The sequence below is a fragment of the Homo sapiens genome, chromosome 12, assembly GCF_000001405.40.
Source record: "Homo sapiens chromosome 12, GRCh38.p14 Primary Assembly".
Lineage (NCBI taxonomy): Eukaryota > Metazoa > Chordata > Mammalia > Primates > Hominidae > Homo > Homo sapiens.
In genome coordinates this window covers 67,928,072-67,989,164 of record NC_000012.12, presented here as the reverse complement: position 1 = coordinate 67,989,164, position 61,093 = coordinate 67,928,072, and the positions used below count along the sequence as shown (strand labels likewise).

The 61,093-nt window shown below is 39.0% G+C and overlaps 1 long non-coding RNA gene across 1 annotated transcript, besides 1 other annotated feature; it reads right to left on the bottom strand.

Annotated features, from left to right (window-relative positions):
* Positions 6,891-8,090: an enhancer, noted in NCBI's record as "BRD4-independent group 4 enhancer chr12:68374855-68376054 (GRCh37/hg19 assembly coordinates)". NCBI's record gives its function as "activates an origin of replication core promoter dependent on BRD2, P300/CBP, MED14 and CDK7 cofactors, and independent of BRD4, by STARR-seq in HCT116 cells {active_cell/tissue: HCT116}" and the evidence as "EXISTENCE:reporter gene assay evidence [ECO:0000049][PMID:35650434]".
* Positions 19,148-59,930, bottom strand: LINC01479 (long intergenic non-protein coding RNA 1479). Its single transcript, NR_120456.1, has 3 exons — positions 59,778-59,930; positions 56,776-56,888; positions 19,148-19,353 (listed from the first exon to the last, which is right to left on the bottom strand). It is a non-coding gene; the product is annotated as a long intergenic non-protein coding RNA 1479 (long non-coding RNA).
* Between the last annotated feature and the right edge of the window lie 1,163 nt (positions 59,931-61,093).

Here is a 61,093-nt window from a genome sequence, read left to right as displayed (position 1 = left end):
TGTTTTTTTCATGCAACTTTTTTCATGCAACTTTCTTTTTGGGGGATATTGGTTGATATGCGTGGAAATGAAGGTAGACTTTTAATTGCAATGGGGAAGTTAAAACCAAATGAGAATTAGAGATGTATGTAGCTTTATAAGTGATTTTGCTTTCATAAGATCATGTTTGTACTCATTGATTCCTTTACTCAGTAAACAGTATTGAGTGCAAGGCACTGAGATACTCCCTAGGAATCCACCGGAGACAAAACAGTGGTTGTGTGAAGTTTCAGTCCCCTGTTTCAGTCCCAAAATCACCTACAAGAAAGTGTTGTATTTCAAATTTGCATTTTTATATTTGCATGTGTCTGTATGATTTAGTGATGTGTTTAATTGAAATGCTACTGAAATAAGTCTCCTCCTCTGTATGAGGTACTCTAAACTACTGTTGGTGGCTGGCTATTCCAGCTTGGGCAGCCCCTGCCTGCCTTTTCAGGTCATGCATTTGGTGACATTAGTGGCTAATTAGGTTAATCCTGTTCCTTGACTGGAGAGACCACAGCTAATTGCTATCCTGTAAATACACTCTTGGCTGTAGATAAACTGGACTGCAACATGTGTCTGGATTCTTGAAGACCTATTACCAGTCTTTGAGGAAAAAGTGTCAACAGCTTCTGTTCTACAGTTTTCAGTAGCTTTATTTTCATATCTGAGCAAAATCTGGCACAGAGTAAAGAATACAGCTCCCTCCCTCTTTTATATGTGTGTGGCCTCAACAGGTCACGTTGCAGCCAGTTTGAAAATCTCCAAGTAAACAGTGCTGATTTGTTGGTAGACTACGCTGGAGAAAATGCAGAGGGGCTGGGGAGAAAGAAACCTGGGTCTAAAGTTTAGCTCTGCCACTTACTAGCTATGTGAACTTGGGCAAGTCATTTAGCATTTCTCCAAGACCACCTTTTTTTCATGTGAATGGAAATAATTCTCATACTTACCCAAGCAAGTATCATGAGGACAAATTATATAAAGTTTATAGAACATTATATAATATACATCCCCAGGTTCTAGAGATGGATTAGGGTTTGAGCCAAGAGGCATGGGTTTGATCTTGGAAAGGTCATCCTGGCCCTCTGTGCCCAAGACACCTCTAGCATAAAGATTGAACATGTCCTGTATTGGGCTCCTACGGATTTACTGAGCACCCATATATGGTAGTCACTGAGCCAGAGACTATTGACACAGATAGAAGTGTCGGGTTCCTGTCCTCAACACAAATGAGGTTCCTCTATTTTATATCCGTTATTGGAAAAGGAGAGGGAAGATTTTCTAAGGTTAGAATGAAATCCTAAAGTAATTAACTGACTGCCAATCATTGTTAAAGGGCACTTTCCATATTGTGTTATCAAGAGCACTGGCAGGCACGGGCAGACCAAGGCCTTGACTGGCTCTTCCACTTCTTAGATGGGTGACTTGGGGCAAGATACTTCGTTTTGTTAAATCTCAGTGTTTTTTGCAAAATGTGGGCAATAGGAGCACGTTCCTCACTTGGTTCTTGAGAAAATTAATTGAATTAATAGGAGAGAAAGAGAAAGAGGGAAAGAGAGAGAGAGAGAGAGAGAGATTTTCTGTCTCCAACATATGCAAATTCTATTTGCATATGTTGATACATTAGTCTGTTTTCCCACTGCTATAAACACCCAAGACTGGGTAATTTAAAAGGAAAGAGGTTTAATTGACTCACAGTTCCACATGGCTGGGGAGGACTCAGTAAATCTACAATCATGGTGGAAGGAGAAGGGGAAGCAAGCACCTTCTTCACAAGGCAGCAGGAAAGAGAGAGAGAGAGTGAAGGGGGAAGAGTCCCTTATAAAACCATTAGATCTTGTGAGAACTCACTCACTATCAGGAGAACAGCATGGGGAAACCGCCCCCATGATCCAGTCATCTCCCACTAAGTCCCTCCCCGACATGTGTCAGTCAGTATATTAGGCATTGGAGATACAAAGACAAAAGAAAATTCTGGACTTCAGTTGAATTACAAAGGAAAGCATGAATAAGCAAATTGATTAGTACATGATGAATGTTATAAGGAAAGCCTGGAAAAGGTCTCAAGAACAAGAGGAGAAATTTTACTATTCTACCTGGAGGAGGTAAAGTGTTAAGAATTTATGATTAAAGGTGTTCCTAAAGGTGGACCTCAGAGGCCAAAAAAAAAAAAAAAAAAAAAAAAAATAGGGTAATCAAGCTGTCCTCTTATCTATTATCCCATGGGAAACACTGACCAAACAGGAGGGATTTCAGGACATCATTTCCTAGTCAATGACATCTGGGATTTTCTCAAGTTACTCAGCAACAGACAAGTGGTTGAGATGAAACAGGCATGCTTGGGTTTGGAGAACCTCATGCTTTATAAACTATGAGCCAAACTATTTTTCTGATTTCTCTTGGTTTCAGGTTTCTCATATATAAAGTGAAGACAGTGGTGCCATACTTTCAGGTTATTGTGGGATAGAAGATAATATGCCTGACACACAGTAGGCACCCAGTATGTGTTAATGAATGTTTCATCTGTAAGATAAAAGTTGTCTTGTCAGAGAATATAAAGGGTTTTCTAAAATTTGTGTTTTATTAGTTTTTTAAAATTTGTTTTGCTTGTAAAGACAAATCTCTCACCAATGCATGTGATTTCACCTCCTCTTATCTCCTCTGGACTCTACTATGCAAACATTTCCTTTATTTTATTTTCAACCAGGCTTATGACTAGTAGGTAGTAGCACAGTGATCCTGCCTTTACTTCCCCTCCGCCATCTCATTCCCTTCACACTTCAAAATCAGTTGGGGGTTGTTAGGGGCTGAATTGTGTCCCACCTCCTGCCCTGCAAATTTATATGCTAAAGTCTGTGTTGGTCAGCGTTCTCCAGAGAAACAGAAGCAATAAGATATAGATTAAAATATAGATATATAAAAACAGCTTTATTATGAGGGCTTGGCTTGCGTGATTATGAAGGATAAGAAATCTCACCATTCTGCCATCTGCAAGCTGAAGGCCCAGAAAGCTAATGGTATAGTTCCAATTCAAGCCCACAGGCCAGAGAACCAGGACAGCCAATGGTGTAAGTTCCAATTTGAGTTCGAAGGCCCAGAAACTAGGAGCACTGATGTCCAAGGGCAGAAGATGGATGTCCCAGTGGCTTGGATGCCCAACCACACTGGGGAAAGTGGTTCTTCTTTGCTCAGTTTATGAATTCAAATGTTAATCTCTTCCAAAAATACCATCATGAACACAACCAGAAATAAATTTTCCAGCTACCTGGGCATCCCTTAGCTCAGCCAAGTTGACACATAAAATTAGCCATCACAAGTTTTTAACACCTGTGCCTCTGAATGTGACCTTATTTGGAAATAGGATCATCAGATATGTAATTATATTAAGGTCATACTGGAGTATGGAGGACTCCTAATCCAATATGACTGGTGTCCTTACATAGAGGGTAATGAGGATGCAGACACACATGCAGGAAGAATGCCATGGAAAGATAAAGGCAGTGACTGGAGTGATGTGTCTATAAGCCAAAGAATGTCAAGCTGGGCCAGGCCAAGGTAGCTCATGCCTGTAATCCCAGAACTTTGGGAGGCTGAGGCAGGAGGATCGCTTCCACCCATGAGTTTAAGACCAGTGAAGGGAATATAGTGAGATATCATCTGTACAAAAAAATTTAAAAATTAACCAAGCATGGTGGTGCACACCTGTAGTTCCAGCTACTCAGGAGGCTGAGGTGGGAGGATCACTTGAACCCAGAAGGCAGGGGTTGCAGTGAGCCGGATCATGCCACTGCACTCCTACTTGGGTGACAGAGAGAGATCCTGTCTCAAAAGAAAAAAAAAAAGAAGAATGACAAGATGGTCAGCAAATCATCAGAAGCTAGGAGCAAGGCATGGAACAGATTCTTATAGCCCTTAGAAGAAATGAAATCTGTTGACACCTTGATTTCAGATATCTGGATTCCAGAACTGAGAGAGGGTACATTTCTGTTGTTTGTGCCTCCAAGTTTGTGGCAGCCCTAGCAATTAATACAGGGCTCCAACAGAAGCTGGATGCATGGGGATCAGGGTCTTGAAAGACTAGTAATACTCAGGCATTGAGTTAGATCAATTAGGGGACCCAATTCTCCATCCCTCCCTGTATCCATACTTTTTGCCATGTAACTGTGCCACTCCTCCCACTCGAAGTAGTAACTTTCTCTGCCCCTTGACTTAGTGACTTGCTTTGGACCATGAAATGTGAGCAGACATGACATGGCATTGGTCCCGAGCCTAGTGATAAAGGCAGTGATTAGAGTGATATATCTATAAGCCAAAGAATGCCAAGCTGGGCCAGGCCATGGTAGCTCATTCTTGTAATCCCAGCACTTTGGGAGGCCAAGGCAGGAAGATCGCTTGAGCCCATGAGTTCAAGACCAACAAAGGCAATATAATGAGACATTGTCTCTACCAAAAAATTTAACTATTAGCTAAGTATGGTGGCACATGCCACCTTGAGAGGGCTTGTTTTTTCCTACTTTTCCTATTGCCATAGTCAACAGAAGACAGTGCTCCATTTTGCCTATTGGTCTCAGGAAGAGCATGAGGATCTCCTGGAGCAGAGTAACCTCAGCAAAGGTGTCTCCATTAACTTTCAATTTTGTGAAAAATAAATATTTACTTTTTAAAACCATTGAGATTTTGAGGTTTGTAATGCAGCAATCATTGACTAATTCAGCTGCTTTCATTTTCTCAGTTTCTTCTAGTCTAGTTTTGCCTATTGAATATTATATTTTATTATTAATTTTATTTCATGTTTACCAAGAAGGCATTACAAACTATTAATTATTAAAAGGCAGCATTGGGTCAGATAGAGATAAGAACTAATGTACTGAATGATCTCTTAGAGTTTCTGCCAATATCTATATATCTTGGGCTCTTAAATGTTGAATGCAATAAGAGCTTTAGCATCTTAAATTTTCAGTGTGGAAAGAAAGTTGGTTATTTGAAAAATTTTTGTAAAATACCCAAATGTGAACTCAATTGTGCTATTTAACTTCTCTAAACCTCAGTTTCCTCATTTATAACATGAAAATAATAATATTGACTTATAAGGATTCCTGTGGGTATAAAATTTATTATCATGTTAAGTGAGAATGATAGTAGATAAGCTGGGTCCAGTTTTCAAAGATGTCTTCAGGCTGCAATGGCAAGAAAGCTAATAAGATCGGTGGTGGAGACAAAGCTATGTGTCTCCCATAGCATTTCCTCTTTCTGGAAATTCATGGAAATCTACTGTTTTAGCTAATGAAATATGTAACCCAGAGTTGGCCTTTAAAATCAGAGCGACACTCCAGTCCTCACTTCCACAACTCCAAGTGACCCTTGGAGCCATGGGGACCTAATAGCTTGGCTATGAGATGGACAATGGTCTTCAGACTCTCATCCAATGGGGGGGTTGAGCAAATAAACTGTTACCATGGTTGAGTTTTGGGGGTTTGTTTGTTGGGGCAATGTTTTAGTCCCTTTGTACTGCTATAAAGGAATACCTGAGGCTGGGTAACTTATAAAGAAAAGAGGTTTGTTTGGATCACGGTTCTGCAGGTTGTACAAGAAGCATGGCACCAGCATCTGCTTTCTGGTGAGGGCTTCAGGCTGCTTCCACTTATGGCAGAAGGTGAAGGGGAGCCAGGGTGTGCAGAGGTCACATGGTGAAAGAACAAGAGAGAGATGGAAGGTGTCAAGCTCTTTTTAAAAACCAGCTCTCGGAGAACCCTCTTGGGAACTAATATAACAAGAACTCACTCATTAACAGGAGGAAGGCACAAAGCCATTCAGAAGACATCTGCCCCCATGGCCCAAACACCTCTCTTTAGGCTCCACCTCCAACATTAGAGATCAAATTTCAACATGAGGTTTGAAGAGCCAAATATCCAAACTATAGCAGGCAACACACATGGCTTTCTCTAACCAATACAAGATCTTAGACCATGATCATGGAAGACAGTTTCTGGTTAAGGGAAATGATAACTCCCTTCTACACTAAGCATTTAGATTACTGATTTTCTTCTAAGATCCACACCTTAAGAGAGACAATTTTGTTGAAGAAGAAAAAAAAAACAGTATGATGAAGGAAGGAAAGATCTGCAAATCGTGATATTATAAGACAATATTGAAAACTATAACACTCCACAAATATCCTGGAGAAAAAAATATTCGTGGAGCCATATAGTTGTCTTTAAATGGTTGAAGTTTGGGGTAGAAATTTTTTTCTATGTGGTTGCAGGTGTCAGCATTTAAGAAAACGAGCTAAATAGAGTAGGATTGATTTTAGTTTGACACACAGGGGAAATTCCATTCTCTCTCTGAAAATGGCAAGGACTACTTCTTGAGAGAATATGTACCTTATTACTGGATGTGTCAAGTAATATCTTGAGAGCCACTTATAGGGGATGTTATAAGAGGAATTTATATATTAGATAAAAGGTTGAATTAAGTGGCTTCTAAGTTTCCTTCAGCCTCAAAGAGTATGTTCTTAAGAACTATCACCTTGGATATTTCAGTTTTTAAAATTATACTTTTGCATACTTCAATTTGTTTAAATCAAGGCACACTTGTAATACAGGGCAATACGTATATACACTTGTTCACAGCAGGATCAATTTGGATTCAGGCTGACATTGTGCTCCTCTTCTGCAATCTAATTCAAATATAGACAGCGGTGAGCCGACAATGGAGCACCATGTGGAGTTTCAGCTCCTCTTGGGGAATGGAGGACATGCAACCAAACAGGTGGCTTCAATTAAGAGAGCAGCCGCTGCCAGGAAAAACCAGAGGGAAATCATCAAACCACCAAGGAAGCAACGACAGGTAGATGGGGTCAGTCCTGGAGACCCCTGGAGCATCGCCAGAGAACACAGCCCCACTAGGCCAGCACAACCAAGATTAATTGAAAAGAAAGTCAGTAAAGCATTGCATTCTATAGGTATATCTGTTGGTGATAAAGCTGACTTTCCTTTCAAAGCTGCAATGCAAAGTTAAAAAAAAGAAAAAAAGAAAAAAGAAAAATAGAGAGCATGAGACTGCTATTTAATGAGATGACAACAGAGATGTGCTTGAGATAATGACTTCCAAATTGTGAATGAGTCTGTAAAACCCTGAGCACAGCCCATCTGACTATGCTTAGAGTGTTCTCCATGTACTTTGGAGCTTTTCTGCCCCCATGCCTGCTGGAATACAAGGCTGATTCATTTGTTCGATTTATCCTTGAATACCTCCTCCCTATCTTTTCAGAGTGCAACAACAAAGGGCATGTTCTCTAAAAGCAAGGCCAGGAACAAACTCTTTTAAAAGCATTGAGAGTTGATTTTAATGGGAATGGAATGGTCAAGGAGAAAGACAAATGGGAACATATCTTTAGTTGGCAGCTGCTTTAATTTATTTCATATTAATGCAATCCGCTTCAAAGTCTCTGATCCCAGAAGCATTTCCAAGAATCATTTTTAATTAGGGCAGATTCTACACAACCAAAGCATAGGAGAAGGTGATACACTTAGGAGCTAATTCAGGCAACTCTCCCTGTCTCCTCTGAAGAATAAGAATTGAATAATTAAGAAGCCATGACTTGTCAAAAATGGTAGTCTAGATAAGTATCTTCTCTATTATTTTGATTAATATTTTAAAATGTCTGTGGAAACTGTGAGTAAAAGGCCTAGTCATCGTCCAAGTCAGATGACTCCTGACTTACTCAGAGCTGTAATTAAACCCCCTGCTGCTGCAGAGGCGACATGGGAAAGCTCTGCCACTGCTTGGTTAGCATCACCACAAAACCATGATGATCACTCTCATGTTCCCAAAAGGTCTCAAAGAAGGTATTTCCTCCATTCCTGTCACATTTTTGTTTCAGGAATTCAGATATTCAGGAAAATACCTTTGTAAAACTTGATTGGCAAGCACAGACATTTCGGTTCTAGGGTACAAGAATTTCTGATCACTTGTATTGGGATCAATAGAAGAAGTAGAAAATGAGGACTGATAACAAAAAATGTAAAAAAGCAAGAAAGTTGTTGAGGAGAATCAGAGTTTTATTGGGAGGTTCAAGAAGACAAAAATAAACTAATGTAAACTAAAAAATAAACTGAGTTGTCTATACCTTCTAGGAGGGTACAGGGAACACGAACTTTGATCTACAAGATATAGCCAAAATTAGAGGGACGCCCCTCTCTGCAGACCTTATGCAGCTCACAAATCCTAAAATATTTACTATCTGAACTTTTACAGAAAAATTTGGTTGATTCTTAATCCAGAAATAACCACCATTATTCTGGTGCCTCTTCTTCCCAATCCCTATTGAGCACTTGTGCAAATTTTTAAGAAAACAAAGTCTGTGATACTGCTGTTTATAGTTTTTATTGATATATAGTATTTGTGCATATTTATTAAAAATGTGATATTTTGTTAAATATATGGAATATGTAATGATTAAGTCAGGCTATTTAGAATATCTACCACCTTCTTTATCATTTCCATGTGTTGGAAACATTTCAAGTCTTCTCTTCTAGGTATTTTGAAATATACAGTACATGATTGTTAACTACAGTCACCCTACTCTGTTACTGAACATTAGAACTCATTCCTTCTATCTAACTGTGTGTTTGTGCCATTAGCCAGCCTCTCTTCATTCCTCCGCCTCCACATACACACCTCCCAACCTCTGGTATCTATCATTCTATTCTCTACCTCCCTGAGATAAACTTGTTTTTAGCTACCACATGTGAATGAGAGCCTATAATATTTGTCTTTCTGTGCCTGGCTTATTTCACTGAACATATTGTCCTGCACTACCATCCATGTTGCTGCAAGCGACATGATTTCATTCTTTTTATGGCTGAATAGTATTCCATCGTACATGTAATAGCACATTTTCTTTTCTTTATCCATTCATCTCTTGATGGACAATTTAGTTGATTCCATATCTTTGCTATTCTGTATAGTGCTGCAATAAACAGAGGGGTGCAGGTATCTCTTTGATATACTGATTTCCTTTTATTGGAGGTGTGAATAGTCAGCAGTGGGATTGCTGGATTGTATGGTAGCTCTATTTTTAGTTCTTTGAGAAATCTCTGTAATGTTTTCCATGGTGGCTGTACTAGTTGACATTCCAACCAACATTGTTCTATACAGTTCTGTATCTTGTGTTTTTTTCCACTTTAATATTACATCATGAGTATTTTCCCAAGTCATTAAATTTTTAAAAAATGAAAGTCCATTTTAATTGTACAAGCCAAATGTAAACAACTACATTTATGGGACAGTACCCTTAGTAGTTAATCCTATTTCCCCATGAGTTCAATATTTTAATCTGTTTATCTTTTATAAGTTATTTTTAATTGTGTTAAAATACACATAACAAAATATACCTGAATAAAATGCCGAAAATATTAGGCATTTTTAAGTGTACAGTTCAGTGACATTCAGTACATTCACATTGTTGTGCAATCATCTCCACCATCCTTCTCTAGAACTCTTCTTTCTTTCTTTTTTTTCTTCTATTTAACTTTTATTTTAAATTCAAGGGTACATGTGCAGGGTTGTTATATAGGTAAACTTGTGTCGTGGGGATTTATTGTACAGATTATTTCGTTACTCAGGTACTAAGCCTAGCACCTCTAGTTATTTTTCCTGATCCTCTCCCTCCTCCCATCCTCCACCCTCTGGTAGGCCCCAGTGTGTGTTGTTTCCTTCTACGTGTCCATGTGTTCTCATCATTTAGCTCCCACTTATAAGTGAGTACATGCAGTATTTGGTTTCCTGTTCCTGTTAGTTTGCTAAGGATAATGACCTCCAGCTCCATCCATGTAGAACTCTTTTTATCTTGAAAAAAATGAAACTTTGTACCCATCGAACAATAACTCCCCATTCTACCCTTTCTACTAAAAACATAATTTTGAATCGTTATTGTATTAGTCCATTCTCACGCTGCTGTAAGTAACTGCCCGAGACTGGGTAATTTATAAAGGAAGGAAGTTTAATGGACTCAGAGTTCTGCATTACTGGGGAGGCCTAAGGCAACCTACAATCACAGTGGAGGGCAAAGGAAAAGCAGGCACCGTCTTCACAAGGCAGCAGGAGGAAGTGCAGAGTGAAGGGGAAGAGCCCCTTATAAACCCATCAGATCTCATGAGAACTCACACTATCATGAGAATAGTATGAGGGAAACCACCTCATAATCCAATTACCTTCACCTGGTCCTGCCCTTGACACATGGAGATTATGGGGATTACAATTCAAGGTGAGATTTGGGTGGAGACACAGAGCCAAACCATATCAGTTACATAGTATTTATTTTGGTTGTATGTTTCCCAGCTCTTTTCATTTGATACTTTTCTATTGATATTAGAAATAAAAGTTATTTTTTGAGTCCTGCTATTTGGAGTAATGAAGGGACAGTAACAAAAGTCTTATAGAAGAACTGTCAAGAGTGGTTATGGTGGCAAGCTTTGAAAATTTATATTTTTACTATGAGATCGTATATAATGTAACTAAAAGGTGGTTTGGGGTTTAATAGAAAGTTTCAGGATAGTCCTGGAAATGAATTGCATGGAGTGAGGGTGACACCAGGGAGCTTGAGTGTCCCTCTGTCTAGATTCAACCTGCGCTTCACCATCCCCTGTTTCCATACCCAGCACCCAGGCATTGCTGTGGATCTGAAAATCCCCACACCACCCTCTCCACACCAGGAAGAAGCCTAGAAGAGGAGGAAGAGAAAACAAAAGGAGTCAGGGATGACTCCTACTCTGGGACCATTGACATTTAGGGATGTGGCCATAGAATCCTCTTGGGAGAAGTGGCCATGCCTGGAGACTCTACTCAGAGGGGTTTATGCAGAGATGTGATGTTGGAGAACTAAAGGAACTTTATCTTCCTGGGAATCTCTCTTTTTGACCTGGGTAGTATCTCCATGTTGGAGTAAGGGAAAGAGCCTTGGACTGTAGAGAGGCAAGTGCAAATAGCAAGAAACTGAAATGGGTGACAATGGATCAAATGTGTGATCACAGGTCTTTCCTTACGGTCTCTGGGAAAGAACCAATTGTATGAGATGACCCATTTCATTAGGTGAGGATTGTTTCTATCCAAGTTCCTGGAAGAAGAAGGACTCTGCCTTTGAAAATTAAATATTGTCTGAATGAGAGAGCATTTGGCAGGGGCTGAGAACAAAATAAAATGATGATGCCACTCATCGTGCTCATTGTGTTCAGGGTGCCTTTCTCCTCACAGGAGGGCACTGTGGGTTAAAGGAAAGAAATGCTCTACTGGCTGACCATGATATAGAACAGGCCAAACCCTTAGGACACTGGGATTTTTATGGGGGTGGAGTAACAGGTTATTAGGTACTGATATGTGGTAGAAATAATGCAGGAGAAAATGGACACATTCTCCATGGAATTGCAATAATGGTTGCATAGCAAAGATTGATGAAAATTGGTCTCATTTTTGAAATTGGAGAAAGAACAGTTATCAGGGTGGAGAGTTCAATTTCAAAAACTAGAACAGCGTGTTTTTGGGTAGGATTCACATTTTAACTGTTAACATAACAATTTGTTTCTTTTATTTAGAACGTATTGGAGATCAAGTATTTTAACTAATAAATTTTAACATTATTTCATAAAAAGAAAAAGAAAGTTTTGGAATGGTGTAATTCTGACCCTGTGACTTAAAATTTAGTACTAGTTAACCACTCTGTGTCTCAATGTTCTTATCTGAAAACCAAGGGTAATAAAACTGATGGGTGGGGAGGAGCCAAGATGGCCAAATAGAAAGAGCTCCCGTCTGCAGCTCCCAGCAAGACCAACACAGAGGGCAGGTGATTTCTGCATTTCCAGCTGAGATGCCCAGTTCATCTCACTGGAACTGGTTAGGCAGTGGGTGCAACCCACGGAGAATGAGCAGAAGCGAGGTGGGACATTGCTTCACCCAGGAAGTTCATGGAGCCAGGGGACCTCCCTCCCACAGCCAAGGGAAGCAGTGAGGGACTGTGCTACTTGCCCAGAGTACTACTTTTCCCACAGATTTTGGCAATCCATGGATTAGGAGGTTCCCTCATGAGCCAACACCACCAGGGCCCTGGATTTCAAGCACAAAACTGGGCGGCTGTTCAGGCATGCACTGAGCTGTAAGAGTTTTTTCATACTCCAGTGGTGCCTGGAACTTTAGTGAGACAGGAGAACCGTCCACTTCCTTGGAAAGGGGGCTGAAGCCAGGGAACCAAGTGGTCTCACTCAGTGGGTCCCACTCCCATGGAGCCCAGCAAGCTAAGCACCACTGGCTTGAAATTCCCACTGTGAGCATAGCAGTCTGGAGTCGGCCTGGGACAATCAAGTTTGGTGGGGGAGGGGTGACTGCCATTATGTGGCTTTAGTAGGCAGTTTTCCCCGACAGTGCTAAGGAGATTGGGAGGTTTGGACTCGGCGGCTATGGTCAGACTGCTTCTCTAGATTTCTCCTCACTGGGCAGGGCATCTCTACAGGAAATCCAGTAGCTCTAGTCAGGGGCTTACAGAATTCTCCCAGCACAGTGCAACAGCTCTGCTAATGGACAGACTGCCTCCTCAAGCGGGTCCCTGACCCCGTGCCTCCTGACTGGGAGAGAACTCCCAACAGGGGTCGATAGATACCTCATACAGGAGAGCTCCAGCTGGTATCAGGCTGGTGCCCGTCTGGGATGAAGCTTCCAGGAGAAGGAACAGGCAGCATTCTTTGCTGTTCTGAAGCCTCCAATGGTAATACCCAGGAGAACAGGGTCTGGAGTAGACCCCCAGAAAACTGCACCAGACCCGCAGTAGAGGGGCCTGACTGTTAGAAGAAAAACTAACAAACAGAAAGCAACAACAACAACATCAACAAAAAAGCACCCTCCACCCCCCAAAAAAAAACCATCCGAAGGTCATCAGCCTCAAAGATGAAAGGTAGATAAATCCATGAAGATGAGGAAAAACCAGTGCAAAAATGCTGAAAATTCTAAAAGCCAGAACACCTCTTCTCTTCCAAATGATCACAACAGCTCTCCAGCAAGGGCGCAGAACTGGACGGGAATGAGATGGATGAATTGACAGAAGTAGGCTTCAGAAGGTGGGTAATAACAAACTCCACTGAGTTAAAGGAGCATGTTCCAACCCAATGCAAATAAGCTGAGAACCTTGATAAAAGGTTACAGGAGTTGCTAACTAGAATAGCCAGTTTAGAGAGGAACATAAATGACCTGATGGAGCTGAAAAACACAGCATGAGAACTTCGTGAAGCATACGCAAGTATCAGCAGCAGAATCAATCACGTGGAAAAAAGGATATCAGAGTTTGAAGACCATCTTGCTGAAAAAAGGCATGCAGACAAGATTAGAGAAAAAAGAATGAAAAGGAATGAATAAAACCTCCAAGAAATATGGGACTATGTAAAAAGACCAAACCTATGATTGATTAGAGTACCTGAAAGAGATGGGGAGAATGCAACCAAGTTGGAAAATACACTTCAAGATATTATCCAGGAGAACTTCCCCAACCTAGCAAGATAGGCCAACATTCAAATTCAAGAAATACTTCCCCAACCTAGCAAGACAGCCAACATTCAAATTCAGGAAATACAGAGAACACCACTAAGATATTCCATGAGAAGATCAACCCCAAGGCACATAATCATCAGATTCTCCAAGGTCGAAATGAAGGAAAAAATGTTAAGGGCAGCCAGAGAGAAAGGTGAGGTCATCTACAAAGGGAAGCCCATCAGACTAACAGCAGATCTCTCAGCAGAAACCCTACAAACCAGAAGAGAGTGGGGCCAATTTTCACATTCTTAAAGAAAAAAATTTTCAGCCCAGAATTTCATATCCAGTCAAACTAAGCTTCATAAGTGAAGGAGAAATAAAATCCTTTCCAGACAAGAAAATGCTAAGGGATTTTGTCACCACCAGGCCTGCCTTGAAAGAGTACCTGAAGGAAGCACTAAATATGGAAAGAAAAAGCCAGTACCAGCCACTGCAAAAACACACCAAAATTTTAAGACCAATGACACTATGAAGACCCTGCATCAACTAGTGTGCAAAAGAACCAGCTAGCATCATGATGACAGGATCAAATTCACACATAACAATATTAACCTTAAATGTAAATGGGCTAAACACCCCAATTAAAAGACACAGACTGGCATATTGGAGAAAGAGTCAAGACCCATTGGTGTGCTGTATTCAGGAGACCCATCTCCTGTGCAAAGACATGCATAGGCTCAAAATAAAGGGATGGAGGAAAATTTACCAAGCAAAGGAAAAGAAAAAAAAAATGCAGGGGTTGCAATTCCAGTCTCTGATAAAACAGATTTTAAACCAACAAAGATCAAAAAAGACAAAGAAGGGCATTATATAATGGTAAAGGGATCAGTGCAACAAGAAGATCTAACAATCCTAAATATAAATACACCCAATACAGGGGCACCCAGATTCATAAAACAAGTTCTTAGAGACCTACAAAGAGACTTAGACTCCCACACAATGATAGTGGGAGACTTTAACACCCCACCATCAATATTAGATCAACAAGACAGAATATTAACAAGGATATTCAGGACTTAAACTCAGCTCTGAATTAAGTGGACCTAATAGACATCTGCAGAACTCTCCACCTCAAATCAACAGAATATACATTCTTCTCAGTGCCACATGGCACTTATTTTAAAATCACCACATAATTGGAAGTAAAACACTCCTCAGCAAATACAAAAAAATCCCCTGAAATCATAACAAACAGTTTCTCAGACCACAGTCCAATCAAATTAGAACCCAGGATTAAAAAACTCATTCAAAACCACACAACTACATGGAAATTGAACAACCTGTACCTGAATGACTCCTGGGTAAATAACAAAATTAAGGCAGAAATGAAGAAGTTCTTTGATACCAATGAGAACAAGGAGACAATGTACCAGAATCTCTGGGACATGGCTCAAGCGGTGTTAAGAGGGAAATTTATAGCACTAAATGCCCACATCAGAAAGCTGGAAAGATTTCAAATCAGCACCCTAACATCACAATTAAAAGAACTAGAGAAGCAAGAGCAAACAAATCCAAAAGCTAGCAGAAGACGAGAAATGACAAAGATCAGAGCAGAACTGAAGGAGATAGAGACACAAAAACCCTTCAAAAAATCAATGAATCCAGGAGCTGTTTTTTAAAAAAATTAACCAAATAGATAGACTGCTAGCTAGACTAATAAAGAAGAAAAGAGAGAAGAATCAAATAGACACCATAAAAAATGATAAAGGGGATATCACCACTGACCCCACAGAAATACAAACTACCATCAGAGAATACTATAAACACCTCTATGCAAATAAATGAGAAAATCCACAAGAATTGGATAAATTCCTGGACACATACACCCTCCCAGGACTAAACCAGGAAGAAGTCAAATCCCTGAATAGATCAATAACAAGTTCTGAAATTGAGGCAGTGATTAATAGCCTACCAACCAAAAAAGCCCAGGGCCAGATGATTTCACAGCCAAATTCTACCAGAGGTACAAAGAGGAGCTGGTGCTATTCCTTCTGAAACTATTCCAAACAACTGAAAAGGAGGGACTCCTCCTTTACTCATTTTATGAGACCAGCATTATCCTGATACCAACCTGGCAGAGACCCAACAAAAGAAGAAAACTGTAGGCCAATATTTCTGATGAACATTGATATGAAAATCCTCAATAAAATACTGGTAAACTGAATCCAGCAGCACATCAAAAAGCTTATCCACTATGATCAACTGGGCTTCATCCCTGGATGCAAGGCTGGTTCAACATATGCAAATCAATGAACATAATCCATCACATAAACAAAACCAATGACAAAAACCACACGATTATCTCAATAGATGCAGAAAAGGCCTTCAATAAAATTCAACATCCCTTCATGCTAAAAATTTTCAATAAACTAGGTATTGATGCAACATATCTCAAAATAATAAGAACTATTTATGAGAAATATGTAGCCAATATCATACTGAATGGGCAAAAGCTGAAATTGTTCTTTTTGAAAACCAGCACAAGAAAAAGATGCTGTCTCTCACCACTCCTATTCAACATAGTATTGGAAGTTCTGGCCAGGGTAATCAGGCAAGAGAAAGAAATAAAGTGTATTCAAATAGGAAGAGAGGAAGTCACATTGTCTCTGTTTGGAGATGACATGATTGTACATTCAGAAAATCCCATTATCTCAGCCCAAAAGCTCCTCAAATTGATAAGCAACTTCAGCAAAATCTCAGGATACAAAATCAATGTGCAAAAATCACAAGCATTCCCATACACCAACAATAGACAAGCAGAGAGCCAATTTATGAATGCACTCCCGTTCACAATTGCTACAAAGAGAATAAAATACCTAGGAATACAGCTAACAAGGGATGTGAAAGACCTCTTCAAGAAGAACTACCAACCACTGCTCAAGGAAATAAGAGAGGACACAAACAAATGGAAAAACATTCCATCCTCATGGATAGGAAGAATCAATATTGTGAAAATGGCCATAATGCCCAAAGTAATTTATAGATTCAATGTTATTCCCATCAAACTTCCATTGACGTTCTTCACAGAATTAGAAAAAACTACTTTAAATTTCATATGTAACCAAAAAAGAGCCTGTATAGCCAAAACAATCCTAAGCAAAAAGAACAAAGCTGGAAGCATCACGCTACCTGACTTCAAACTATACTACAAGATACAGTAATCAAAACAGCATGGTACAAAAACAGACATATAGACCAATGGAACAGAACAGAGGCCTCAGAAATAACACCACACATCTACAATCATCTGATCTTTGACAAACCTGACAAAAACAAGCAATGGGGAAAGGAGTATCTATTTAATAAATGGTGCTGGGAAAACTGTCTAGCCATATACAGAAAACTGAAACTGGACCCCTTTGTTACACCTTATACAAAAATTAACTTTAAGATGCATTAAAGACTTAAATATAAAACCCCAAACCATAAAAACCCTAGAAGAAAACCTAGGCAATACCATTCAGGACATAGGCATAGGCAAAGACTTTCATGACAAAAACACCAAAAGCAATTGCCACAAAAGCCAAAATTGACAAATGGGATCTAATTAAACTAAAGAGCTTCTGCACAGCAAAATAAACTAGCATCAGAGTGAACAGGCAGCTTACAGAATGGTAGAAAATTTTTGTAATCTACCCATCTGACAAAGGTCTAATATCCAGAATCTATAAGGAAGTTAAACAAATTTACAAGAAAAACAAATGACCCCATCAAAAAGTGGGCACAGGACATGAACAGACACTTCTCAAAGGAAGACATTTATGCAGCCAACCAACATATGGAAAAATGCTCAACATCACCGATCATTAGAGAAACACAAATCAAAACCACAGTGAGATTCCATCTCACATCAGTCAGAGTGGTGATTATTAAAAAGTCAAGAAACAATAGATGCTGGCGAGGCTGTGAAGAAATAGGAACACTTTTACATTGTTGGTGGGAATGTAAGTTAGTTCAACCATTGTGGAGGACAGTGTGGCGATTCCTCAAGGATCTAGAACCAGAAATACCATTGACCCAGCAATCCCATTATCGACTATATACCCAAAGGAATATAGATCATTCTATTATAAAGACACATGCACACATATGTTTATTGCAGCTCTATTTACAATAGCAAAGGCATGGAACCAACCCAAATGCCCATCAATGAGACTGGATAAAGAGAATGTGGTACTATGCAGCCGTAAAAAAAATGAGATCATGTCCTTTGCAGGGACATGGATGAAATTGGAAGCCATCATCCTCAGCAAACTAACACATGAACGGAAAACTGAACAGTGCATGTTCTGACTCATAAGTGGGAGTTGAACAATGAGAACACATGGACACAGGGAGGGGAACAACAATACCAGGGCCTGTCGGGTGTTGGGGGGCAAGGGAAGGGAGAGCATTAGGACAAATACCTAGTGCATGCAGGACTTAAAACCTAGATGATGGGTTGATAGGTTCAGCAAACCACCATGGCGCATGTATACCTATATAACAAATCTGCACGTTCTGCACATGTATCCTGGAACTTAAAGTAAAATACAAAAATAAAAAATAAAACCGATAGGGTTGATATGTTGTTTAAATGAGTCAAAGTATGTGTGAAAATAATTTTAAATAACATGATGTGATGTGAATATTAGTTTTTATTATGTTGTCAAGATATTTGCTATCAAATAAAGTTATCACTTATGAGAGAAAAATATTTTAATGGATTTTTTTGAGTGGCAAGGTCATTACATTGAAATAATAAATAACAGAGGACAATTTCAGAAATAACTTTTTAGCAGTTCAAATTTTCCCTGGAAATTTACTATTGTCCTGGGAATATTACATGGTTCAAAAGCTGAGCACTTCTGCATGGCATTTAATTAAAATGCAGCCTGAACATGCTATGTGAAGAATTTTAAACAGTCTTGTTCAATATAAAATATGCTCAATGTCAGTATATTATGTCTTTTTTTACTATTCATTTTCCCATCAGAATGCATTTGACAGTCAATCTGTGAAAAGATAGATTGGGATTGTGTAATTTTTATATGCTTCTTAACATTCTTTTTATTTTAATGATAAATTTGTAATTATGGCCCATCCCATTTACAATGGTCTGGGAGGTAAGTACTTAAAAATATTTATAAAAATCATATTGCTAATCTCTATAAACTTGAGTTCTCAGGGGTCTAATAACATAAGATAGGACAAAATAATTTTAAAAACATGTTTCACAAGTAACACTCTTTAAAAGCCTCCATCTATGCATGTAAAGTAAAATGGATAGATATAAATAATATTGTTTGTTAAGTATTCAGGATTTTCCAGATTGTCCATTATCCACATCAATCACTGCTAATAATAAAGTACACCAGATAACTTTACAACTCAACTGTTATCTATAGCTTCTTGTTTTTACACAACAATGTGGAAATTAGAATTTAAGAATCAGATGGTGACAAAGGCCATTTGGAGTTGCTAGGCTTCCCCAGTAGGAGGGGTGAAACTAAGTTCATGGGTCCTCAGGTTTGTACAATTTCTTTTAGAAAAAAACATGAAAATTTAATCCAAATGTATTTAAGAAGATCAAAATTTATTTATGAAACCAGAGCAAGTGAAGCACCCTTAAAACTTCACCCTTGGAGTGAATCCTCAGAGTAAATCTACTTCTGCCTAGGCCGACTGAAAAGGGGGCTTCCTTTCCCGGAGGTCCTCTGCTTTCTCTCTTTGTCTTCTGCTTGCCTCTTGCCTTAGTGTAAAGAATCCAGATGGGCTATGCTAAAAAGAAAAAGAAATGTCATGTTCATGATCATAGAGCTGAAGAGTGTTCTTACTTGAAGAACCAGCTGTCCTGCTGAAACAAATGTTTCTAAGATTTCAGGCTATAGTTGGGGAACAGAGGCCAACTGAAAATTCACACCAACTGCTTGAGTAGAACTTGGATCCAAGAGACATTCCATTGTTTCTTTCAGCACAGATAGGAGAATCTGGCAGCCCATAGACTCACCACCAATTCTTGAGCTAGTTCCTTATATCATGTGCAAATGTGACGGTGCTGGAAAGATATCAAGGTGGCTGTTGGAAGCTTGCTGCATACATGCTTGTGGTCTCTGAGTGTATCAAGCTGACCTTTTTAGGAAAATGATGTCTGGCTTGTTGGATGAATTAACTTGCACCCTAGCTGTGAAGCAAAGGAGCTTCAGAGCATTCGGGTGACAAATTGCACAGATAAGATGGCATTTCTTTTCTGTCTGAGTGACAGCGTGCTGAGTGGTGGTCTGATTTTGTGATAATGGCTGGAAAGCTCTAAATAGCAGGCTATTCTCCGTTGAAGCACATATGGCTGATTTAGATTGAAAAATGACAGGTGTTATATAAGCAAAGGTGAGAGCTTGGTAATAACTTTAAAGCTAACAAATGTAGAATTTTGTTGCAAGTTATGTTTTTTACATTTTCGTGTATTTATTAAAAGTTCAAAGTATGGATGCTGACCCATTCAGCATGAAAATAAGATTCTATTTCTGAAACAAAAGGAGTTTAATGTATTTTCGTTTTGATTTAATTTCATTCTTCCCAAGTAATTCTGTCCTCCATAAATACCATTGACTAAAAGTGTCATGTCATTATCCCATCAAAATCACTCACCCGCACATGACTTGGGGCTATGCTGGACATTGTATAAAGGAGGTGTCAGGCAGAATAAAATGACAAATTAAGCAAAGTTCGTCTTTCCACACCCTCTATCTTCCCCCTTAGCCTCATTCTTTATTTTTTTCTTCTGGTCTTTATTCCCCTACCTGTCATTACCCTTCCCACCCCCATTATTTTCTGCTATAGTGTTAATTGATCCGATATTTGTTCATTAAAGAGTAATCCGCATTCTCCAAAATGATACTTAGTAAAACTGGCAAAGCCTTTACATGATAAAATAAAACTATACTGGTAGAATAACAGGCAGTAGGGTTTGAATTTGAGGAAAGGATTCCTTCCCTTAGTTTCATCTCAAGAGGATCATGGGGCTAGCTTCCTATTTCACTGCCTAGTTAGACTAGCTCCATAGAAAGCCTTCTAGGAGGAAATAACCTGAGTAATAAAATAAACACAACATAGACAGAAGCAGCCAGGCTCCAAGTCAATTGAAGAATTAGACCTTCAGAGTAGGAAGTGTCATTAGAGGTGGTTTTGTCAAACCCTGAATTTTCTTCATCTGGAAACCGAGCCATGGAAAAGGTAAGTGCATTGCACATGTTCTTTCAGCTAGAATATTTATACATTTGCTACAAGAATTTGGGTCTTGCAAAATTTCTAGTCCAGTGCTACTTTTATCAACCATATTAACCCACCTCCAAAAAATATGTAAATCCAATAAAACATAAGTGGAATGATATGGTTAGGCTTTGTCTCCCCACCCAAATCTCATCTTGAATTGTAATCCCCATAATCCCCACCTGTCAAGGGAGAGACCAGGTGGAGGTAATTGAAGCATGGGGTCAGTTCCCCCAACGCTGTTCTCATGATAGAGAGTGAGTTCTCACGAGATCTGATGGTTTTATAAGGGGCTCTTCCCCCGCTTCATTCGGCACTTCTCCTTCCAGCTGCTTTGTGAGGAAGGTGTCTTGCTTCCCCTTCACCTGCCACCATGACTGTACGTTTTCTGTGACCTTCCCCAGCCATGCTGAACTGTGAGTCAATTAAACCTATTTCCTTTATAAATTACCCAGTATCAGGCAGTTCTTTATAACAGTATGAAAATGAACTAACACATGGAGCATATCATAATGTTTTATTTTTACCGTGGAGTAGGAATTATGAGACAGGTGAGTCAGGTCTTATGAATGTATTGCAGGAAGGTGGAGAAAGAGAAGAGAAATGAGAAAACTTTTAAAACAGAGTAGGGTGTAACTTTGTTTTTGAGACGAATCTCTGTCCCTTGGCTGGAGTGCAGTGGTGCTATCTCAGCTCACTAGAACCTCTGCCTCCTGGGTTCAAGCAGTTCTCCTGCCTCAGCCTCCTTAGTAGCTGGGACTACGGGTGTACACCACCATGCCTGGCTAATTTTTGTATTTTTAGTAGAGACGGGGTTTCACCATATCGGTCAGGCTGGTCTCAAACTCCTAAACTCAGGTGATCCACCCGCTTCGGCCTCCCAAAGTGCTGGCACTACAGGCATGAGCCACTGTGCCCGGCAGGTGTTACTTCTCGAAACCAGGATGGGAAGGATAGGGAGGAAATATGAGACTAAATACAGATGGAAGATGAATACTGTTTGTTCACCTTTCACTTAAATCCCAATCCTCTTCCCTTCCTTGGCCAACATAAGTCAGAGCCAAAGGGCATGTTGAATGCATACCTTTTTTATTTTACCATCAATTTTGACTTCAGGAAGAAATAGCCAATGACTTTTGAGGCACGTTTATGGGGATTTATTGGGGAAGGAGGAGTCTGATTATACTTAGACTTGGAGTTAGCAGGGAGACACGTGTCTGTAAGGTACTTTTAAAATGTCTCTTATTAGAGATGAATGCAGCGATTATAGTTGTTAACTCAATACCTGTATTTGCCTGTAACAGCAGCTCATTAGTTGCAGCAGATGCTCTTGATTGTCCTTCCATATCTCCTAGTTTTTCAATGCGTGCTAGCTGGACTTTCAATGATCAGTGCCTGCATTTCTTCTCCTGAGGGCTTTCTCTGACTGTTAAAGCCCAGTTTGCCTCCTATATGGTAAACAGATATGCCAGGGTATTAATGTTCCCTGGAAGCCTTCCTCAACCAATAAATGAGTTGGTATGTAAATACCCTAGCTCCTTTACCCCTGAGGCATGTGTTTTCCGTTGGTTTGTAGAGTTTCTTCACAGTGGTAGCTGGCTTGATAATGCACCCTTTATTGGCTGCTTTTTTCTGTTTCACTTCCCTAACTGCTTATTGATATTTCCTTTGCCTCTCAAATGAACCACTTGCACCCTAATCCTTGTCATAAGGTCTGTTATTGAGGGAACCCAAATGAAGACACCCAGATTGCTTATTATGTTAGCAATAGAGTCTCACAACAAACCTCAGGAGAGCCCATCTGTGTTAGGCATTCAATCGCAAGAAACAGCAAACCAAACTTCAGTAACCTAATAGAATAGGGGATTATTTTTCTTCTATTACGAGAATTCCAGTGGCAGACAGTTGCTGGAGTAGGTTCAACTGCTCCATGATCCCACCAAGGAATCAGGGCCTTTCCATCTTCATCTTTACCTTTCATCCTTGGACTTTTTGCTCATGTCACAAAACATCTGCTGCATCTCAGGAACCAGAGCCATATTCCAGGAAGAAAGAAGGGGAGAAAGTTAAATCTTTCCTTTTTGCACAGCTTTGTCTTTTTAGTCAGGAAAAGAAGTCCTCTCCAGGTGTCTCCATCTGCAGTTGAACTAGGTCACCTGCTCATCATCAGACCAATTACTTCCAAAAGGGATGAGATTAGAAAGCCTGGTTTATTTAGCTCAGTCATAGTTCATCCCTGGTGAAGGTCCCTATCTGAACAAATTGGGATTCTGTTAGCTGGAAAGAAGAGGCAGAAGTAGCTTGGGTCAGCAATAGAAAACATCTCATGCATCACCTCTAAAAAGTATATCATTGGTCAGCTCCATGGTAAATATTTCAGTTTCCTCTCTCCACATGACCTATTTCAGACCAATGGCACACCAGCAGACGCATACTCTAAGACAAGGAAAATATAGAAGCAGAGAGGAGTAGCTTTAATGTGCCTTCCTTAAAAGTCTTTATTTTATCTTACTGAGTCTTAGATATCTTTAGAAACTGTATTTCTGAATAAATCTAGCAAATAAAATTATTTCTGTAGCCTAAAAACTACAAGGCATACTAGTTAACCCTTTGTAAAGGGGGCTCTGCTCAGAGAAGAGCACTGTTTTTGCAGGTATAAAAAGAGAACAGAATTCTAAACATAAAGCTATTCAGAGGATACTTTCTTAGTGAAATTGAAGGTCAGTAGCATTCACAAGAACAAAATCTAGGTCTCTAGTTAGTTACCATGAATATGTCCTTGCAAAGATATTGGTAAGAGGTCCCCTGGGAGAAAGCTGGCCTTCTAGAGTTAAACACTGTCTCCTGTGGAATGTTAAGCTTTAATCTTAAAACACTGCATGTTAATTGCTTGTCAGAGAAGAATGTATTGAAATTGGTATCTGAAAGCTCTGAAGAAATATAAAATGCACTTCTTTGAGGTGAGACAAGAGCCTCAAACTTTGCTTTTCTTTCCATTGGCCAAAGGAGAAATTAATAAATCAGTGATTCTGTTAGAGGTCTAGTCTTAAGCTGTACAAGATATATTTTTTGAACAAGGACAAAACATCCTTGTTCTAAGCGGAATCTACTCAGTCAAGGGCTAGAACAGAAGACTTTTGCCAATCATATGGTAGAATGGAAGTGTCACTCCTGCTTTCCAGAGAGCCATGTAGAACAACTTAAGAAATTAAGTGGAAATAGAAACGCAACCAAAGCCAGTTAACCTAAACTAGAATCTATTATGCTCCATGAAACTTTATGAAGCAGATACAGTTAGTTCTGATAATCCAGTATTTTGTAGTTCAGAAATCCTTTTGATTCCTTTTGGAAAGTCAAAGGAATCCAGGAAAATACTGTGTTCCATTATGTGCCAGGCATTGTCTCAGGTGCTTCAGATGGATTAATTCTTAATCTTCAGAACAATACAATCCAGTACTGTGAGTGCTTTTCTTACTTTTGCTTTTGAACCCCCATTGAACAGATGGGAAAAAGAGGGGGCATAAAGGTTCAACCACATGCCCAAGATTGCATAGCAAATGGGTGGCAGAAACAGGATTCAGTCCCCCACCTTCTAATTCTGAAGGCAACATTTTCAGCTACTTTCACTGCCTTAGAAATTATCGGATAAGTGTCCTAAGTGTATTCACTGAGTTGGTATGTCATTAACCCACAAATACTTCAAGAATTGAAAGGAGAGAGATCCTTCAAAATATTAACTTGGCATAAAATTACTGTTTTTTAAAGAAACATTGTCATTTACTGAGCATAATAGTATTACTGTAGTGTTACTGTAGATGCAATAAATCTGCATATTTTATGAAATAATTAAATCTGTATTTCTTACTGCTTATATCTCTGAAATTTCTGAGACTTTAATGAAAATGACATTGATAAACCAAGCCCTGCAGATGCTCATGTTCTGTTTTCATTTTTTTGTTTACTATTCTATAGCTCTCAGATCTTACAACTATGTTCTGAGGAACACGGTCTAATCATCCAGTTTCGTAAGACTTTGACATTAACTGCTATTTTGTGTTAGAGATACTTTATTACACTAAAAAGAGTATTTAAAATTTTGGAATAATGTGCAATTTTGATATAGAATTGTGCACAGTAAAAGTTTACGCTAGAAGTAAATTATACTAAAAATAGGACTTTATCTTCACCTCTTACAAAGATGAAGTTAAGATGTATCAATGGAGTAATGTCCGTTAGTCTGAGATCTCAAAAAGGAAGGAGAGAGAGGAAGAATAGGAAGAGAAAGAGGAAGAATTCTGGATGGATAATTTAATATTTTCAAACAAGGGAAAATATGAATGAATTCTGGCCTCCCCTTATAAAAATTATTTCTTAATTAAAGAAATAAAAAAGTGAAGTTCTTTTTTGATAACTTGATGTGTACTTTCCCAGTCTTTGGGCCCAACCCACCTCAATAAGAGTAAAAATACAAATTTCCTTATAAACAGAAGACAGGGTCTAATATCTAAATCCAGCAGTGGATTTAATAGGTGAATGATCCTGCAATTTAGTAAGTTCAAGAAGATAATGTTACAAATCAAATATTCCAAAACTGAAATCACTATTTGTGAAGATACCAAGTAGATTTTGCCTAGCATAGAAATAATTCAGTCAGTCAATCAGTCCATCAGTCGTTGACTCAGTAGATATTTATTATCTATCATATCTTGGGTACTCTTTTAGGCACTAGGTAGGCAGCAATGAGTGAAACAAAGTCCCTGCTCTCAGCTTACAATCAACTGGGGAGGAGATTGCTCATTGACACATAAACAAGTAAACATATGTATCAGATGGTGATAAGCACAAGGAACAAAGAACAGCTGAGAAAGGAGTAGGGTGGTCAGAAAAGACATTTCTGATAAGGTGACAAAGAGAAAACAATTTCATTTGGTTTCTGTGATGCACATTTTGTAAACGGTTCATCTTAGAGACTATAATCCGGAAGTATCATTTTTTAAAGTTAAGAATTCTATGGGTGCTTCATTGAGATTTTATGTAGCCAGAGTGGTTGTCTACTTATATTTCTCTTAACATTTTTTTAGGTTAAAATTATGAGCATGATATAGAACTTTATGGCTTTGATTTCTCATTTACCTCTAGCTTACTCAGTAAATGTTTTCTAAGGAGAACTTTGGCCTAACATATATACCCTAACTTAATTAATCTCCAAACACAGTTAAGAGACCCTCTGTCCAAGTGGTTGTCCTGATGTACTTCTTTATTTTCAAGAGAATCTCAACTCTACCCCGGCTCAATTTTTGCTATTAAGCCCTGCCTTGATCTACTAGTGCCTGTAAAAGTTACCATTTTTACATATTAAGGGATGCCTACATCAATGGTATATGGTTATTGAGGAACTGAATGAAGCAAAAACCCCCTGAAATCAGTCTCTTCCTCCTGCACATTTTTCTTTGACCTTGGCCCTCACAATTATCTTCAGCTAAATTATACATGTTTGGGTATGTATGTCAAATTCATAATTAGAATATTCCAATTGGTTAATATTTTTAAAAATGTAAAAATGAAATTTCATGAGATGTTTGAATAATAGACGCATGAAAACTTGATATTGGGGAAACTATATTGAATATAGTAATTACGTTTTTTCTTCTTTCAGTTGTTTTGAATATAAGGACAGATAATGGAAACATGGCAGACAACCTAAGCATTTCGTACTTTCCCTCTATCCCTAGTTCCATCTATCCACAAGATCAGAGTGGCAGGTCTTGGGCTCTAGGTGATACCCTTCGTGAAGCAAGTGTGGATCTTTCTCCCTGAGCATCAGAGGAGTCTCTAAACCTTTACTGGGGAGCCCTAGGGCAAGAATTAGAACCAGAGGACCCTAAGGAATTTGTGTACTCCCAGGGGTAAAACTGGCACTGATACTGTGAGTATGTTTGTTCTTGCTAATCCCCAAGAGGTGCAAGGAAAACTAAGCAGGTGGGCTTGGCCTTTACTGTGTGAGGACAGAGGGCAGAGAGGCTTCCTCCTGGTTCCCTTCTCTGTCCCTAAAATTAGAAAATGCTTTGCCTTCCACAAGGTGAACAACAGTCACTTATGGTACCAGAAATATCAGTCATATGCCTAAATGAGCCAAGAAAAGAAATGGCAAGAATATAGTGATGTGGTCCCATCATTCAGAGAAAGACCAAACCACAGAGGTAGGTGCCCAGAGAAAGAGCACTACTGCAGATCCCTGAGGAATCGGAGCAGATAGTCCATCTCAAAAGTTTTCTGGAACTAAAAAAAGCATGATTTTCAAACAAAGAAACAAACCAATAGGTGTATTGAAGAAAAGAATGGAGTCTGTTGATATCTGCATTAGTGACCATAAATGCCAAGTAAAAGAAATCCCTCAATGAATGAACAAAAATGTAGAGACAGACGCGATGAAGGAAACACATAGATGGGTGCAAAGACTTAGAGTAAGAATAATAGGTTTTCCACAAAGAGACAAATGTAAAAGATAAGCAAGAGACAATGATTTTACAGGTAATAGATGAAAATTTTCTAGACTGAACATAAACCTGAATTCGTAGTTTGAAAGGAGATACTACATTCCAAGTAAGTTTGGTAAGAAAAACAAAACTAAACAGCATACCTGGGCATATTATAGCAAAATTCTTGAGCCACAAGAAGGAAAAGAAAAATTTGTATGCTTGCAGACAGAAAAAACAAGATACCCCCTAAAAGAAAAGAATCAAAGTTACCTGTGAGATAGCATATCATACAAGTTTAGAATAATGGCTTGGGTCACCTAGTCTAGTTTTGATTTCACATTTCTCTATTTAATGCCTATGTGTCTTGAGTAAGTTACTTAACCCTATTTCAGTTTACTTATATATAAAATAGTGATCGTGATATCCATAATGTTTTGCGAGGATTAAATTAACTAGTAGTTAATTGATACATGGCTTAGAACAGTGCCTGGTACATAGTATCAATATATGTGGTGGCTATATATGTATATCTCAAAGCTGCAAGTCAGAAGACAGAAGAAAATCATCTACATCAAAAAGAACTAAACTCGGGGATCCTATACTCACCCACATGATATGGCTCCTCTGACCTGGTGACTGATATCTGTGGCTACGTAAGGGTTGGATTCAGGAAGCATATCACCCCATCTGAGGAATTCTGAGACCTGAATCTTCCTCATCCTGAAGGATGATATAAAAGAGAGGAACCAGAGGTCTCTATCATAGCCTAGGTGAGGGAGCCTAGGCCCCAAGCTTTCCACAGTCCCTGAGATCAGAGTCCCTCAGATCACAGGTCAAATATAACCTTACTGAATAACATTTGGAACTGGCTCTAGATATCGAGAGCCTCTTGATATCTAGAGCCAGTTCCCAGAGCTGCAGCAAAAACCATCACTACAAATACAAACTCTTGAGATGGCATCATCCAGGGAAATAATAGATGTAGAAAAATAGGGGTGTGTGTGTGTGTGTGTGTGTCTCAGTCTCATCCCCCTCAACCCTGGGTGTCTATAAAAGAGTCTAGAAGTAAAATCATTCCAATTACAATGAGCACACCACACCAAATCTTGATTACTGAAAGCTATTCCCCATTAAGAGAAAGTCGGCCTCCTTGGAACAATATGTGATTTCAGGGCTGATTTTAATATGGAACAGAAAGTATAAGATGAACCAGAAAAAGCTGAACATGAGTTTTCCCAAAATAAGAGACATATTGAAAGAATGTAGGAGGTAGCCTAAAGGGGAGAGAAGTTCCTAGGTCAGATCCTGAATCTCAGGGAGAAAAATTCCTCTCATTTGTTCTCTGTGGAGCCTGGCTCCATTTTATGAAAAATCTTTCTTTTCTGGTATTTTCCCTGGCCTTATGAAGTCGGCATTGGGAAGGATACTCTCTACAGGATTTGCAGTGCTTTCACTGTATATATTCCCTATGGAAGTTTGAGGTCCAGTGGGTTTTAAGACTCAAATAATCAACATATTATGATATGGTTTGGCTGTGTCCCCATTCAAATGTCTTAAGCTGTAGTTCCCATAATTCTCATGTCATTGGAAGGGACCCTGTGGGAAGTAATCGAATCATGGGAGCAGGTTTTCTTGTGCTGTTCTCATGCAGTGAATAAATATCATGAGATCTGACAGTTTTATAAAGAGCAGTTCCCCTGAACACACTCTTGCCTGCCGCCATGGAAGATGTGCTTTTGCTACTCCTTCACCTGCCATGATTGTGAGACCTCCCCAGCTACATGGAACTGTGGGTCCATTAAATCTTTTTCTTTATAAATTACCCAGTCTCAGGTATGTCTTTATTAGAAGTGTGAGAACAGACTAATACATATTTTACTGATGTCTTTGGCAGTAAAATCCCTCAGAAATATAGTAGGCTTTTAATCTGTTTTCAGTCAGTCCCATGTACCAATAATCACATCCCAAATTATCTCCTAAAGGTAGATTCCCATGTCTGCTTTTTCTGTTTCCTTTCCCTGTGTCCCTGTATTTCAACTTTACAGTAGCTTCTTTGGAGGCATTTGAAAGAACAGGCTTGGGTGGGACTGAAATAGCCTTATGCTGGTTTTTGCCCTGGGACTGAATCACTTGATTCAACTGAGAAATCTTAATAGGCCTCTTAAGATTTTATTTTTCAGTCCTTCTTTTCTCAGATTTTAGGAGTTAGCTTTTTCCTCCTTGTGAAGTTACATATGTCCAGCTGTGATTTCAAATGAGCCGATTTTTGCTGATTTGCTGAAGGTCTTTTTTTTGTTTATAATATCTTGCTAAAAGTAGAAAGAAAAATACCCTATATTAATACTCTTTTCAACAACTTTTCTTAAAGCCACATGTGCAGTAGACACATGGTCTGCCTGAATTATGACACGTGGCAACTTTACCAAATATTTTGTCTCTGTATAATACTAGTTTCCATTTTTTTCCAGCTTATATTATCCATTTTCTCATTGCATACACTTGACCTTTAATCCAAGATAATATTTTTAATTGTAGTGATACTCTATAAGGTATATCTTTTTGTGTTAATTAGGATAGCACTAACTGCTATAACACATAAACCCTAACCTGTTATTTCTACCTAACCTAATGGTCCAATATGTGTCCCGGTTGCTAGGCAGTTTTCCTTTACACACTAATTTAGGGCACTCCTTTGTCTTAAGCCTCTACATCTTTGACGTTCTCACCTCTAACCAATGGATGGGAAATGAGGGTATGAAACTTTTAAGTGACACATTACTTCAACTCACATCCCATTGGTGAGTAGTAATGTAACCTCTGAGTGGCAACTCCACACTCTGGAAGAGGAAGCACAAATTGTATGTGAATAGCTGGCTTCATCTACCACTGCTGCCAACAAATACTACATAATCTTTTGATTAAACTTAGACAATTAGCTGCATGAAACCCAACTCACATCTGCTTTTGTTCCTTACATTGATCAAATTAACATTTTTTTCTGTATAATGAAGTCAAATCCCTAATGTAAAAATTAACCTTTTTTTAAGTGTAAGACTTTGCTTCTGTTAAACTTTGTCGTGGCAGTAGCATCCTTATTAAGATGGAAATAGGTTAAGGAATATATTTTATTGACTGAAATTTCATGATGGGAACTAGGAATAATGCAATTGGTGTTTAGATGTGCTTTTTAGGATTCCCTCTACTTTATTATTCTGTTGCGCCCCTTCATAACAATTTGTTTTCTGTGCTCTCAATACTAAGAAAATCATGCCACTCCCACATTTCTCAGAGAAGAAGTATAATAGTAGATAGGTGTGTTACAGGTTGAACTCTGTCCACACTGTTGAAGTCCTACCCCTAGTACCCCAGAATGTCACTTTATTTGGAAATAGAATCGTTTCCGTTGTAATCAGTTAAGATGAGGTCATTAAAGTAGGCTCTGATCCAATATGACTGGTGTCCTTATGGGGAAGATAATGTGAAGACAGATACACAGGAAAAAGGGCACGTGATGACAGGCAGTGCTTTGAAAGACATAGCTGCAAGCCAAAGAATGCCCATCATCGATGACCACCACCAAAAGCTAGGAAGAGGCAAAGAAGGCTTCTACTTAGAGTCTCAGGGAGAAACAGTTTGATTGTAAACTTCTAGCCTCCAGACTGTGAGAGAATAAATTTCTGTTTTTATAAGCCACCCATTTGTGGTACTTTATCACTGCAGCCCTAAGAAGCCAACACAAGGTGCAAGAGTTGAGGATCACCTCTGGAAGCTGCCATCTGTGAGGTCCTGGGTGGGTCGTTTTATCTCTCAGAGCCTGTTTCTTCAACTGTAAAATGGGAGAGAATTATTTTCATCTTTCAGGACTGTTAGGATTTAAAACTTTACAATTTTTAGCACAAGTCTTGACAAACTGTAAGTGCTTGGTTAAGGGAAACTATTGCAGTGTATTGGTTGTTTGAGTATTGAGTGGCATAAGAATTGAATATTTTTCCAGATATCACTGCTGCAGCTTTGGACCTAACGAAGTGGTTTTTTCAGGACAGTATATTTTTGTACTCCTTCTTCCAGGTATCTCTGTATACTACTATTCAGACTATGCCTCCGTGCTCAGACAAAATGATTTATTTAGCTTTGGCCTTAGAGCAGGAAAACTCTTCTATGAGCAAGGATCGAGAAGGATACAATAATGTGTTTAATTCATTGATTTAAGAAATGTTTACTGAACACTTAAGTTGCAATAGTGCCTGGCACTATGCCAAGCCCAGGGGATGCAACAGGGACTGAGGTCCAGTCCTCTTACAGCTAATTTACAGTCAAGGCTTAGTGATGAGTCCCTTGAGGACAGTGCAGTCAGTGCTCAGGAAACGTGCAGCAGTAGTCTCTCCACCAGCCTTGGGAGTCAGGAAAGGCTTCCTGGAGAAGACGTACCCTCAGCAGAGCCCTAGGTCTAAGTTACTAATTAGCCAGCAGGATGAGGATGTTGTGGGGCATAGGTGCTTCCAGCACGGGGGGCAAACCAGACACAAAGGCCCTGTAACGGTTCGGCTTCCGGCTGAGCTCTCAACAAAGGGTGGTTGAGTGGCTCTATCAGAACGCTCTTGTATATTTTGGGTAATTCCCCTAGACTTAAAAACTTTGATGCATCTAAGGCAAATGAGTGTTCTTTACAATCTTGCCACTTATTCTGATTTTTGATTTGCTCCAAAAAAATGCTTTTACCATAATTTTTCAGTTGAATAATCATCCTTCTGAACAGAACAGAAAATAACAAAATAATAAAATACATCAAAACAAAACCACCGTCCAGTCCTTTTGTCTCCACCACATTATTTGTTAATACAGTGTGATCTCTTCTTTCTGGTTATTTTAATAACCTAAAATAATAGGGAGTTATTTTTCTCCTGTCACAAGAATTCCAGCAGCATGCAGTTGGTGGAGTTGCCCTTATCCCACTATAGCTGGTTCCACTTTTTATGAGAAAAACTAAATTTTCATTGTGCCAAGCCACTGTATTTCAGGATTTATCTGTTCCAGAACCTTAACTAACAAGCTTTATATGCACCCCTTCCCCTTGGCAGGTTTCCAAGCATGAAGCAGACCCAGCTCAGGGAAAGAGAAAAGGTTTAAATTGGGTGAGAGTTTGAAATTTTCATATTACGCTGATTGGATGTGTATGTGTGTGTTGAAAAATGAGATTTCTTAGAGCAACCAAGATTTCATCAAGGGTTGGGGAAGACCAAGTTGAGAGATTACTTAAGAAATATAAAGTTGCTTTCTGTTTGCATCTTACCAACTTCAGCAATTTAATAAACTAGTTAGAGTTTACATGTTTCTTTGATTCAGTAGAAGTAACTATATTGATAGTTCAGTGTGCACTAACAAAATTTTTTTTGCTAGACAACTTAATGCCATGTGTCTTAGTCCACTGGGGCTGAATTACAAAGTACCATAAACTGGGTGACTTATGAACAACAAACACGTATTTCTCATAGTTCTGAAGACTGGGAAGTCCAAGGTCAAGGCACCAGCAGATTTGGTGTCTGGGGAGGGCTCATTTCCTGGTTCATTGATGCTGCCTTCTCCCTTTGTCCTCACATGGTTGAAGAGACAGGGCAGTTCTCTGGGGCTTCTGTTATAAGGGCACTAATCCCATTCACAAAGTCTCCAGCCTTATAATCTAATCATTTCCCAATGGCTTCCCACCTTTGAACACAATCACACTGGCGATTAGTTTTCCACATATAAATTTGGGGAGGACACAAACATTCAGATTAGAGTACCGTGTTTAATTTATTAGCTTTCCACTTGACCCTGCAGAGATACACCCATGTGAATAAATTAGCACTACTTCATTCTGTGCCATTAGCCTACCATCTTATTTTACTATATCAAGGGATGGAAACATTAGATATAAACTTAGTTTGGAGGTTTTCTTTTTTTTGGAAAAAGACTGAGATTTATTCATAATCTTGGGATATTTATGTTATGTTTTATATTTCACATTTGAAAACAAAATATAAACATAAACATATTAATTCTTAACATAGGGTTATGATGACATATCTTGTTCTTTAAAAATCATTTTAAAAAATCCAGCAATATGAAGGACAGAAATTAAGTAACTTTCCTAAGGTCACACAGCCAATAAATGGATATAAAGGAAGAGGAAGGAGATGTAATAAACCCTTCTTGTACTTATTTTTAGATACTGCCAAATAACTGCATTAGCTATCTGAAAGTTATTTCCAATATCTCTTTCTCTTTTTTTTTTTTTTTGAGACAGAGTTTCGCTCTAGTTGTCCAGGCTGGAGTGCAATGGCACAATCTTGGCTCACTGCAACCTCCACCTACTGGGTTCAAGCAATTCTCTTTTTTTCTAATTTTTATTTATTATTATACTTTAAGTTTTAGGGTACATGTGCACAATGTGCAGGTTAGTTACATATGTATACATGTGCCATGCTGGTACGCTGCACCCACTAACTCATCATCTAGCATTAGGTATATCTCCCAATGCTATCCCTCCCCCCTCCCCCCACCCCACAACAGTCCACAGAGTGTGATGTTCCCCTTCCTGTGTGCATGTGTTCTCATTGTTCAATTCCCACCTATGAGTGAGAATATGCGGTGTTTGGTTTTTTGTTCTTGCAATAGTTTACTGAGAATGATGATTTCCAATTTCATCCATGTCCCTACAAAGGACATGAACTCATCATTTTTTATGGCTGCATAGTATTCCATGGTGTATGTGTGCCACATTTTCTTAATCCAGTCTATCATTGTTGGACATTTGGGTTGGTTCCAAGTCTTTGTTATTGTGAATAATGCCGCAATAAACATATGTGTGCATGTGTCTTTATAGCAGCATGATTTATAGTCCTTTGGGTATATACCCAGTAATGGGTTGGCTGGGTCAAATGGTATTTCTAGCCCTAGATCCCTAAGGAATTGCCACACTGACTTCCACAGTGGTTGAACTAGTTTACAGTCCCACCAACAGTGTAAAAGTGTTCCTATTTCTCCACATCCTCTCCGGCAACTGTTGTTTCCGGACTTTTTAATGATTGCCATTCTAACTGGTGTGAGATGGTATCTCATTGTGGTTTTGATTTGCATTGCTCTGATGGCCAGTGATGGTGAGCATTTTTTCATGTGTTTTTTGGCTGCATAAATGTCTTCTTTTGAGAAGTGTCTGTTCATGTCCTTTGCCCACTTTTTGATGGGGTTGTTTGTTTTTTTCTTGTAAATTTGTTTGAGTTCATTGTAGATTCTGGATATTAGCCCTTTGTCAGATGAGTAGGCTGTGAAAATTTTCTCCCATTTTGTAGGTTGCCTGTTCACTCTGATGGTAGTTTCTTTTGCTGTGCAGAAGCTCTTTAGTTTAATTAGATCCTATTTGTCAATTTTGGCTTTTGTTGCCATTGCTTTTGGTGTTTTAGGCATGAAGTCCTTGCCCATGCCTATGTCCTGAATGGTAATGCCTGGGTTTTCTTCTAGGGTTTTTATGGTTTTAGGTCTAACGTTTAAGTCTTTAATCCATCTTGAATTGATTTTTGTATAAGGTGTAAGGAAGGGATCCAGTTTCAGCTTTCTACATATGGCTAGCCAGTTTTCCCAGCACCATTTATTAAATAGGGAATCCTTTCCCCATTGCTTGTTTTTCTCAGGTTTGTCAAAGATCAGATAGTTGTAGATATGCGGCGTTATTTCTGAGGGCTCTGTTCTGTTCCATTGATCTATATCTCTGTTTTGGTACCAGTACCATGCAGTTTTGGTTACTGTAGCTTTGTAGTATAGTTTGAAGTCAGGTAGCATGATGCCTCCAGCTTTGTTCTTTTGGCTCAGGATTGACTTGGCGATGCGGGCTCTTTTTTGGTTCCATATGAACTTTAAAGTAGTTTTTTCCAATTCTGTGAAGAAAGGCATTGGTAGCTTGATGGGGATGGCATTGAATCTGTAAATTACCTTGGGCAGTATGGCCATTTTCACGATATTGATTCTTCCTACCCATGAGCATGGAATGTTCTTCCATTTGTTTGTATCCTCTTTTATTTCCTTGAGCAGTGGTTTGTAGTTCTCCTTGAAGAGGTCCTTCACATCCCTTGTAAGTTGGATTCCTAGGTATTTTATTCTCTTTGAAGCAATTGTGAATGGGAGTTCACTCATGATTTGGCTCTCTGTTTGTCTGTTATTGGTGTATAAGAATGCTTGTGATTTTTGTACATTGATTTTGTATCCTGAGAATTTGCTGAAGTTGCTTATCAGCTTAAGGAGATTTTGGGCTGAGACAATGGGGTTTTCTAGATATACAATTCATGTCATCTGCAAACAGGGACAATTTGACTTCCTCTTTTCCTAATTGAATACCCTTTATTTCCTTCTCCTGCCTATTTGCCCTGGCCAGAACTTCCAACACTATTTTGAAAAGGAGTGGTGAGAGAGGGCATCCCTGTCTTGTGCCAGTTTTCAAAGGGAATGCTTCCAGTTTTTGCCCATTCAGTATGATATTGGCTGTGGGTTTGTCATAGATAGCTCTTATTATTTTGAGATTGGAGGTTTTCATAAAAACTTACCAGCCTCCTTCTCCCTCCTCCCTACCACCCCAAGCCTGGTACTTACATTGCTACCTTCTAGCTCCTTTAGACTGGAATCTGCAGTTGAAACAAATGTTTTCCTATTTGTTAACTTCTGAGCAAGTTGTCTTGTTTTAACACATGGTCCATGCTCTTTCGGTTCTTCCCCAACCCCTCATCTCATCAGGAAGGCAGTCCGAAGGTCATGCCCCAGTCTAATTTTGTGGTCCTACCTGCTCAGAATGGAAGTTAAGACAATGACAGCAACAGAACAAACTAGAACAGGTTCTGACCACTCATACCAAAACAAAAAAGAGAGCAAAAATAACTATAATTCATGAAAGTGAAATAATAGAATGGCAAAATGGCAAAGGTCAAAATAGAAGCCAACATATTGTAAGTCTGTTTTACTGTCAATATTTTTATACCACAGAAACACCTTCATATGAAGTCAGATGTCATTTTGTACACAGTAGATTGTCCACTAGTCTTTTGTCCACTAATAAAACTATTTTAAAAATCTAAGTTTATTGGATTAATCATAATATATTACTCTTATTGAGTATTTATTACGTGCCAGGTATTATTCAAAGTCCTATGTATATTCTGCTTTATTTAATCCTTATAACACACACTGTATGCAAGGACTCCCCTCATATCCATTTCACAGAGAAGAAGCTGAGGAATAGCCTAGAGAAAATAAGAAAATTGTTCCAAGTCACACTGCTAAGAAGTGATAGATAGTATCTTCATTTGTATCCAGGTAGACTGGCTTGCAAGCCTGAACTATCCATCCAGGTATTAACTACTACTGATGGCTGAGCCTTCACAGGGAGCTAGACTCACGACCAGGCACTTCACCTTGATCATTTAATTTAACCCTTACAACAACCTTCGAGATAACATTAACAATTCACAATTGAAGGTACAAAGGCTCAGTAAGATTAAGAAACTTGCCAAATTTATATTTATAATCTGATCTCCAAAACAGCCTTTGTTGTTGTTGTTGTTGTTGTTTTTGAGGTGGAGTCTCGTTCTGTTGACTAGACTAGAGTGAAGTGGTGGGATCTCATCTCACTCCAACCTCCGCCCCCTGGGTTCAAGCGATTCTCCTGCCTCAGCCTCCTGAGTAGCTGAGACTACAGGCACACACCACCAAGACCAGCTAATTTTCATATCTTTAGTAGAGACGGGGTTTCACTATGTTGTCCAGGCTGATGTTGAACTCCTGACCTCAGGTGATCCGCCTGCCTCAGCCTCCCAAAGTTGTGGAATTACAGGCGTGAGCCACTGCACCCAGTCCAAAACACTCTTTACGGTGACCATATAATCTATTGTCTAAAGACCAGGATACTTTAAAGAGTGAAAGACATTATTAATGATACTGGGAGAGTAGTCACAAACCAGCACTCTCCCAGGCATGCTGGAATTCATGACCACCCTCCACTGTACTGGACCTGACTAGCTGATGATATTCTACCTCAAATCTGTAGAAAGATTCACATGACAAAAGATATAAGTGTTCCACCAGGGTTTTCTGAATTGGCATTATCCTTCTCCCTTCTATTTGTGTCCTCTGCCAGGCCCCTTTGCAAACCCCAATAGACTAACTTCCTCTCCTCTATTTCAAGTCTTTTGGGAAGAAAAAAAGACTACAATTAGATCTTATAAATGTGTTTTCCTTGTGTGTGAAATGATGGTTTATTGGAACCTTGGAGAAAATAACATCCTTTCATCTAAGAGCAGAGCTGAACAAAATGGGAGAACACAGCAAGGACTAATAATTTAAAGATAAATTTATAGGTCTACTGATCTAATGACTAAGAATAATTTGCTGTTTGCATCTTAAGGGGTAAGGAAATTGTACTCGAAACCAGCTGTGCATGGCAATCTCCTCTAGCATTAAGAACAATTCAGATGCCCAACTCTCATTTCAGACTTATGGCATCAGAATCTTAGAAGGGTAAACCCTTCAGGGTTTCTATCTTTTTAGAGCCACACCAGTGGTTCTGATTCATTGCAGGGAGAATGAATCCATATTAAATCCACCTGACCCTAACAGGCTGTTCTTGCAGCAACAAGGAACGTGTATATTGATCTTGATACCATGCGTGGACATGATATTGATGCCAATATCTTGCATGTGCCATAGTTAACAAACAATCCATCCTGGGTTTTCTTCAACATATATCAGGAACTTTTTTGGTTGTTTTTCTAATCTAAAATGATGAAATCTTATCCCTCAGACCTATTTAAATATTTATAGTCTCTTTCATGGTTTCTTTTACTTCTTCTCTAACTCCTCTTCTTTCCCTGCAGCTTCTAGTACATCTGTACATACATACAAACATACACACATATCTATCTGTATCAAGTTTCAGAAGAATTCAGGTAAATATATATATAATCTCAGTTTAGGTAAATATATATAATCTCAAAATACCAGGTAATATACACATTATTTGAATTACCTCAAGATATATTTTACCTGAATTATTTTGATATTTTAAAATCTCCCCTTTTCTTTTTCATAAAAAGGTCATTCTGTGTTGACTTATTTTCAGGATTATGAGACTTCTTAAAGCCGTCCTTGATTTTTATTTAAACTGTAGACAATAAATATCTAATAAATAATTTCGAAGAAATCCCATGAATTTTTAAGCCTTTATCTTATTTCCCAGATTCTTTTTTTCCAACACATTATGAAAATTTTAAAACATACAGCATAGTTGAAAGAATTTTAGAGTAAACATTAATGTACCCACCATCTCAATCCTGCTATGAACATTTTACTTTGCTTGCACTACCACATACCTGTGCACCCGTCATTCCCCCATCAATCTATAATCCATCCTATTTGACGCATTTCATAGTATATTTATGGCTGGGCATGGTGGCTCACCCCTGTAATCCCAGCACTTTGGGAGGTCGAGGTGGGCAGATCACTTGAGGTCAGGAGTTCGAGACCAGCCTGGCCAACATGGTGAAACCCCATCTGTACTAAAAATACAAAAATTAGCCGGGCATTGTGGCATGTGCTTGTAATTCCAGCTACTCTGGAGGCTGAGGTGGGAGAATCGCTTGAACCCAGGAGGCAGAGGTTGCAGTGAGCTGAGATCGCACAACTGCACTTCAGCCTGGGTGACAGAGCAGGACTGTCTCAAAAAGCATATTTATATACTGATTTGATAAATTTTATGGCTATTTCTAACATTGATGGTGACAAAATATTTCAACTGTATATTGTCATTCAACCAAGCAAGTTTTCATTCAAAATAACTCCATGGTAAAAGACAGCACAGGTCAGATTCCATTCTCAGGAAATAAAACATATTATCTTTTGCTGGTAAGAGGATTTAAAGGTTGCTATTAAATCTCTATATAATGTAATGTATGTTTTTATTTTAATATTTAATTGTATTACACAATTTGAAAATATTAACCTTTTGACCAAAAAAAATTAATAAAAATGTTACTATTTGTTCAGTATTAAGAAAAGGCAGCAGTTGAATGTAGGACTGTTAAGTATGAACATGCATCTGATTTTTGTCCTTGTACCCTCAAATATGGTTTACAAGTTTATAATATGTCCTAGATGCAGGTAGTATGCATATCTGGAAGAAACAAGAATGAATGATATCTCTGTTCTGGAGTATTCAGAAAAGTAAAGGATACAAATTCATTTTGAGTTAAAATTTTATTTACTTGGTATCTAATTACCTGATTATTTTTAATTAATACATGAGATATGGAATTAAAGGTCAAATTTGTGATATGCTTATAATACTTTACAGGCAAGCATAATATAAATAAAAGCCGCCACAGTATACATACCTGAAATGCAAAATTTATGCCACCCAGTATAATACATTAAGGTAATTTATGTGTGTACTTGAGGATAATCACAATAGCTAGTCATAATTTACTCTTGACTGCATTCTCAATAAAATGCAGGTAGTTAAACTCTCAGGAATCGTTTTAATGTTCTGACTTGAAAATTGAAGTAAAAGTCTATGTTTATCATATTGCTGTGTGCCTGATGTTTTTGAATTTAATGAATGAGAGCAAATAAAACCAGAAAAGTTTGGAAACATAGCTTGCAAGATATCTTGCTGATGAGATTGCTAGGGTCTAGCCTCTGTTTCTGTGTGACCTTAGACAAGTCATTTCCCCTTTATTGGCCTCATTCGTCCCGTCCGAAAAGAATAGGTTGGACTGGCGGGGTGTGGTGGCTCACACCTGTAATCCCAGCACTTTGGGAGGTGGAGGCGGGCGGATCACGAGGTCAGGAGATCGAGACCATCCTGGCTAACACATTGAAACCCCGTCTCCACTAAAAATACAAAAAATTAGCCAGGCGTGGTGGTGGGTGCCTGTAGTCCCAGCTACTCGGGAGGCTGAGGCAGGAGAATGGTGTGAACCCAGGAGGTGGAGATTGCGGTGAGCAGAGATTGGCCATTGCACTCCAGCCTGGGACACCGCGAGACTCCGCCTCCAAAAAAAAAAAAAAAAAAGAAAAAAGTTGGACTAAGTGATCTCCAGGGTCCTTTCTGACTTTAAAATTCCATGATTTATTAAAATTTAATGTTTTTTAAGCTGAGAACTTACATTCAAACTAATTTTTCACAAGGAAAACTGCAGTATGTTCTTCTTTGACAGAGGATTCTCTCTCTCAGAAGCTAAAGAAAGTATTTATTAGGTATATAAATATGGGGAGAACTTGAATTTTATATCTTAAAGCAATTGAGCTACTTTAAATTTTAGCAATTGTGCTAATCATAAATTGCATAGCATCTTTTTTTTATAATTTGCTGCTCAAATATAAGAATAATTTTAATGTCAATCATTGGTGCTGGTAACTTGCATGGTTTCAGAAGACATAATTGTGAATACATGGTGTAAGAGTTGAAGGGTTGGCTTTTACCCTAGACTTCACTCTTTTAAAAAGCAAAATGCAGCAACATAGATTTATGGCTCAAATTAAAGTATATAAGGATTTATTGAAGTTGTACCAAAGCATTCTGTAGAACAGAATAGGATGGGTGTTAACGTCAGTCTTTTTGTAGAACCAGAAATTAATATGTCATCTTTTAAAGCTTATACCAAAATATCTATGTCCCCCATTTCAAGTCAGGAGTCAAACATTTCTTCTCTTAATAGATGGGCCTAAGATTTTTTTTTCCATTAGTATTTTTGTGAAGCCAATTAATTCTTGTGCTATTTTAATATATGTAATTATAATTTGGCCCATTTCAAGCCTTTTAAAAATGTATTAACATCTTTTGAGATAAAATTGGACCTTTTTAGTTATCACAGAAGTCTATTCAGAAAGAGGGTATGAGCTGCATACCTTGCACAGTGGAGTTGACCACCTATAAACTCTCCCTAAGACATTTGTTTACAGGTGTATTTCATTTTAGCAAATGCTTTGGTCCTCAGTGTATGTGCTGCATACAAATAAATGTGTTCTGAATCTTTTCATCTTGATAACATTTTTACAAATTTTTCCAAGGAATGAAAATTATTCTTGCTTTTTTTTTAAAAAAAGTAATTGTGACATTTGCTCATAAAAGTGAAAAAAAAGTCCATAGTTTGTAGCATCTGGCTATGGTGCAATATGATGTTGATATGGCAGGGTTTCGGACCCATTTGTTGAAAATACAAGTAACAGAGGGTCTTCCAAAAATAAGGACCTTTTACACAGATATTATTTAAGGACACCATAGAATAGTTCTCTTCTCCCCAAAATATCTCCCACACCCACCTGAAACCTCACCGTCATGTTTCATGGGTTTTTTTGGGGGGAGATCCTGGCTAAACACCAAGAATGTTCACTGTCATTCTCTGCCTTTCTTAGCCCTTCTCAGCCATAGAGGCTGAATCCTTCACTTTAACCTGACTCAGCCCTATCCCATCCTTCTGGACTACGTTAGTAGGATAGGGAAACCAGTAGATGCCACACTTCAACAGGTGGAAGTTAGTATTAGTTTTGCTGCCATAAGCTTTTGGTATTTTGGTGTCTTGGAACCACTTTGGCTCACCTCATGTCTTAGTCTTCTTGTGCCACTGTAAGAGAATACCAGAAATTGGATAATTTATAAATAGTAGGCATTTATTTCTCACAGTTCTGGAGGCTGGACAGTCTAAAATAGAGGCACTGGCAAGCTTGTTGTCTGTTGAAGGCCTAGTCTCTGCTTCTAAGATGGCACCTTGAACAGTGAGTCTTTACGTGTTGGAAAGTGGAAGGCAAAACAGAAGAGATAGCTCCCTCAAATCTTTCTTAATAAAGCCCTCAATCCCATTCATGAGGGCTCTATTTTCATGACTAATCCACCCCCCGACCTTTTCATATAAGCACATTGATGATTAAGTTTTACCATATGAATTTTGGGGGATAAATTCAAATGACGGCACCAAGGTACCCACTAAATCAGCTTTCTACCAGCCCCTGTGTACTTGGTGTCTATGTGAACTGGACTCTCCTACTGACTGTCTATTGCAGTTCCTTGAATTCCAAGTTGGCTTGATGATGTGTGGGGAAGGTGGTGCTGGTTCCCTGTCTACTCCTTGCCCCTTCCTCTGTGTCTCAAACCTTGGGTTTCATCGTCCCAGTTCACTGTGGTGACACAACTTCACATAGCTATGTCCTTTGAAACCGTGACCCAAGGAATAGTATGACCTTGAAGACCGCTTATATTTGAATTGCCTCCAATTCTGCATCCCAGCTGCTGGATTGGATTCTCCTGCATATAGATACTGATGCTGGTTTGCATGGAGCCTGAGCTTGCAACAGTGGAGATTAGAATTCTGGTTGCTGCTCCTTTGGGGGCAAGTCCTCATGTCATAACTATACAGCCTTAGTGTCCCCTTTCTCCTGATCCACGTGGGGCTTAGATCAAGCTGATCCATCCGGCACATTGAATATTTAAGAACATGGATGCTACAGTTAGACAGTCCTGGATTCAAATTTCTGCTCTACCAATTATCGACTGTGACATTCTGCAGTCCCTTAACCTCTAAATGCTCATCTCTTTCTCTGGAAAAATGAGGTTTCCATAGCACCTCCTTCATTTCTAGTTTATGGATTTTTACTAAGATAAATGCAGGAAAAACGCCTGGGATATTATGGTGTGCAGTAAGTACTGAAGAAATGGAAGCTTAAACAAAAGTATAAAGTACGAATAACATTTCAGATACTCAAAGCCATTTCCAGACTAAAGTGAGCTGCAGAGAAAGAAATAGCCTAAAGTGTGCTTTTATCATTAATAATGTTTTGACCGTTTGTTACCCTGATGTTTTTTGGCCACCTGATAAAGCCCTGTGAGGATGGTATGTGGGAGGATTATGGCCTATAGAAATGGAATAATCTTCTTGTATTCTTGCTATTTTCATCCTGTCTACAATTCATGAGCCATTTATTCAACTTTCATTTGTTCATCCAAAAATATTTTGCACAATGTACCGCACTGCACCACAGTAGGCACCTGGGCTCAGTGAGGTGAGATGGGATTTACAGGTTATGTTAAGAAGCTGGATTTTTGGCCGGGCGCGGTGGCTCACGCCTGTAATCCCAGCACTTTGGGAGGCCGAGGCAGGTGGATCACGAGGTCTGGAGTTTGAGACCATCCTGGCCAACATGGTGAAACCCCATCTCTACTAAAAATACAAAAAATGAGCTGGGTGTGATGGCACATGCCCGTAGTCCCAGCTACTCAGGAGGCTGAGGCAGGAGAATTGCTTGAACCCAGGAGGTGGAGGTTGCAGTAAGCCCAGATCGCGCCACTGCACTCCAGCCTAGTGACAGAGCGAGACTCCGTCTCACAAAAAAAAAAAAAAAGCTAGATTTTTTTTTCTGCAGGTAATGTGGAGGCATCAAAGAAACTCGATTATGGAAAGATCTTTATATTGCATATCTGCATGTTGATAAGACCACTCTGGGGACAATGTGGATAATGGGCTTGTAGGGGAAGTGACCAGTGACAGGCAGACAACTAGATCTCATGTGAGAGCGTATGTTGTGCTAGTTTATGTCTTTGAGGCTTTGTGCTACCCAGAATGCCCTTCCCATGCTCCTTCCTCAGCCCCTCCTCCTCCAGGAAGCCTTCCCACACTCGTTCACAAACTGTAAATCCAGTGGCATTACTCTGTGCTCCCAGAACTCTGTGCTTACCCCCATCTTAGCACTTACTAAAACATACCAAAATGAAGTAAAGTCTTCCTTGTATTTTCCACCAGATTTTAAGTAGTTTGAGGCCAGGACATACATCTTCTTCATTGTATCCCCAAAGCCCACTTCAGTGCACAGTGCATACTAGATGCTCAGTTAACATTTAATTAACAATTAAATAGGCTGGGCTAGTAGTCAAAGACTACACAGCGTGACTCCACCCATGAAAGTCATAGTTTAACAGAAGAAAAACAGACATGACAATATATTATTACAATGCAATGGGATGGTAGAAATCTATATAAATGTCTGTACAAATACAATAAAACATAATGGCTAACTGGGTAGGGGAGAAAAATAGGGAGAATGATGGTCCAGTGCCATGTCTGCACCCTGGAGCAGTGGAGCCCACTGGGACCTCTGGCCTCAGAATCAGGGCTAGTCTGTATAACATCATCTGTGGATTCCAACTCCAAGGAGCAAGTCACTCCTTATGTTTCAGTTAGTTTCAGTGGACCCGGAGCCTGCAAGGGTCTCAACTTGTAGGGTGTGAACCCCACTGTTGGCAAAGGGGCTGGACCACAGCAGGGAAAGACCGCTGCTTAATTGGCTGTGCCAGCGTCATGTTTACAGTTGAGGGCTCACTTGTCTGCATTCTTAAAAATCTGTTTTAGAATTCAGTCCTTTAGCATTGTTCATGTTCTCTGTATTTTCTCAAAAATGTATAACAGCACTTTCTTTTGTGATTCCCTCTGAACCCTTGGTTGGAATTTGCCTAGAATCAGCACCTTCAACTCATTTAAAATTGTCACGTGACTCACATTGTCTTCTAGTATTTTTGTTATATTTTGATTTTTAATTTAACGTGTTAATTACTATGTTTATTTTGCTTTGTTACTTTGGTTGATTTTTTTTTTGACAGCACGTACTGCAGATAGCAAATCATCAGCTTATTTTTAGAGCAATGCCAACTCAGTAATGACTCCATCCGAATAGATCCATTTAGTGGGAAAAACAAATTGATATAAAAAGATGCATAGACAGGGATGAAAGAACAGGAATTGCAAAGTGAGAAAGGCATTTTATAATTTATGACAATGAGAACTATCTTTTGTTTAAAAACATTTAAATTTGGATCTATCTTGGATTTCAAAATCATCAAAACATGTTTATTCTGCCCTTTCAAATACAAGTGGAAAAGAGAGAAACAAAATATGAATTGAGCCTTTGTTTGGACTGCCCCTGGTTCTCATTCCTTCTCTGCTTCAAGGTGGTCTTACCTTTCTTTCCATTTCTTGATATGAACACAGCCAAATAAATACATAAAAATAGAAGCCTTCATTGCTGATCTTGTCTCTTCTGTGATTCCAACCTATTCCCTCAATCACCTCCTTCCCTCTCTCCCTTGTTCTTCTCTTTCTCACTTCCTCTCTCTAATTAGTTGTTTTTCAGGCCAAACTGGGCATGGGTTTGCTTTAGTATCATTGGGATGAAATGGGTTGAAAAGAGAACTTGGAATAATGAGGGCTGTCTTGGGCTAAAGCATGACAATAACAGAGGCACACACTCCACTGTATTAAAATAGCACTTGGTTCCGATCTCGGTCACTAGGTGTCGCTAAGTAATCTAATTAAATACCTGGTTTATGACCAACAAATTTGAGTAGACATTGAGCTGAGTGAGGCAGAAATAAAAATTAAGGACATGTGGCCTACATAAAATCCCGTTATCCACAACAGCTATTTTAGAACAGCAGGATTAGTACCTGGAATATGAATTGGAAAGTTCATGAATTAAAAAGAACCTACGAAAGTGCTTAGCCTTTATTGGGGAAAATGAATAAATCCTTTCTATTTTATGTGCCCTTCCTTTTCTTCCTCTCCTATTAAATTGGACATCCTGCTGCCTGCATTTTCATGAGCATAACTGGATTTTATGTGGTCTAAATGTACTGGCTGGGCTGTTTGCATCTAATCCTTCCTCAGTTCATATATTTTCTTGTTAAACTTTTTTTAGAGCCTGTTTTAACCTGAACTACCTGAAAAGCAAGCTGGATGAACATAATGCCTATTCTTAGTGGAATATCTTTGAGTGAACTCCTACTCCTATGCATCCTTCAAGGCAGATCAAATGTTTTCTAGTCTGTCAAACGTGACCGCAGGCAGTTCTTTTTGCCTTGTTCCCAGAACACAGCTGCATCTTCTTCCATGTGCCATTTTTTTTGCCTTACATGGTAATTAATGGTTCATGTATCTGTCTTCGCCACATACTGTGAGCTCCCTAAGGACAGGGACAAGTTGAGGAAAGTGACTGCTCAACATTTGCTACTGTTGCTACTTATAGCTCTTCTAGTGGTGTAGCCTATAGTAAATTCAGCACACAATTACCAGTTTCCCTAAGCATTTCAGTAGAATCTTCTCATGTCATTTCAGCAGGAGTTAAACTGGTTGTGTGTGTTTTGTGGTTTATAATATTGTGTGCTTAGAAAGCAAAATTAAGGGCTCACTAAATTGATGTGGAAAGAGATTTTATGTTGTGTGTGTGTATGTGTTTGGATGGGGTCTTCAAATGTTTGTTAAAGGAGTTGTTTATTCATCCATTGCCAATCCTTTTAAAAACAGTTACACAGCAGAGAAGGGGGATTGTATTTAGAGGAGACGCTAAATCAACACCTAAATTAAGGGTAAGCTTTTAGGCAAATTACTGTGTTTTTCTTTCCTGAGAGAAATAACTGGAGATTAGGAAACATCTTTTCTTAAAGAGTTTAATGTACTTCCAAATTCAAACAAATATTTAAAATGTTACAGTAATTTCATCTAAATCTTCTGTGTGTGTCCATAATTTTCTAAAATAAGTGGTAAATCACTTTAGGAAACCTATAACAGAGTGAAAATCAGCACACATTATTCGGGTTTACTGTGTGCGTGATGCTTTGTTGAAGGAGGGAGGAGATAGAAACATGTCTGTCCCGCAAGAAGTTCACAATTGGTGTGGCCACGGATAAAACATGTAAATACAATTTGCTACTAGCCAGGAACCAAAAAGAAGACTTGAGTTCCACAAAGGACGATGAGATTTACAAGGAGTTTTCCCAGAGGCATGACGTTTGAACTAGCATTTTACCATCTTTGCAGACAGGAATCTTCATAGTTTCTACTTACTTTATGGTTTAGCTAAATTGAAGCACTAAAGGATTCACGCAATGTTTACCTAGAGTTTAAAAAACCTTGATTTTAACATTTTTATTAACGGATTGGGTGTATGTTTTAATCTAAATGATAAAGCTATTAGAGTAAATCAAGATGACTATTTTCTCTCATATTGACCTGTCCCTAACCTAAGCGGGTTTCAAACTTTGGCATACTTTGAAATTATCAATACACTTGTTAAAATACAGATTCCTCGCCAAACTTAAAGAATCTCAACCTCCTGGGATGGAGAGGCAATGTGCTTTTAAAAAGGGTTCCATGTGAATCTGGTTTAAAACCATTAAGCAATTGGATAAATCAGAGGTAAAATTTGGCCTCTATATATGCTATAGATTATGGATATGCTATAAGTTAGTAACACTATCTTCTGATCTACTAATGAATATTCCCCTTGAGGGGAGATAAGGAAAAGTTATTAAGCACTCTACTGTAATAGGTAATAAGTAATAAGTCGGCTGACCCCCTGCTCATAGCCAGCTTCCCTCAACCCCAGAAAGATCAATTTTTAAAACATGTTTCCTGCAAGACAACTATTTAAGTTATTTCCATTAAAATAAAAAGACATGGTGATTTTCTCACATGTCTGCTTTGAACTGGCTGCTGACAACTCAATTTCCGGGGAAGAAGGGAAGAGCTGGCTCTCTGGTACTGATAATCTCTTTCACCTTCATCCAGCACTCAGCTTCTTCCGGCATTCCTGTATCAGAAAGCAAACACGGGCAACTCTAAACCTTAACACTCACATGCCTCTTAGTTGGTGTCACTGAGTTCCCTTGAGCAGGCATTTGGAGGTGAGACAGCTCTTAAAAGTAATCAAATTGCATAAACCACTCCTTTTGCAAATGGACAGTGGGAATTTAGCCAAGCACAGAGGAGAAAACTTCTGACAAATGTGATCCTATAGCAGGGCTACTTAACTTATGCTTGAGGACAATGTTCGGTATGACCAAGATAAAGCTTGGTAGGACTAATTCCTGCTGACCAAAGAATTAAGAGAGCACCAGGACCTGAGATGAGTCAGTCTAATTCAATCCTGACATGATCCCAGAAACTAATGTCACAACATTTCTGATCCTTAGCTAATAGGGGCATTGTTAACAACATCAGCTGCTCTGTTGTGGTTGTTACTGACTGGCACAAAGTGGATGGATTCGTTTTCCTTTGCTGGGCACCTCAAAACATAACTACTAGTTGCAGAACATTGTTAAGAAAATACTTGTAAGATAGTTTTACAAGTGGATTTGCATATAGTATTTGTTACCAAAAAGCGATGGTACTGTAAATTTTGTTTTTTCAAATTTATATTGGCAATTGTAGTCTCTGAGAACACTTAAATAAATGAAAGCAGGACTTTTACCATTATGCTTTCAAGATTGAGAACCCTGAGTTCAAAAGCTGATACTCTAAAAACACCTAGATTGAATGAACACTTTTCAAAAACCAATAGGAGTAATAAATACAACCTTAAAATTTATCAACTGACTTTTCTTCGAATGAAATTGTTGTTAGAAAAATATAAGCATTTGTATAATTAAAAAAATAAAAATCCATCATGAACCTGTAATCGAACATTTTGGCCCTTGTATTTGCTTATTTTAAAATGGGTCCATTTTTGCATGTTTGTGTATATACTTCCAGTAATGACAATTTAGTGTGTCTATACAGTCCAGAAATGACAATTTAGTGTCTATCTTACCAGAATTACAAAGCAATTCTGAAACAAAGGTCATGAGAGAGTCCCATTACCTTCTCCAAAGGGTGCCAGGACAACTTTTCTATTATATTTTCTCCCAGAAACCTTTACTGTTCCTTGTTTATAATAACCATTATTTTTCTGAAAAAGACAGTATACAGCCCAAGCGTTAACATTAGTTTTGTAACTCTATTTTTATGAAAGCTATTTCAGCAGCTAGAGAAACTGACTTAGCTGGCCCCCAAACAGCCTTCTCTCAACATGCCATGCAGACAAGATAAACCAGCTGATGGTGTAACAGCAGAAATCTCCCTACACGGGCAGTTTAGGAGCTGGCAGAGGTGGTGGGAATTTTTCTGGGCAGTGTTCTGGACGGCCTGTCCTGTCTGGTCTGTCTTTATCCCATTGTTCCCTAAAGCTCATCCTCCATGGTAATGCCTCAGACTGTGATGGGCTGTTCACTCCACAGCATGAATTCTGACCATTAACTTAGTGATAGGACCCAGAGGAAAGGCTGTCCTCCCCACATCTGTTCTTTGGGAATGTCCTTTCACAGGAACAAACTGTGCCCTAACCTTGGTGATTAATTTTTATAATAGGAGCTCAGTAGGGTTAGATTGTGTTGATACATGTAAAAGTACATAGAAAGTTAAGAACGTTCTCTGAATAAAATAGTACCACCACTCCATTACTCTCTCTCCCTCTCTCTTTCACATACACACATACACCCTCCACAATGTTTTACGGGAAGATATAGCTGTAGAAGGAAGCCTTTTCCTCTCTAACCTTGTTCTTTTCTTGGCATTTGTCCATGAAAAGTGGGTCTACTTTTGCAAGTGTGTGTGCATATTTGTAATGAGGTAATGGTCTTAATTTATTCAGAGAACTCCCTTAATTTTCTACTCACCTTTAGATTACAGAGAAAGAAAATTTTGCCAATTCTTTTGATCTCTCATAAATGTATTATGGAGTGAGTCTTAACCTCTCCATCTTCTGCTTTCTCCTCCCCATAGGAGCAGATGTGGTTAATCTGATTGCTCCCTGGAACTCATCAGGCATCCACTTCTTCCTTACTAATGCACTGTGACCCCATATGATGTTATTCAGGCCACTACTGTGTCTAGATAAGACTCCACATCCCAATCTACCTTGCAGCTGGAAGTGGCCAATGAGATGCTAGCAGAAGTTGGTAGGTGGGGTTCCCAGTGTAACTTCAGTTCAGCTGGGATGTGTGTCCTTCCTCTGGCTCCTTCTATTTTCCTATTGCCCTGGGACAGGGTGCCATGTCTAGAGCTCTAGTGGCCATCTTTCAACCTTGAAGTGACCTTGAAAACAAAAGCTACAGGCCAAGTAGGTAGAGTGGAAAACAGAAAGATTCTCATTCCCTGATGATTGTGGAGAACATTATACTTCCTGGCTCATCTATCTCCAAATTTATTTTGGGAGAAGGAAAGACTGTTTTTAAGACAGTTTTTTTTTGTTCAATCCAGCTGAAGGTAGTCTGTTATAAACTATATAAAAGTCATGTATTCTAGAATAGCTCCACGCTGCCTCTTTCCCCCTTCTCTCTACTCTCACCCTTGGCTGCTGGTTTTTGCTTGCCTTGTAGCTTCTCATCTTCAACTGTTAAACCCAGTGCTTGGTCTGCTTGTCGCATGAAGGTTGGAAGCCTTCCACCATTGATGTCCACCATCACTGAACACAGGCATCCAGCGTTTGTCAAACCTAGCCCCCATTTGCTTCCCGGTACCCTAGATAGCAGCAGAATCCAGTCTGCTGATTTGAGGCAAATTAACCAATCAGATTATTATTCCCATTTCCGTAAAGAAGAGCAAGTAAAGAGGAATTGAGATGGTGGATCTTTCCTTTTTGGTGTTTCTGAGAGTCATGATGGAGATTCCTTCTTCTATGAGATAAGAGGAAAATGTGGGAAGAGAAAGTTTCCCTAAAGATACAAATCATTCATTGCTTATGTTTAGATTTCCATATCAGTCTTTGCCTCTCTTTCATTTCCACTTCTATAGCTGTGTTGAAGGGAGTGAAAGACTGGAGTGGAGAGATGGGTCACTAGATCCCAGCCCTTTCAGTGCAACATGCAATTCAGCTTTACCTCTCCTCTGGCTGGTGGTTCTGAGAGACACCAGGGGGTGCAGGAAGCAGGTGTGTGCTTCTCCACTGTACAAAGGTGCACGCACCCTCTCTCCTGTGCACCTGCCCAGCAACAAGGGATGGGGTTGGGACAAAGAATGTGGGGAGAGTAGACAGTGGCTTTGTCTCCCTGCTTTGGCTTCTACACTGTGTGGATCTTAAATTTGTTTGTGTAAATTACAAGTGAGGTGCAGGGAGATTATTGTGTTAGAAATGCACTTGTTTACAGTGGGTTAACGGTAGGCAGTCACCATTTGCAATGGCTGTTTGGAACTGAGGATTCACTGCACTTCCTACATTGCCCTTTCTTTCCATAGAAGGTTAAACTAACAACATTCGCCATCAAGAAAAGAGGAGTAGTTACCCTTTCCACATTCCAGAATCTTATTCTTTCTACTTCCTTGAAAGAAATCTGAAGGAAGAGAATCAAGATCTTTTGATTACACAAAAAGGGATGTGAACAGCCCCTCTTAAGGACCATCCTTCTTCCAGGTGCGATGAAGAATGCCCTAGGTTATTTTCTAAAAGGATCATCAGAGTTGACAATTTTGTGGACTGTCTGTTTTGAAAACTGAACTTAATATTCAGGACACCATGACAACTAGAGGAATCACCTACGGTTTGAATCTCAAAACTATGTGTCTCCCAAGCTTTGCCCCCATGGATGACCCACTCAGAGCCACAGTACATCAAATGGGCCACTCACTTGCTGTGAGAAACGAACAGCAGTGCATATGTCTAAGACTCAACTGCCACATGGTGACTCTATTTAAAGTTACTCAGTGTTCAGTGTTGCCAGTTTCATAATAACAACACCTAGTATTTGTATATAACCTTTGGCTGAAAAACACAGATGTTTAAAAAATATACTCAGGTCTTATCACAAATGTAGGTGGCAAGTGTGGTTCTTTTCTTCCTCCAGTTGAGGAAAATTAAGTAACAGGAATGAATGACTTGTGTAGGCTCACTAAAGCATTTGTAAAACCTTGGCTTTTATTTGCCTTCGGTTTAGTTTAATATAATTTGTTAAATGGGGTACTGATTTTTTTCTCATGCTTTTTTGAGATCTAATTCACAATTCACCTTTCTAAAGCACACACCATGATTTTTAATATATTCACAGTTGGCCAGGCACGGTGGCTCATGCCTGTAATCCCAGCACTTTGGGAGGCTGAGGCGGGTGGATCACGAGGTCAGGAGATCGAGACCATCGTGGCTAACGCTGTGAAACCCCGTCTCTGCTAAAAATACAGAAAAAAATTAGCCGGGTGTGGTGGCGGGCGCCTGTAGTCCCAGCTACTCGGGAGGCTGAGGCAGAAGAATGGTGTGAACCCAGGAGGCAGAGCTTGCAGTGAGCTGAGACTGCACCACTGCACTCCAGCCTAGGTGACAGAGCGAGACTCCATCTCAAAAAAAAAAAAAAAAGATATATATATATATATATATATATATATATATATATATATATATATGCATATTCACAGTTGTAAGACCATATTCACTAATTTCAGAACATTTTAATCACCTCAAAAAGAAATCACATACACATTAGCAACCAGTCCCTATCCCCTTCCTTCCCCAGCCCCTGGTAACCATTAATCTACTTTCTATCTCTCTGGATTTGCCTTTTCTGGACATTTCATGTAAAATTGAATCATACAATATGTGGCCTTTTATGACTAGCTTTTTTCATTTAGCATAATGTTTTTTAAGGTGAGTACTTCATTCCCTTTTATGGATAAATACTATTCCATTGTATGGATATACTAAGTTTTGTTTATCTACTCATCAATGATAGACATTTGAGTTGTTTTTACTTTGGGGCTGTTATGTGTAATGCTTCTATGGACATGCTTGTACAAGGTTTTGTGTGGAAATCTGTTTTCAATGACCTTGGGTTTATGCCTAGGAGTAGAATTGAGTTATACGGTAACTCCATGTTTAACCTTTGAAGAATTGCCAACCTGTGCTACAAAGAGGCTGCCCAATTTTACATTCCCACCAGCAGTGTAGGAGGGGTCCAGTTTCTCCACATCCCTGTCGGCATTTGTTATTTTCTATCATTGTGGCTAGCTATCCTAATCAGTGTGGTAGCTAATGATTTTTATTTGTTTGATTTTTTTATTTAAAAATTATATTTCAATGGCTTTAGGGGTACAAGAGGTTTTGGTTACGTGAATGAATTATACAGTGGTGAAGTATAGGATTTTATTGCACCTTTTACCCAAGTAGTGTATGTTGTACCCAATAGGTAGTTTTTCACTAATGATTTTTAAACAATAATTTAAAGAAATAGAAAGCTAGAGACCTTAGGTCACTGTTTTGTTGTTGTTGTTGTTGTTGTTGTTGTTGTGAGGTGTAGTCTTGCTCTTGTTGCCCTGGCTGGAGTGCAACGGTGTGGTCTTGGCTCACTGCGACCTTCACTCCCAGGTTCAAGCAATTCTCCTGCCTCAGCCTCCCAAGTAGCTGGGATTACAGGTGCGTACCACCACACCCGGCTAATTTTTGTATTTTCAGAAGAGACAGGGTTTCACCATGTTGGCCAGGCTGGTCTTGAACTCCTGACCTCAGGTGATCCGCCCACCTCACCCTCCCTAAGTACTGGGATTACGGGCGTGAGCCACCACACCCGGCCAACCTTGGGACACTTGCTAAGCTGGGAGAATAGACTATGTGGCCTATGCAAAGGGAACCCTTTTCCTTACCAGGCTTCTCCCCATTTTCAATGCCCCTCTCCTTATCAGTGACCAGCTTCCTGGGGTCTGCACTTAATGGGAGACAGAGAAAGCTGCTTGAGGCTTCACCTCCTCCCTCCATTCCCAGAGTCCCACATTCAGCTTACAGGGAGGCTTTTCCAATTTGCAATTCCAACTCTCTCCAGAAACTCTCCTACCATTGACACCTGGCTCAGTGCATTCACTATTGTCACCATCTTCAGCTGTTCTGGAATACTCTTTATACCATTTGATGTCTTCCTCATATGAATAGAGATATCCAATACTGAATATGCCCATAGCACTTATTATACCTGGTTACACTTAATCTTCATAGCAACTCTGTGATTCATGTTGCTATTGTCCGAGAAATTTTAGAGATGAGGAAATTAAAGATAAAGGGTGCAAGGTCAATTTCCTTGGCCACACAGCTGTCAATGGTAAAGTAGAAATGACTGGGCAGGGCTGTAATGTCAGCTTCATCTGTCCTGATATTTATTTCTCCTTGGTCTCTTCTCAGGCTTTGAAAGTCTGGAGAACTCTCTTACACTAAGAAATCCTGAAAAGTGATTTCTTCATCCTCCCTCCCCTAATGACATGATAATCCTGGAGGGAGTTGTACAGCTAAGTAGGCCTGGGATGACTTGGTTTTATTTAATTATAATTTTAATTATTCCATTAGGCCATTTGTGTCTCTGGAGTCAATTTTCCTTCTCAGATATTTTCTGAGAACTAGAAAATAAGTTTATAATTTTTTTTCTTGGTTTTAATTGCAGTCTTATTAACTGGATCAGTTTAGGTTTGGAGTAATTTCTTGGTGTGGTGAATAAGAATAATCAAGGTTAACCCCATACACACAATGTAATAATCATGTTTTTTGGCTGTGAAACAGAATCTAGCATGGTCATTTCATACCAGGTGAAGGATGGCTCTCATGAAAGTGTGGTGAAATAAAACAGTATTTCACCACACTTTCTATGAGTTTGCTGGTGTGAAAAATGCATTATTAGAACACATGGCAACAATGCTAGAGTGGACTCTGGATTTTTTAATGCCAGACTTTCATTAAGCGGGAGAAAAGAATACAAATTTTGACATTTCACTTGGAATGGAAGCAGGTGAGCCTCTAGGTTTGTTTTTTGTTTGTTTGTTTTTAACTTTTATTTTAGGTTCAAGGGTAAATGTGCAGGTTTGTTATATGGGTAAACTTGTGTCGTGGGGGCTTGTTATACAGATTATTTTTTCACCCAGGTACTAAGCCTGGTGCCCAATAGTTATTCTTTCTGATCCTCTCCCTCTCCCATCCCTCATTCTCAAGTAGGCCCCAATGTTTGTTGTTCCTCTCTTTATGCCACTTGTTGATGAACCTCTATTATTTTTAAGGGTCTAGTTAAATTGAAATAGTAACTTTTTAAAAATATTCACCATTGAGACATGTGTTTTCTAGTAGCAAAAACACCATAATACAAAATTCAGGGCCCTAAATGCTTTTTCCCCCCACTACCTATCACAATCTCTCAACCCATTTAAGAGCAAAAAAGAGGAACTTCATATCTGGAAAAATACAGGCATTATTATTTGGTATGGGCTTTGACCATATATTTTATTTTCATGACAAGTTAGGCCTACTTTTCTTTCTCATGTTTTAATCCTTCCTACTTACAAAGCTAGAAGTTGGCATCTTAAAGATAGGATAGGATGAGGGTAAAGATATTTCTTACATTTCTGGAAGGAGGTGTGTGTGTGTGTGTGTGTGTGTGTGTGTGTGTGTGTGTGTGTAAATCTTCAGGGGAAGACTAAAGAATAACTGTAGGGAATAGTGGCAAATTAATTTAAACTAACATACTGTAATAAAGCCAACCCCTGAGATCTGTTCTTCTGGATGTTGTCATAAATAACACTCTATTCATTATATGGGCAAACATGAATTCAAACTAAATCCATTGAATTTTGTTAAAAAGTCATTTAACTCAGGGTTTAACTCAGGTTCGTTCTATTTCTTTTTAAATTTTATTTTATTTTCAGTTAACCAAATAATTGCATATATTTATGTGGTACAATGTGATGTTTTGATATGTTTATCATGAGGAACGAATAAATCATTTCTTTTAAAAAATGCTTTCTTTTAACTCTAGTTCATAGCAGTATTCAGAGGAAAGAGTGTTCCTGAGTTGCAAGGATCTTTACTGGAGATTTTTTTCTTCTGACCCTGGTTCTTTGACATGAGTAAGACATAACTGATACTGGGGTGATTCCTGTAACTGGCATAGTTCTAAAATGAAGTGGACACAAACTGTTTTCCATTTAAATATTTTAAACTGGCATATATATATCAATAATGGAAACATCTGGGTACATGCTGAACCTTGAATCTTTGTTGTATTTGTTATTTAAAATACACAGATACCCCACCAGTCAGGGTCTGTGCTGTTCCTTGGGCCTCTTTGCTTTTCCAGCTCAGACCTGGCTTTATATGGTCTGTTTCAAGCTCTTCCAGCCTCCATCTTATCAATACTTCAGAAACCTCTAAGGCAGATAGAGGTAGAGTCAGAAGACCTGGATTTGAATATTCCATCATTTGCTTATTTTGTGACTCTGGGTAAATTATTTGACTTCTCTGAGGTAACTTCTTCATCTACAAAAGTAAGAAAATGCTTAATAATTATTTTTAGTATTAGGCCTTTAATTTTCCATGCAAAGCTCTACTCTCATAATTCATTTTGAATCAATGATGGCTTGAAAAATATCCTAGTCATTTCCCTCTGGTAATTTCCCTCATGCCCCACTTCTACGTTTACCATTGATATCAATATTTGTCAGCATTTAAACAAATTATAATGATCTTCCCCCCAAAGGGATTTTACTATTTTTGTTGTTCAACATTGACATTTTCCCACTTCACATCATTTTTGGAAATGGGTAAATAATGAATAAAATGAGTATTGATATACCTTGCAAGATAAATTGTCTCACCGGAATCAGATCACTTCGTTTCACAGCAGTATTGGAATACTTAATCGAATTTCTCAGTGGAGCCACAGGCATGACTTCATGGGCAAGGCTGCTACAGGAGATCAAGTAGAGGTGGAAGAAGAGTAAAGGAAAGGTGAGAGAGGGTCTGATAGCTACCTGCTGCCCAGGTAAGAATGAGGATAAACAAATGGTTAAGCATCATATGAAAGGCATGGAGTTCTTGGAGGTGTGGGGACCCACAGAGCCAATCAGATGGGCTCCCTGAGGCTACCTGACCAGAACTGTGTGCACCTGATAAGCAGGATGGCTACGTAGGGGCTCGGAGAGGAGAGGAAGGCAATGAAGCTGCCTGCTGGCACAGGATGCCTTCGCCAGCAAGACCAGGAAAGGACAGTGTTCAGGACCCAGCTCAAGCCAGCAGTGGAATATCTGTAGTGAGGAATGGAAGCTCACTGCCCCAACAAAAGTGATGCTGCCACTCAACTCAACCCAGATATTGAATTGTTTCAGTTGTCCAAAGTAACAGTATTCTTTGTGGGCCACTGTGACATGGTAAAACATTTTGTTCCTAGCAGATGGTATAAACTTAGTGAATGTTTGCTGAATTTACTCATTCACTTATTCATTCAAAAATACCTATGAAACTTCTATTTTAGGCCCGACACTATTTTAGAGTATAGAAATATAGTCATGAACTAGATAGGCAAGTCCTTGAAGTCATGGGTTTCTATTCTAGAAGGGGAGTCAGATACCTAAATAAACAAGCAGAATAATATTAGGTAGTGACAAGTGCTTATCATTAGACTTATCTAGAATGATGTTTTAAATACAGTGGTCAGGGGAGTGGTATTTGAGGCCTGAATCATAAAAATTAGCCACCTACCCTAGGATCCATACAAAGAGAACCTCAAGTGGATTCAATAACATGTAATGCTTGCTGATTTGTTCTATCCCTTAAGTAAATCTTATTCTAATATACTTCATTCAAAATAGTTGTTGAACATGTTCCATATTCCAAGTAATGTGTTAGGTGCTAGGGATATAAAAGCAAAGCCATAGCCCCTGCCTTCAAGGAACTGATATTCCAATATGGAGATCCAGAGGTGTGAACAATTACAATAAAAAGTGAGAACTGCCCTGATGATGGAGGCATGGTCAGTGGGAGATTTCTTGAAGAAGTACCTTTATTGTAATGAAGATAGCAAGACTATCTGTGTGTTGGGAAAAAAAATGTCCAGGGGTGTCTCATGTTTCTGCAAGCCTTGTCAACAAAGAGACTTTTATTTGGGACTGCCTTCCAAGAATATTTGTATGGTGAACTTCTTGGAGGTTAGAGGTAGCGTGCCTCTCTCAAGCAGAGAGATTTGTTTCTTAACTAGGATACTAAAAAAAAGGTTTCCTTCTAAGGAAAAAGTTGGGCAGGTTTCCTTATAGCCTCTTTAAAAGCTTGTAGTTTCCTAAGCTCGGGGTTTTTCACCTTTGGTGCAAACCGACTGCGTTTGCAGCATCTACCTTGGCCACCCCCTAATGCCCCATAGGATTTGGAGGACAAGAAGAACCTACATGAATATTGGAGCTGATGCTGCTTGCTGTGCCATGAGTGATAAAGTCCTCTGTGTCTGACTCAGGAATCTGTGTCTTCTGCAAGAATCCATGCAATTGTGGCGGCTCCCTTGTTAGCTTGGAAGCAGACAAAACTTCACACCCTTAATCATTCTTAACATGGTGACAATATTAAAATTATTTCAGGTTTATGAGCTTTATTTTTCTCAGTGGAAAACTTGGGATAAAAATTCTAACTTCACAAACTCATTGTAAGAGACAAATGGAAGGTCATAGGTGTAGCAGAGATGGTTAGCTATTCCCTAATATATGTTCTCTCTCTCTCTCCTCTAACATAGAAATTGTAGTGTGACAAAGGCTACCAGACTGACTAAAACATCTCCTAGCCTCGTTTGCAGCTAGCTGTGATCAAGCAATAAAGCTCTGTCAATGGGGTGTGAGCAGAAACACAACTTGCAGATGATGCTCTTGCAAGGAAGGAAAATTCTCTCCCCTTCACCTTCCCTCCTTCCCATTGCCTGGAATACAGACACAGTGGTAAGACATCTTGGAACATTTGGATGGGAAACACCCTACACATGGCAGAGCACTAAAACAAAAGGAACCTGGAGCCTCTGTCCTCTTGCTGTCACCATTCAAGTCCTGGACTGCAAATATACAGACTGTCACATCAGAAAAAACTTCCCGTCTTGTTAGAGCCACTCCTATTTGGCATGTTTATTGAAGAAATGAACTGGTATTCTAATGAATGGAGGAATGAGAAGATCCGAGTGAGGGATTAGAAAGATGCTATTGGTGATGGTAGAGAAAAGAAAATAGAGCCAGATAAATTAGGAGGGAGATCACCTAGCTGCCAAGTAATGGGTTATTTTTCAGAGGTTTTGAATGTTGGCAAATCTTTAAGTCTTACCTGGTCTGTGGACTCTTACAAGAAGTTTGAATTCCATAGTCAAATTAGGAACACACTGACTTAAACATAATTCTTTATTATAGGTAGTACAAGTGTTTTCAGCACTAAAAGATTTTATGCCTCTTAAAAGAGAGGGCTGAAAATAAAGTATTCCTCATACTTATCTGAAAATGAGACCTTTCATCTAAAACTAGTGTTCATGGCCACTAGAGGACACATGATCCAATGCCTATGGGATTTAAAGACGTCTCCCAGCCCTCTTAGAAATTTGTAACCTGCAGTAACACCCAAATAGTCAACAAAGCAATTCACAAAGGTATTTGTCAGATAGGATGAAATAGACATGTGTGCATGACACATACACACCCTTTTCCAAACCAGAGCCAAAAGTTGCAGATACACCAGAAACCATGCGGTATCAATTTTCCCCTCTAAAGAGTTCAGCTTTGTTTTTGTTCCAAGGTGTGAATGAATAGCACAAGGACTGAAAAGGATAACAGTTCCTACCTTGATTCCACTTGAAGATCTTCATGAAGAAAGTCCTTGCTGGAACCTGAGCAGACTGAATACTAATTTCTCTTAGCAAGACATTACACTGCATGGTGGATGGCCTTCTTGCTCAGGAAGTTCATGACAATCCAAGAGGCAAAATGAAAGGAGGCAGAACAGAGCATGTAAAGTCAGAATCTTGTGACTTTGGCCCTGAGAGTGTTTGATCTGGCAGGAACTATTTTCCATGAGTAACCGAGTCCTGTATAGCACTTATGGGATCAAATGGCAGTATAAATTGGATCAACAGTTAATGTCTTAATTCTCTCCATGACCAATGTGAGGAAAAGTAATTCTATTTAAATCCTTCATAGAAAAATACTTCATGCAGAATCCTGGGGGGAAAAGAATTAAAAATTGTGATCTCATGTCAAATATTCCTGCAGTTTTCTCAACAGTACAGTTAATCCTTTGGGCTGGCAAAAGCAGGTTTTCTTTCATTATTTTGGTCTGTATTGGCAACGAAGTTATTAGGTGCAAAAGAAACACACACAGAGATGTCACACCACACTTGACACTGTCACTGTGGTGACAAGGTTTTCTCCAGCTGTCAGTGTCAGAAGGATTTCATTCTGTTTGATGCCACACGGTTTTGTGGTGAGAAGTGGCAGGCAAGCCCTTTTATTCCTTGTAATGTCTTCATTAATAATAGCAGTCATCAATTACCAGAGAAAAGGAGTACAAAATAAATTGTAAACATTATAACCTGGGGTCTTTATGGAGGATCTTTTATATTGTTTCATGGAATTGGAGGTGAATTCAGCAATAGGATTTTTGAACTCTGGAAAGATAGGGGGAAGCTTCCATTTCTTATATGCATGTTGGTCACATAAGACATCAGTCTGTGTGCACAGTTTCCTCATTTTCTTCAATGGTCTGGGTCATTACTTACCCAACAATCTGAAAAAAAAGTACAAATTATGTGTCTAAGTCTATACAATGAGAAGGTGACTTCTTTTTAAGAGCCATGAGAACTTCTCAGAATAAGAATCTCTTTTACAAACCAGTGGAAATCTATCAATCTTAGTTTGGGGGATACCAGGTAAGGTTTCTTCTTTGTAGGGTTTCTGGAGCTTTTAATGAGATGATGCATTCTGTGAAGCTTTAAGGGAAAAAGAAAATATACAGTTTCCTGAGTTTGTTTCATCACAGAAACATTTGTTATGGGCCTAGATAGTTCCATGAAACCTCTATTTTGGAAAGGCTAAAGGAATTAGTTAATCCATTAGCTTTTATATCTAATAAGCACATACTGTGCCTACAAAGAAACAAAA